At 42.0% G+C, this 69,135-nt stretch overlaps 3 protein-coding genes across 3 annotated transcripts; 2 read left to right on the forward strand and 1 right to left on the reverse strand.

Moving 5' to 3' along the window:
• Positions 1 to 5,269: 5,269 nt before the first annotated feature.
• LOC308625180 (geranylgeranyl transferase type-1 subunit beta-like) lies at positions 5,270 to 6,523 on the reverse strand (the record flags this gene model as incomplete). The annotated part of the gene is given in 3 exon segments (XM_081249117.1): positions 5,270 to 5,751; positions 5,847 to 6,258; positions 6,260 to 6,523. Coding segments are annotated over 3 exon segments (1,158 nt in total).
• A 7,420-nt stretch (positions 6,524 to 13,943) lies between these two features.
• APOLD1 (apolipoprotein L domain containing 1) lies at positions 13,944 to 16,177 on the forward strand (the record flags this gene model as incomplete). Its single annotated transcript, XM_081248830.1, is given in 3 exon segments — positions 13,944 to 14,063; positions 14,066 to 14,068; positions 15,306 to 16,177. Coding segments are annotated over 3 exon segments (867 nt in total). The 3' UTR covers positions 16,050 to 16,177.
• Positions 16,178 to 34,706: 18,529 nt separating this feature from the next.
• DDX47 (DEAD-box helicase 47) lies at positions 34,707 to 54,875 on the forward strand. The gene is made up of 12 exons (XM_081249360.1): positions 34,707 to 34,812; positions 35,492 to 35,585; positions 45,600 to 45,788; positions 46,249 to 46,320; positions 46,539 to 46,657; positions 48,216 to 48,287; positions 48,413 to 48,529; positions 49,083 to 49,229; positions 49,778 to 49,915; positions 51,821 to 51,891; positions 52,470 to 52,599; positions 54,295 to 54,875. The coding sequence occupies exons 1-12, from the start codon at positions 34,726 to 34,728 to the stop codon at positions 54,424 to 54,426; spliced, it is 1,368 nt and encodes a 455-aa protein (XP_081105486.1). The 5' UTR covers positions 34,707 to 34,725; the 3' UTR covers positions 54,427 to 54,875.
• The last annotated feature ends 14,260 nt before the right edge of the window (positions 54,876 to 69,135 follow it).

The raw sequence follows: 69,135 nt of genomic DNA on the forward strand, positions 1-69,135 counted from the left end.
CAGAAATTGTTCTCTTTCCTTGAAATAAAGCTGATTGAAGGATTACATTGTCTGAATAGCTGTAGGATTCAGAAACTCTTTTACAAAGACTTACTTTATTTTTAGGTTTTAAAATATCCATGATTTCTTTTGGATTAATGGTCTAAACATGCATGTTTTACCAGAGCCTTACTTTTTCATTCATCATAGCTATAGCTTGTTTGTTGCTCATTAAATGTAAGTATGTTTCAGGGAGAGGAAACTGTTGACTCTCTGCCCAGGAGGGAGAGAAAATATTTATCAAATTTAAAATTAGTATGTTTTTGTTTCAGCAATTCCAGTTTTAGGAATCTCTCCTACAAAAATAGTCACCAAGAGTTTGCACACACATACACATACCCACACACAGGGATGGTGGCTGAACCATTGTTTGTAATAAACAATGCAATTGAAAATATGATAAATGTCCATCAATAAAAGAATGGTTAAATAAATCATGACCTGTCCATAGGATGAGCGACAGCTACGTGTATCACCTTAGAAAAATGTTTGTATAAGAGAGGGTCCCAGGAGGAAACAGAACTCACTCCCAGATGGGTCAAAAGAAGAAATTTTAAGTAACGGTTTACTTACAAATGTTGAGCAGTGTTAAGCAAACAAAGAAAGGATGAGGACGTACCTACAGACTAGCAGTAGTGGAAAGCTATTACCATTCTAGGGCTTAAGAGAGGCCTTAAGGTACATAAGAGAGGACATAAACACCAGAAACAGATTCATAGACATAGAGAACAAACTTGTGGTTGCCAAGGGGGAGGGAGTGTGGGGGAGGGAAGGATTGGGAGTTTGGGATTAGCAGAGGCAAACTATTATATAGAGGATGGATAAACAACAAGGTCCTACTGTATAGCACAGGGAACTATATTCAGTATCCTGTGATAAACCATAATGGAAAAGAATATTAAAAAAAGAATGTCTAGGGCTTCCCTGTTGGTGCAGTAGTTAAGAATCCGCCTGCTAATGCAGGGGACATGGGTTCGAGCCCTGGTCCAGGAAGATCCCACATGCCGTGGAGGAGCAACTAAGCCCATGTGCCACAGCTACTGAGCCCTCGCACCACAACTACTGAGCCCGTGTGCCTAGAGCCCATGCTCCGCAACAAGAGAAGCCACCACAGTGAGAAGCCCGCACACTGCAACGAAGAGGAGCCCCTGCTCGCCGCAACTAGAGTAAAGCCCATGCACAGCATTGAAGACCCAACGCAGCCAAACATAAATAAATAAAATAAATAAATTTAAAAAAGAAGAATGTCTCTATGTGTACAACTGAGTCACTTTTCTGTACAGCAGAGATTGCCACAACGTTGTAAATCAACTCTACTTCAATAAAAACATAAAATTAAAAAATAATAGGAGTACAGTGAAATTTGGAGCATAGGGGCAGGGCCACCCAGTGGAACTATAGCCAACGAGGGATTCAGCTACAGTCATCCCTCAGTATCCATGGGAGATTGGTTTCAGGACCCCCTACAGATACCAAAATCTGTGGATGCTCTAGTCCCTTTCAGTCGGTCCTCTGTATTCACAGGGATATATGTGGAACCTGCGGGTATGGAGGGCCAACTGTATTGCAAAAGACAGAGCTGAAACAAGGGAAAGCAGGGAAGGAATACTCTGACTTCTTTCCTCTTAGGCTCTGATCTGTTGCTGGTATGTCCCACGGGCTGGACCCAGTCAGAAGCGTCTGGCAGTGGAAGCTGACTGAGGCAGTACACAGGAGACAGGCTGCTGGGGCACAGAGCAGGCAGAGGGAAAGGGCAAAACCTAATCTGTGCAGATAGAGAATGACGAGCACAATGTTTAGGTCATATTTTCTCAGTGGAAAAAAATTTGCACAGCAATCCATAAACACTATGCTATTTTGTAAAAGAAAATCACAGCCACATATTTGTATAATTGTAGACATTATGAAGAACACAGAGCAAACTATAAACCTTCATATTACTTCTGGAGGATGGAAACAGATGGAGGGGAAAACTTTCTAACTTTTCGACATTTTTATACTCTATGAATTTATTACAAGAAGTATTTCTATTGTGGTTAGGAAAATACACTACATTTTCCATGAAAAGAAAGCACTGTTATGCCTCATATGAAGACAAAGGTAGGAGAAACCCCTAAATGGTTGTTAAACAGTTAATTCACTTAAGGGCACTGCATGAACACCCCCCAAAATCTGTTATTATTATTTTTTAATGTTAAAGTAAAAGAGTCAATCTTATCCGCTCTGGTGTTGGTTATAGTTCTCTGTTGCAAAGATCAGAAAGCAATCAAGATTATTCAAATAATAAAGGTGGAGTTAAAAAACTAAGACTATAGGGCTTCCCTGGTGGCACAGTGGTTGAGAGTCCACCTGTCGATGCAGGGGACGTGAGTTCGTGCCCCGGTCCGGGAAGATCCCACGTGCCGCGGAGCGGCTGGGCCCGTGAGCCATGGTCGCTGAGCCTGCGCGTCCGGAGCCTGTGCACCGCAACGGGAGAGGCCACGACAGTGAGAGGCCTGCGTACTGCTAAATAAATAAATAAATAAATAAATAAATAAATAAATAAGGCTATAGGATGGCTCATGGAACAGCGAAATAAAAGTTCAATAAAAGAAATAAAGATTAAGACTTCCTTCTGTTTGCCTTTCAGGTCCTGTCTCCTTATTTTTCTCAGCAAACAAACTATCTCTGCTCTGGGGGCACATAATGGGCAAAATGTAGCTTCCCCACAGATCTTGATATTTCAGTTCCAGCCACTGAGAAGACTAACTTAAGTCTCTCTAGGTCCAAATTCCAAAATCCCACGAGAAAGACTCTGACTGGCCAAGTTTGGTTCTGATGTCCACTTCTGGTCTATCTGGCTACAGTCAGTGGAGCAGGACCATGTAACACAATACAGACACAGATCCTGGAATTCTCTGGATGGAGATAAAGAGATATTGTTAAATCAAGGGTAGGGCATATGTTCCCAAGCTACTTACGGCAGTTGCAAAAAGGGTGAGAACATTATAAATTGATAAGCTAAAAATCACTTTTGAATTGCCCCATAGCTGAAAAATAAAGATATTTCTGAGGGAGCCACAGAAATGCAATGGTAACATACTGATAAAAAAATAAAATCAGCTGATAAATCAAATAATGTCTTATCAGAATAATAAAGTACAAATGTTGAACTATTTAAAAGGCTAGGACTTCCCTGGTGGCACAGTGGTTAAGAATCTGCCTGCTAATGCAGGGGACATGGGTTCAAGCCCTGATCCAGGAAGATCCCACATGCCACAGAGCAACTAAGCCTGTGAGCCACAACTACTGAGCTTGCGCTCTAGAGCCCTCGAGCTACAACTACTGAGCCCACGTGCCACAACTACTGAAGACCGTGCTTCTAGAGCCCGTGTTCTGCAACAAGAGAAGCCACCGCAATGAGAAGCCTGCGCACCGCAACGAAGAGTAGCCCCTGCTCACCACAGCTAGAGAAAGCCCGCGCGCAGCAACGAAGACCCAATGCAGCCTAAATAAACAAACAAACAAATAAATAAATAAATAAAAATTAAAAGTAAATAGATAAAAGGCTACAAGGTCATCAGAAATCACAAATAGTCACTGGTTTGGGGAAAGGTACCAATAACTTATATTTGCACCCAAATTTCTAGATCTCAAAAGGATTCCACATTCAATTTCTAATTTAAACACAAAAACTCTGTAAAGGCAATTGAGGCTCAGGGAGGTTAAGTGATTTGCCTAAAGTCACACAGGAACCACAGACTCAGGATTCAAGCCCCGTGTTTTCACTGTATACATAGAGGTCTACCTTACAGGAATCTGCTTTCCCTCGTTTTCAAAGGTGGTTTAAACTTTTTTTTTAGCATAGAAAGTAAAGACAGAAATAATTTTTAAAGTGCTAAATTTTTAGGGGAAAAGTAGATTACAAAAAGTTATTTTCTCATCTAACTCAAAAGCAAATAGAGTCGAAAACCCACTATAATAACCATTTATTTATTTATTTATTATTATTTTTTTTTACTTAAATGTTTACTTATTTCAATTGAAACAATGAGAAAATCATCAGTTTGAAATTAGAGCAGCTAACACACTGGGGCAACAAACTAAAAATAAGAATCCAAATGGCTAAAAATAACTCAGTTATAGAAGTACAAGTATAATTTACAGTATCACATATCTCAGAAAAAGAAACAAAACCATTAAATGGCTTTCCTTCTAGATAAGACTATTTTCTCTGCAGAAAGGGAAAAAAAGCAACTAATGATTTGAGATTAAAATCAAACATAACTGTTATTTACCCCAGCAACATCTAAAATAAATGACCCGCACAGCACAAAACTTCCCCATTCACAATCACATACAGTTATATTACTTGTCCCTCAGTTACACAATAGTCTTCTTAAAACAATCTCCCTTTAGAAAATTATTGTATTAGTTAAGCCTATTCATTCTTGCTATGAAGTTAATTTCATTTGTATAGGCCACAAAAGTTTAATTGGCACATTTTACTTAAGTCAAAATAAGTCTTCTTTTTAAAAATTATGGGATCATATGTTTTCAAAGAATAATCCCAGATACTTAATTCATTAAAGCAATGTTCTACCATCAGCAGTCAAGCTTTTTAAATGATCACTAAGTGTTCACCTGAAGATTATCAATGCTATGTGAACTGTAAACTTCTTTTGAAGATTTGTATCTATGATACAATTTTGTACTGAAGAGCTTTTTAAAAAGATAACCTTCATACATAGAGTTAGTTTGCCTCAGAGAACTTAGAAATACAGTATATAAACATTTAAGAACCACAACAGAGTCCACTGTGGTTCAAACTTGAAACAAAGATTTCCTTGAAACCTAGTACGAAGGTTACTGGCTCAAGACCATATACCAAAGTGACATCAGCACAAGATTCGATTGTAAGACTCTACCTCTTAAAAAAAAGAGCACACTTGGTTATACATGGCTTTTAACCTTGAACTACAGTTAGGCTACAAATCCCCCCACCCTCCCAATCTAAAGTTAGTCATGTAGGGCTTCCCTGGTGGCGCAGTGGTTGAGAGTCCGCCTGCCGATGCAGGGGACACGGGTTCGTGCCCCAGTCCAGGAAGATCCCACATGCCGCGGAGCGGCTGGGCCCGTGAGCCATGGCCGCTGAGCCTGCGTGTCCGGAGCCTGTGCTCTGCGGCGGGAGAGGCCACAGCGGTGAGAGGCCCGCGTACCGCAAAAAAAAAAACAAAAACAATAAAGTTAGTCATGTAGAGATGTGTACATTCTCTGAGCACTGTTTAGAGTCCTTGGTTTTCCAGCTCTGATGGAGATCTCGAAGGCGCTCAGAAGTCCGTGTGCTTACGTTCAGGGCAGGATGAACTTTACAAATGCCACTTTCCTCCATTAGTGACAGGCCACAAATTCCAAAGTATGCATGCAAAGCATCTGGATGACTATCTGGCCACTTGGCAAATCCCCCTACGAGGCGGTCTTGAGTTGATAAGATATAATTTCTATTTTTCTCGAAGTTAGTATACTGGAAAATTTTCAGAAGCTTTAGAGTTGCTCCCACCCAAAAAGAATAACAGGTGTCAACAGGCTTATTAGGTCTTCCATGATAACCATTTTGTTGTCTCATTATACACCACCTCTTTATCCTGTTCAATTCTTTTTCTGAAAAAACTTCTTCTAGTTTACCCATCAGGCACAGTGATGCAATGCCACAAAAAGTTGATCCTCCAGAAGCTGAGAGACAAAGGAACAGATTATGCCCTGGAGCCTCCAAAAAAACCTGCTCTGCTGACATCTTGATTTGAAGCCCTGTAAGATGCAGTTCAGACTTCTGGCCTCTGGAACATGAGATTCAAGTCCAGCTCCCTGTGCCAACCCATTGTCATAGGACATACTTCTTCTAATATAGTTGATGGCTTTTTTCATATCCATGCCAGACCAGTTGTTGAGCATATAGCAAATACAGGAAGCACAGTATACAAATCGCATGTCATTTTCACTGCCTTCAGGTACTGCACAAAAACTTCCATCTTCTAGTTGAAGGGCTCTCAAGCCTGCTAAGCAAGCTTCTTTATTTACTCGGCTTAGGTCATCTCCAAGAATAACTAAGCATGAAAGGCCAGTGTACGTCATTGCTATGTGGCCACTATCATAAGGATGAGCTGTTCCAGGATTCTTTGATGGATTGAATGGAATACCCAGGTATGAAGAGCCTCGGAAACCACAGCGATTTAGATTTGATCTCACTGTCTTCTGTGGGAAGGACCTGCAGGGAGTAAATCCACTCGATTATATCATCCTTGTTCACCACATCTAAGGAGTCCAACATATCCAGCCCGGAGAGTGCAAAAAATGCAATAGTCAGCCTGCTGGTCTCGAGTGAAGAGTAGCGCTCCGGCAAGACCTGGAGGCAGCGCTGGAAGAACCGCACGTGCCGGTCCCGTAGGAAATCCAGCCGCTCTCCCTCTCCACTCCCCGCCGGCCGTTCATCCTCCGTGGCCGCCATGCTGCTACCAACCATTTATTTTTTAAAAAGCAAAAACTAGAACATGAACAATCACCTTTCAGGGTGTTGGAATATACACCCTTGCTTCACTATAATGTTTAATGTGGAATGACTGAATTCTTCTTATTAAAAATAGGCTTTAAACAAAGTTAAAAAAGAAAACCAATATCTAACATTCTCGTCTATAAGAGACGTGCTAAAAATGAAACTATTCAAATATCTGAGATTTGAGGGAGCACTTAAGATTTATTATGCTTCTCTACATACAGAACAAGCAGGTGTTATAATCCAGGTTGCAATGATTGTTGCATATGTCTAACCCGGGAGAAAATGAGTAAACCTGGGAAAGGAAGAGATTTCAAAGGTAATTGTTTCCCGGTGTCCTGGGAGATAAGAGAATCTTTACGGCTATCGAAGGGATGTGGACTCAGCTGCAGTCTTTCTGGCACCAGAGGAAAAGGCATGTGGTAAAGATGTTACTATAATAGGGCCCATGGGGCCAACGTGTCTGTATTAATAATGTAATGTATGTTTCACCCACATGATCCCAGGTATTCTGTGCAGGTGTGCACACCTGTGGAAGAGAAAGTGGAACAAACTTAAACTGGCTTCAGTTTATCACATTAGGGAGGCTGGGGCAATTAAAGAGCTCCCAGTGTCAGATTTGTGCAGAACAAGCAAGATTTTCCAGGAAGAGGCGATTATGATAGATTCTCTCTTTAAAAATAAAAATCCTATTATCAAGCAGTGATTTTCAAAATTATATTATATTGAATTAAAAACAGGTAAACTGATCAGTAAAATAGAATAGAGTTTCTAGAAGTAGATATAAACAACAGTAACAAATCAATAAAAGACAAAGACAGCAATAACACATCTATAGAAAAGCATATTACTATTTTATAAAAGTGATCATTCTGGGCAAGAATAGCTTAACTTCCACCATGTACTATAATAAACTCCAGGTGGGTCAAATTAGATAAAAAACAAAGATGTTTTCTTTTTCTTTTTTTCCTCCAAGCATCAGTTTCCCTTTCCCTAATATACCACCCCAACCATAATTTCCTAGTGTGAATTTTTTTCTGTCTGACTATATGTAGTGTTGGTGGGAGGGTAAAGTTCTGTTACTATTTTCCATTTGGAAGCTGAAGGTGATTTACCCTTTCTCTAACCACCCAGTACAGCCAGGGGATGGGCCTTTGACCTAAGCTCAGCCAATCCAGTGGTCACTCCTCAAACTTTGATTCTGATGCAAGGACAAGAAAGAACAGTGGTTGGTCAGTGACACCCGAATAGGTCATTCCAACTACAGAACAGCTGCTGTTCTCCCAGCTCTGGTACTACAGAGCTCCTTGGTCCTTTCCCAATCTCAAGCATGTTCCCTCAGACTCACAGCAATAGTTTGTTTATACTGCCCAGGGAGAGATTCTTTCCATACCCACGTGGAGACTGCAATTCCAAAGAAATAACAGATGAAGGAAAAGACAACATGAAATGGTTGGTGGTGTCACAGCTCATCTCGGCATATCTCCTTTACAAGGAAAGCACTCTGGTAGATGGTCTGATGGTTTGCATTTCTTCCTCTTGCCTCCTCCTACGGGAGAGGTATACTTCTCTAACCCATTGACCTTGTCTTGGCCATGTGACTTGACTGACCAATAGAATGTAAGTGGATATGATGGGTATCATGTCTGAGCAGAAGCTTTAAGAATGATTTGCCAAATTTTGCTTCCAAAATATATATTTTACATTATCCATTCCATTCTTCTACCAACACTGTCCAAACCCATGCTGATCTTGTTCATCTACTTCAACAGCCTTCTAACTATCTCCTGGCTTTTAGCTGTGTGCTTCTGAAATCCACCCCTCACACATCTGTCAGGAATGTCAAATCTAACCTCAGCCACAGATTAAAAGCCTTCGATAGTTTCCTCTCCCCGATATGGCATTTGAGAGCCATCATGACTTGCCTGCTACCTATCCCTTCAGCCTCATCCCTGCACACCCCCAGCTTCCCACGTTATGCTGAGCAATAGGAAACTGCCTAAAGCATCCCGAACACTGCACCATGCCTTTGTCCATTCTGTTCTCTTAGCTTGCCCTCTGCTTCCTCCCAATTTTTGTCCAAATAATCACTTCTGTTCAACTCTCAAGGTTCAGCTCAGTATCAGTGCTGCTAGAAGGTTGTACCCAGTGCTTTGTAGGCATGCACTTTCCCTGTGCTTCCTTGGTGCATACACCCCTGGCACTTTCCACATGGTATTGAAATTATTTGTCCTGTATCCTTCTTTCCAATGGATTGCCTCCATGCTGGATGGCAGCCATGATATCTTATTCAGCTCTTTATCCTCAGAATCTAGCATGATGTCTGGCACATGTAGGTACTCAATACATTTTTGTGGAGCTGAAATAAACCAAAAAAATTAACCATGAGTATAAGAAAACTGTGAGTAGTGTCATAGCAGCTGGGATTCGTACAAAGCTAAAAACATTATAAATTGGTTCTTCTGGAAAGCAGTATGACAACATACAACAAAAACCATGAAAATGTTCATTCTCCTTCACTTGGCATTTTCCTGTTTGTGAATACTCCCCAAAGAAATAATCCAAACAGGGAAAATTTATGCAGATGTTCCCGGCAACTCTAGTTAAAATAGTGAAAAAAACTGGAAGCAATCCAAGTGTCTAACAGGGAAATGACTAAGCAAACAATGGGATTATAACATAGCTATTAAAAATGACAGGGGAGAGGACTATGTCATCATGGAGAAGTGTGTATCTGCAGGAATGTTAAATGAAAAAAAGAACACAGACCAGTGTTTAAACACTAGTGGTTAAGGATTAACGAAGATCAGAGGCCAATTTGGAGAAATGAAAATGGATGGTGTTCAATATTCACTGGGTCTTTTCTTTCCTGTGCAGCTCCATGAGTTTATGACAATAATAGTTGAGATCTCATGCAACATAGATATCTTGCAGAATACGGGCTCTAGGGACTTCCCTGGTGGCACAGTGGTTAAGAATCTGCCTGCCAGTGCAGGGGACATGGGTTCAAGCTCTGGTCCGTGAAGATCCCACATGCCGCGGAGCAACTAAGCCCGTGCGCCACAACTACTGAGCCTGCGCTCTAGAGCCCGTGAGCCACAACTACTGAGCCCGCGTGCCATAACTGCTGAAGCCGGTGTGCCCAGAGCCCATGCTCCGCAACAAGAGAAGCCACTGCAATAAGCCTGTGCACCGCAACGAAAAGCAGCCCCCGCTCCAGTGAAGACCCACCCCCACTCCAGCGAAGACCCAATACAGCCATAAATAAATAAATAAATTTTTAAAAAAAGAATAAGAGCTCTAAATTTCCTACCGGGTTCATCAAATTATTATGAAAATAATGACACTTCTTCAAGGGAACAAAATACTTTAATTCAACAAGAAAATCTGAGTTTAACTATGTGCTAGAGCACTTACATGCTCATGAAATTTACAAAAAACATGGGCAAAGATCCTCAGGTGGATGTGTGTTATTATTTTAACTTATTTTTGTTTATTTGGGACTGAACACATTAGGATCTAGTACAAAAGAAAGTCTGAAAGATCTTTGGCCTAAATCTCACATTCACAAATTGTCTCAATTTTACACTTTTGATATTGTCTCCAAAAAGGGTTCTATGTACAGTCACTGAGATATACTGAGAAAGGTTAAAAGGAAAAAGCCATCATCACATCACTTTAAACTTGTGTCACACTGCCAATGTAGTGCACTGTTTTTATAAATCTGTGATTATCTTGTGAATAGCAAAATATTGACATTGTAAGATATATTACATTGCAATTAAATGAAATAAACTGAAAATGTTTATATCTTGTTTTAAAATTTCTTCTTTTTTATTTTTTATTGAAGTATAGTTGATTTACAATGTTGTGTTAATTTCTGCTATAGCGACCAGGATGGATTGTCATACTAAGTAAGTCAGACAGAGAAACACAAATACCATATGATCTCGCTTATATGTGAAATCTTAAAAAATGGTACAAATGAACTTATTTACAAAACAGAAATAGAGGCTTAAGAGGGAAGGGATATGGGGATATATGTATACATATAGCTGATTCACTTTGTTGTACAGCAGAAACTAACAGCATTGTAAAGCAAGTATACTCCAATAAAGATGTGAAAAAAAACCCCCACAGAAATAGAGTCACAGGTGTAGAAAACAAATTTATGGTTACCAAGGGGGAAGCGGGGGAGGAATAAATTGGGAGATTGGGATTGACATGTACACACTCCTATATATAAAATAGATAACTAATAAGGACCTACTATATAGCACAGGGAACTCTACTCAATACTCTGTAATGACCTATATGGGAAAAGAATCTAAAAAAGAGCGGATATATGTATATGTATAACTGATTCACTTTGCTGTACAGCAGAAACTAACACAACATTGGAAATCAACTATACTCCAATAAAAATTAAGTTAAAAATTTTCTGCTCGGGCTTCCCTGGTGGCGCAGTGGTTGAGAGTCCGCCTGCCGATGCAGGGGACACGGGTTCGTGCCCCGGTCTGGGAAGATCCCACATGCCGCGGAGCGGCTGGGCCCGTGAGCCATGGCTGCTGAGCCTGCGCATCCGGAGCCTGTGCTCTGCAGGGGGAGAGGCCACAACAGTGAGAGGCCCGCCTACCGCAAAAAAAAAAAAAAAAAAAAAAAAAAATTTTCTGCTCTACAGCAAAGTGATTCAGTTATACATATATACATTCTTTTCTTTAATATTCTTTTCCATTATGGTTTATCATAGGATACTGAATATAGTTCTCTGTCCTATACAGTAGGACCTTGTTGTTAATAAAATTTCTTCTTTTTTAAAAAAATTCACTGAGACCCTTAAAAAGTGGAGGTGGCCCAGGCCTCTCTAGGTCTCTGGGAGGCCCAGAATGTAATTATCACTTTATCTTTAAAATGTGATGGTTTTAACTAGGGGCCCCAAACTAATGGGTTGTTAATAACTTAGCTATGTAAACACCTAACTTACAAACTGCTATCTACTAGCTGTACATACTGTTTCTGCTGCCATGTAACCAGTGGTTAGAAAAGTCACAGCTTTTACAGAGGTGGTTTCACAGCCCTGGCGGCAGGTCAGAATGACCTATATTTTTTCAGACCCCACTCCAGGACCTAGGTTCTCCAGGGCTGAAGTCTAGAGATTCCTATGCTTAGAAAGCTTTCTTCCTTTTTTCTTTCCTGCACTGTATTTCCTTACAGTTCCAGGACTCAGAATTCAAGCTAGTACTGTTAATTGTATGGTTTAGCTGCATCATAGGTTTAACAGATCTGAAGGCTAATCTGAAGGTCAATCACCATTTTCAATGGAACCTCTCTGGGGTGATGTGTTATAAGGGCCCAAAAAACAATTTAGAAAAGAAGTTTGAGGGTGCGGTCCACAGATTTTGGGAGGAACTGCCTACATAACATTTTTAATCAAAATACCTTCAATTATTCCTCAAATTTCTTATTGTGCTTAAATATATGAAAGTAAATAAATACTGAATCTAAGTGTTAAGTTCAAGTGTCCATTCTTAGAAATGAAGTGAAGTAGCAGGTTTTTATAAGCAGTAAAACCGCAACAAGCCCAAACTGTCAAAGGACTGAATTCTTTTTGCTTCATAAAAACACAAACCTGGGGCTTCCCTGGTGGCGCAGTGCTTGAGAATCTGCCTGCCGATGCAGGGGACACGGGTTCGTGCCCCGGTCCGGGAAGATCCCACATGCCGCAGAGCGGCTGGGCCCGTGCGCCATGGCCGCTGAGCCTGCGCGTCCGGAGCCTGTGCTCCGCAATGGGAGAGGCCACAACAGTGAGAGGCCCGCGTACTGCAAAACAAAAACAAAAACAAAAACAAAAACCACAAACCTGAAGAATATGGGTTTATAACACAGAGAAAAACAAATTCCAGGATGTGGGCTGAGGTCAGTGCTCTCCATTTCTCCTGTACCTTCTCCTCTTCTTCCTGGCTCTGTACTATGGTTACTGATGCTCTGGAGATGATGACCCTCTCTGTGACCCAGCAACATTCACCATCCATGAAATAAAGATTTATTTGTGCTCATCGAAACCCAAAAGACACAAGAAAATGTCCAGGGCAGTTAGAGGAGCACATGGGAACTGAGAATCAGGGTTACATTGTCTCACTTCCTGCCTACCCCATTCACCCTACCTTACATTCCCTTTGGAGTGATTATGTCTATGGGGTCAGAGGAAGACATTTTCCTACTTCTTACCTCAAAAGCGCAGACAGACACTGAAGGCATCTGACTAAGGGTTATGTTTATCCTTTGAGGAGCTGTTACCAGAATATTTGGACTTGGATCAAATTCAGAAAAATCAAGTTCAAAAGGACCATGATTGTGAGAGCGGCAAATGGCATGGTGTTGATCAATACAATGTCTAGTTATAATGGTGGCGGATTTAATCGTGTTCCAGAAAGATATGGCTGTTAAGGTTTTCCAGATGAACCAGAGAGCTGAGACAATAATTATTTAAGTTTAAATCCACTTTGGCCTTCCTTATTTGAAGGTAAGAGTGTTAGAAGAAGGATGATATATATCTGGGACCCCGTGGTAGGAAGCTTCCAGGCTGAACTGCCACCACCTATGTGATTGCCCCAGAAAGCATCCACAGATGCTATACACGTTTTCCTCTCCCGAATGATCCAGAAAATTGCCCTTCAGCCCGTGCTTCATTACGTGGGGTAGAATGCATTCATATAACTGTTGCTTGGGCTAGAATTGCTGCTTCAGATGAAAACCCAGGAAGCCGAATCCCTGCTGCTGTTGGAAGTGTATAATTAGCTCCTTGTGCAGCCTGACCCCACTGATTCTTCTGACGCATTTGGCTTGAGGTGTGCCCTTTCTGGGACCTCCAATATCTTCACAGCTGGAGATGCCCCAAACTGCACGCAGCACTTCCTGTGGGCGTGGTTTTGCATACTGAGAGCTGCGCGCAGAGTGAATCACGTGTTTCAAACGCGCACAGATTCACGGTGCTTCTTTTAAAACACAGGAGTGGGTTGTGAGTGGCTCTGTTAGACATAAGAGAATCCCCTCCTTCCTTTTTCTTTTTAAAAAGTGATTTTGTAATGGTAGCCTCTCAAGAAACACTATAATTGGTCAGCCAGGGGTGCGTTAGATGTCCTACCAGATAACGTCATTAGCTATTCTCAGGAGAGGAAAGGCAGGGTATGCCCCCTGGGACAATGACAACACTTGTTTCAAGTTGGGGAAGAGCCTGTGGCTCTTTTCCTGCGTTTGGGGGAAAGCGAACACACAATGTTCATTTCCTAACTACGGGATGTGCTGCGAGGCTGGTGTGTCATTTTCCACCATGTCACATCCTTCTGGATGAAGGCAGCAGGGGCCAGGACAGGAAATGGCAAATTCTCAGAATGAGACAAGGCTTTCCCAGTGCAGTCATTGGCTCTCTGGAACTATAAAGCATGCTCACCCAGAAACAGCCTCAGATTTTTCTTTCCCGGAGATAGCCCGAAGTGAATGGTAAGTGGGGAGGCCAGAGGGATGCTGTCTGAAAAATAGCCATTGGACTTGTAATACTGGGGTTATATCCTTGGTCTATTATATATTTTGAGTAACTTTGTCTCATTTTGCTCAGAGGTGTCTTTATCTGTAAATTTGTCAGTGGTGGGTGGAATTATGGAGGCATGCAAGTAAAGTTAAGACTTAGGAGTCAGGAGACCAAGATTCTAGACTGGGCTCTGAAGAATCAGCTGCATCTAGAATGTGTCTGTGTTTCGATTTCCTTATCTTCCAGTTGAGAACAATGATTTCTGCCCTGATATCTCACAGTAGTGAAATCTTCCATTTCTGTGGCTTCTGTGCCTCTTCCAAGAAGTTCCTGATGATAAGGAATACAGTGCATTTGAAGGGAGGGATTTTTGGCAACTAGGAGGGATGTACTTTTACCCAGGATGTACAGTTCTCTCTGTCGGTCATCTTCAAGTGGCTTCATTTCAACTTGGTACAGGTAGCCCTCAGTGAGTTGTTAAAATTTTTTGGGCCACTTTTAAAATCGTTCCTCACTTTTAAAGGAAGCTTTCATAATAAAGGGACATAGTGGTGTTAATTTAATGTAATGTATTTTTAATGAAGCACACATCAAAGAATGAAATTTCTGAAGACCCGATGAGCTCTAATTAGAAGAAGTGGCGCAAACCACATCTTCGGCTTGCTTCTAAGATAAGAGCCGGGGGAAAAAAAACAAGCAGAAGAGTTGCTTCAGGCGAGCATCGAACTTAGAAAGATTAGTTTCCTTACACTTGATAGACAGTGTGAGTTTTGAGTTTTTGGTGGCTTGTGTTTTTCACTCATGAGAGAGAGAAAGAAAAAAACAACCATTTTGCAATAAGAGTATTGCAAAACTCTTAGGATCCCAGTCTTCATGTAAGGAAAGGGCCTTGTAAAGGGGTACAACACACGGCTTGCAAGGTGTCACCGTTCAGAGAAGAGGCCTCAATATTGCAGTAGACTTCTAATACCACCACTCCCTTATTTAACAGATAAGAAAATCCATCCTTGGGAGAAAAAGTGGACAAGAGCATTATTCCTATTGACTTACTTGGATTTAAGGTCCTGAGAATTGGAGGACTTGTCCCAGATTATAGAACGGGTCTTTGAGAACTTGACACATGACTCACTGGAAAATGACCTGTTTCCCCTTGGGTGGAAGCAGCTGTTGTGCTTGACTCCGGGCTAATCGCGTGTCGTGTCCCCGCAGGGCATGGAGGGGCCGGAGGCCCGGGAGCTGCAGGGCGCGGATGCGCTGCGCCGCTTCCAAGGCCTGTTGCTGGACCGCCGCGGCATGCTGCACGGGCAGCTGCTGCGCCTGCGCGAGGTGGCCCGGCGCCTCGAGCGCCTCCGCCGGCGTTCCCTGGCGGCCAACGTGGCGGGCAGCTCGCTGAGCGCGGCGGGCGCGGTCGCAGCCATCGTGGGACTCTCGCTCAGCCCCGTCACCCTGGGGGTCTCTCTGATGGCGTCGGCCGTGGGGCTGGGGGTGGCCACCGCCGGAGGGGCCGTCACCATCACGTCCGACCTCTCCCTGATCTTCTGCAACTCCCGGGAGCTGCGGCGGGTGCAGGAGATCGCGGCCACCTGCCAGGACCAGATGCGCGAGCTCCTGAGCTGCCTCGACTTCTTCCTTCGCGGGCAGGGCCGCGGGGACCGCCAGCTGCTGCAGAGCGGGAGGAACGCCTCCATCGCACTGTACAACTCGGTCTACTTCATCGTCTTCTTTGGCTCCCGCGGTTTCCTCATCCCCAGGCGGGCCGAGGGTGCCACCAGGATTAGCCAGGCCGTGCTGAAGGCCAAGATCCAGAAACTGGCCGAGAGCCTGGAGTCCTGCACCGGGGCTCTGGACAAGCTCAGCGAGCAACTGGAGTCCAGAGTCCAGCTCTACACGAAGAGCAGCCGTGGCCACGACTTCAAGATTTCTGCTAACCAGTCCGCTGGGCTGTTTTTCTGAGAATATCTTTTCCCCCCTAATGACCGAGGCCAGAAACCATCCCCATGGGATGCTCCAGATTTGTAGCCCCTCAGGAAAATACCAAGTTGGGTTAGGAGCTGAATGCAAAGGATGAGAAAAACTGTTCTTCAACAGTTTGAGAACAGTGGTTTGAGCCGAGGCTGGAGAGGGTTGCAGACATCGCCACCCTTTGGGTCTTCCCCAAGCCCCACTAGGCTTTGAAGTCCTCAAAATACCTCTAAGAGGAGACACTAGCTTTAAAACCTCTCTGCCAGAGTTCCTGAGTACAAAGAAATCCAGAATCCAGAGCAAATCAGACCCTCTCAGAGCTGTGTAGGAGGGCTCAGAACCCAAGAGAGGCACCTCCCGCTAACACGTGTCCTCTCCCCTCTCGGCGTGCCCACTCATAGATCCAGCCTGGGGATGGAGTGGACCTTCCTGGGTGTCTTCATATCCAGACCTCCAAGGTAGTCTGAGAGCGGAAACCAACTAAACGGTCACCTAAGTCCCGCCCCCTTGCAGAAGACACTGAGGCCAAGGAAGAGGAAATGACTAACAGTTTCATTTACTGACATCATAGCATAGAGAAGGGAGCAATGGCTTTTGAGTTAGTCCTGGGTTTACTGTCTAAGACTTGGCTTACTGGTCTGTAAAATGGATGCTAAAACCTCACCCTGTTGGGAGGTATTAAGTGAGATAAAGTGCCAAGCACAGTATCTGGGTCACAAAGTGTGGCCCCTGGGCTGGCAGCAATCACCTGGGGACTTGCTAGAAAGGCAAATTCTTGGCCTCAACTCTAGACTTAAGGAGTCAGAAATTCTGGAGGTGGGGCGCAGCAACCTGTGTTTAAACAAGCTCTTGGGGTGATTTGATGCCCGATAAGGTTTGAAAACCGCTGCAAGGGATGTTGGTTTCTGATCCTCTGATGAGCTTTCACGAAGTCTGTAGCCTCTCTGGGCCCCGTGGTCTTCAGAGTCATTCACAAAAGGTCAAGAACAGTGTCCCAGAAGTAAAAGAAAGAAGGTGCGTGGGGACGGCTGTGTCAATGCTTCCTGGGGCAATTTCCTGCCAGGTGAACTAAGGGATGTAACAGAATCAGCCCTTTAGAGGGCAGTGTTGCCCACTCGTTGTAAAAACTGGTACAGCAAAGAATGTGAATTTAATGGAAATTGACCTTTATTACCTTCTCTGAAAATCTCCAGGCCATTTTAAAATTATTTATTTTAAGTTTCTTATTTAATTACTGTTTATTATTAACATTTAATTTTATTTAACCACGACATTAGAAAATAATAGGAATATCAAGTTGCCGAATGGGAGACTACTGAGCTTCTTTCTGGGAGATGAAGTTGAGTTTGCCTTTCTAAGCTGGGCCATGAGCTGAAAATAGCATTGCTTTCCTTGAATAAGTCTCTCTCCTTCAGAGGGGAATTTTTTCCCCCAGTGTTTTAAATGATCCTTTTAAGTAAATGTGGGAAGTTCTGAATAGAGAGACCAGGAGCTGAATTTAAGCTTACAAATGGAGGCTTGACTTGTCAATATACAGATAATGCAAGCATATCTATCCTGAAGGTACAAGAATTTGCCAGCAGATAACACTTGACCTGAAAAGCCTTCCCTATTTAGTTCAGGGGGGAAAAAAACCAATTAGAGGCATATGAAGGAAGCCCTTGGAAGCCTGATGTCCTGTGAAGTTGGGTTTTATGGGTGATAGACAAATTAGCTTGTGTTATGATGGTGATGTGTTATATGTTCACTTTGGGAGCTGTAAGAAATCTGTAAACTGTCTCTTAGAAAATACTTCCAATTTCTTCAATTTCCATTCCTACAAACGTATTGTTGAAAAGTCTTTGGGACCACATGCACAATAAAACTTGGCTGTATTATTTAATTATCTAATATGCTTCAAATTGACCCAGTTGACCCCCCCATGCTTCCCAATGATGGCAGGGTGTCTGAGGAAGTGTAATTTCAGTGCTGGGGAGAGGGGTTGATGTTTCTATATTTTTATTTTTCCTATAAATGGCAATGGATCTTTATCCTGGTTTATTTTGAAGTTGGTACCAGTTGTGTTTTTTTAAACTGGTGTCATTTCCTAGATTGCCTTGCACAGATGCTAGCATTTTAGATGACCAGAATGTACTTCACAGGGTTGTGTTATGTTATAAAGGTACAATCACTGCCTAACCTCATCTTTTATTAATGCTTAAGTTTAAATTATATTCTTCCAGTGTCTGAGCTGTTTCCTAGAAATAAACTGGGCACTTTTGGAAGCCCCAGCCTCAGCAGCAGCAACAGCAACCATTTCATATTATTAGGGTATTTTGCGTGTATCAAAGTCTTAAACTCATAAAGTTATAATTTCAGTGACCCACTGTACATCTAAGGCAGGGTGTCTACTTTGGAACAATACTTTGCACGTTATAGGAGCTCAGTAAATGCATTTGAATGATTTAATGAACTGCTTAACCATATTAAGAGGAATTTGTTGATAATGAAAGAGCATCTATCCTCTTATGTGTCTGTTATGGAAGCCTCTACCAGGATTTAAGTCAAATTCAGTTAAATGGATCCTAGAGACAATCATTTTCTTTATTTCTTTTGTGGGAATGTGAATAAGGCTTTTCTTTAAGGCCTTCGTTCTATAAAACAGATTGAAATGGTATGTTGTAAAGGGAAGAAGAGAAAGGGGTATTTAGATTACAAGTGTACTTCAGAAAAATATCCGAGTTCGAAAAATAAATATGTTCATATTGAAGGTTTAAGTGCTTCTGTTGGTTTCTGGAGTTTACCATCATTTGGATTGTTTTCTTTCACAATAAAGGAGATTCATTTGGTTCTGCATTGCAAGGATTCAATAAAGCTACATTCTACTCTATTAAAAAGATAATCCTTAGCAGACATTTCTGATTCTAATCACTTTGATGCATTTGTCCTCAGGCACCTGTCATTTACAATGTGGTAAATGTCAAAGTCAAAAGTATTTACTGGGAGAAAAAAGAGAGAGAAGTGTGGTGTAGAAGGCACTCTAGATCAGATATGTCAAACAATTTGTCAACTTGATATATTTCTCACTCAAAGCCTTGGCGTGAAAAGAAAGTAGAAGGAATGGAGATGTTGAGAGAAAGACATTGTGCAGAGATAAATGGGGATACCATTAAATGCAGCAAATTTTGAATTCCACATTTTTTTCCCACTGTAGCAAAATCAGTCCTTCCCTTTATTGAAATAAATTGCCCAGTCCTCAAACATCTTCTTCTTCTTCTTTTTTTTGGCACTGCTATGCTGGCTTGTGAGATCTTATTTCCCCGACCAGGGATCAAACCTGGGCCCGGCAGTGAAAGCACCGAGTCCTAACCCCTGGACCGCCAGGGAATTCCCAACTTCTTTTTTTTAAAAAAATATTTTCTGATTCTTTAAAATTAAAAAAAATTTTTTATTAAAGTATTGATTTACTCAAACTTCTCAGTCTTCTTGGAGTTAATTACCTAACCTCATGTTTGCCTGTGTATAAATTAGTAACTTTGAAAAAGGGCAGAGGTTTAATTATTTTTACTTAGAATATTCAGCATCAAACTGTATAGATCAATTTTTAAAGAGTTATCAACTCATGTATAGGAATTCTCTTATTATCTAGAAATCAGACTTCCAGCAGTTTCAAACCTTTGAATATAATTACAGCCTGAGAAGTAATTGAAAAGAATCCCAGAATCAGCCAAATTAGGCTTCACAAAACCCAAACACTAGAGAGAGGCAGAGAGGGGAGGCAAGGGGCGGCATCTATATTAGGAAGGCAGAACTTTCCCAGGAGTCTCCAGGGGACTTCACCTGGCAAGTCACTGATCTTAACCGTGCAAAGCAAGCTGGGAAATGTAGTTTTAGCTAAATGTACTTTTAGCTAAGAACTAGCTGTTCCCAAAATACCTAGGATTCTGTTTGTAAGGACAAAAAGGAGGATGGACATTGGGTCGAGGGGCCAGCAGTCCAAACAAAGAGCCTACAGTGGTTGCTGCAGTGAGTTGAGAACTTCTGCTGAAGGTAATCTGGAGGTAATCTCGTTATCTGAGTGACAGCCTGAGTCCGCATCTTGGAAACATCCCTGGATGTTGCACTGTTAATGACTGTGCAACTGAAAAAAGAAAAAAAAAGGCTGTGCTGGCAGGATCCTGGCTGTCTGCAAAGGCCAGCCACAAGCTGGGACCATATCTTTGCTAAAGCATATGGTGTTCCTGTCATAAGAAGTAACCTTTTAGTTAATTGCAATAAATCTCTCCTTGTTGAGTTGACAGGAGGTTGGAAAATTGTTACTTTTTGCTCCTGGCAAACTCATAAGAGGAAAGTAAACCCTGCTGTGGTCTGGACTAGGACAAAGACTGAGCCCTAAGATCTGGAAATAATCCCTTAGCAACCAGAGAGTTGTTAGAAGAGGGGAAATTGTGCTGTTGAAGCGAGACCCCTAAGGGGCAGGAATGAACCTTAGGGACCCTCAGCATCCCCCCAGTTCTGACTGGCATTAGCACTGGGTTGTGGAGAGAAGCCCCTCCAACGTGGTCTTGCCTATACAGGTAAAGCTTGTCCGTACGAAGCTACGCCTGTAGAGAATGATGTTTAATCCCATTCTGTATTTCCAGTGTAACCCCAGGGATGGGAGTGCAGGCAGGTCTGCAACCTGATTTGCCCCAGAACTTTAGCAATGAGTCATGGCCAACGTCTCTCACTCTCAAGAGCACAGGGCAGCCACAGCAGGACTTGTTCCAGCATTTGTGCACAGCCAGTTGCTAAATTAATAAAACAGTTGTAATTGGGAGAAGCTTTTTGTGTAAAGGGACTTGGGGAAAGGCAGTGATATCTAAAATCTTTCTTTTAGGCTCCAAATTTCTTGTGCCAGTTTCCCTGGTTGACATGGGGACATTTATTAAAACTGATCTTGTTATTCAAACTGCACTGAACTTATTTACAAAACAGAAACAGACTTACAGATATCAAAAACAAACTTATGGTTACCAAAGGGGAAACGTGGGTGGTGGAGGAGGGACGAATCAGGAGATTGGCATGAACACACACACACACTATATATAAGATAGATCACCAACGAGGACCTACTGTGTAGCACAGGGAACTCTACTCAATATTCTGGGATAACCTATATGAGAAAAGATTCTAAAAAAGAATGAATATATGTATATGTATAACTGAATCACTATGCTGTACACTTGAAACTAACACAACATTGTAAATCAACTATCCTCCAATAAAATTAAAGTTAAAAAAACTTCACTGTCAAAATTTCATTACAGAACAATACTTTTCTAAATGCTTAAATAAAATGACATTTAGATAATAAAGTTAGAAAATAAATGTGGATATTTAAAGATCATAATGATAGTTAACATTTATGGAAAACTTACTAGGTATTGTTCTAAGTACAATTTGACATGTGTTATCACACTTACAAACATCTTATGAGGTAGACACTATAATTACCGCATATTATTAGATAAAGAAAGTGAAGAACTGAAAGGTTGTACAGCTAGCAAGAGCTGCCCCAGGATTTGAATCCTGGTAGCCTGACTCCAGAGTTATGCCCTTAGTTCTTCTGAGACCAAGTATATTCCTAATGTAAAATAATGGCCCACAAGAGTGACAACAGATTCATTCATCCAGAAAACATTTATTGAGTGCTCACCTTGCATCACCTACTGTCATTTGTGAGCAATGCAGACAAGGTTCTAGATCTTATGGCCCCAACAATCTAGTCATTCAGGTAGGGTATACTCTGATACCAGTAGGTTAATTGATAAGAAATTAGAATGCAGTTTTGCAAATGGCTAGTATGTGCAAACAGCAATATAGGTGCAATTTGAGAATGATGAAACTTCAGTTTGGATTGTAAAAACTTGTGCATAGGTATTTTGTAATGCTGCCCCAGACGTCCCAAACGTGGCAACATTCTTGTGAACAAAACACGTGAAACGGAAGGATGTGATTAATAAGAGAGTTTTGCTAACTGTTGATGTGTTGGGACAAAGGTATGGAAAAAGCCCACACAGACATGAATAAAGGAATTACTGGTTCAACAGGCCTTTCCAGATCTTGCATAAAGACCTCTGAAAATGAAACTTCTTGGGGTCATTCCATCGAAACTACCACTGAACCTGCTTGTCAGTTTTCTTCCTGTTAGGGGTGTGTATTCAATTTCAGTATGGGAGCTGTGAACTGAATCTGCTGGACACTTGTGGGTGAGTAGACAGGTGTGAATAGGAATAAGATTCTAATAATCATAAAATTATTCAAAATAATAATGCTTTGTCTCTGGATGATTTGTTTTTAACATTGCTCCCTGAGCTTTTGCATGGCGAACACTATTAATTGTTGGACTTTCATTCTTTTTTTTTTTTTTTACCATCAACAAGTTATTAATTTTCAAGACCTCAAGGAAAGCATTTCTGTTGATTTCTCTGTTACTCAAAGGACCTTTCTTTGATGTTTGAGCACCTCTGGCAATTCACACTCTACCATCATCTAATTATCACTGGAGGGAATTCCCTGGCAGTCCCGTGGTTAGGACTCCGTGCTTCCACTGCCAGGGGCCCAGGTTCGATCCCTGGTCAGGGAACTAAGATCCTATAAGCCGTGTGGCATGGCCAGAAAAAAAAAATCACTGGAGCAAGATTGGGCATGAAATCTTGGAAAATCTGAAGCAGATATGTTAAGATTGATGTAGCTATATGAAAACAAATTACTAACCTTTTAAACTACAATTTAATTTATGTCTAAGACTTTCTTCCCCTAAGTAGAGTTTTAGAGTATATTGAATATTTTGGGTGACATTGTAAAAAGGTGAAATAGTATAAACAATGATTTTATCTTTCATTTGTTTCACATTTATTTATATATTATGAAAGGATTCAGTCTTCTCTAAAATTGTGTACCCCAAAAGGATAACAAACAAAGACATTAGCAGACAATATAAAAAAAGAAAAACATGTGCAGATGGTCAATAAATAGGACTTTCATTCTTTCTAACTTTTCTGCAGTTTTGACATTGTTGACTACCCAGTTCTTAGAAGACTCTTCTGTCTTGAATTCTGTAACACCTTTCTTGTGTTTCTCTCTGTTTAGCTTCTTTTATTGTTTTCTTTCTCTTCTATTCCTAAACTTCATACCAGCCTGCTACCCTCCCTCTTCCATCATGTAGTCTGAGTCTTCCACATCCAGTGTTTCACTAGTCCTAGTTTGGATGTTGGTATGAGTGAAAGCAGTGCTAAAGGATTCTCCTGTGTCAGTTTGAATTTGTTGGGTATCAGATGAGATCAAAACAAAGGTGAAGATCCCTGACTGAGTAAAGCAGGTGCAGGGAGCATGTATGAAAAAGACAGTCCAAGCTGTTTCCTCCTACCCTGTTCTCCTCATCGGAGTGCTACACTTTGATTTCAGCCAGATGTGGTCTTGTACTTATCTGGATATCTAAGAGCAATCTGTTTCTGTCTCAAACAGACTTGTCACATGGTACCTTTTATTAGAGATATCTGTGCCTACTCGAAGGCTCTTTAGGACAGAAACAATATCTCAGATATCATTAAGCCTCCCCACAGTGTCTCTCCAGCTTGTGCACCAGGAGATGCTCCATAAGCATTTGTCGACTGAATGAACCAATGAACAAGCACTCTGCATCCACATGGGTATACGGGCATTGCTTCTCAGCACATCTAAAGCTAAACACATCCTCCTTCTCCTCTGCAAAACGGGCCCAGTTTCACAACCCTTCTACTTCTGTCAAAGGCAACATCAGGGCTTCCCTGGTGGCGCAGTGGTTGGGAGTACACCTGCCGATGCAGGGGACGCGCGTTCGTGCCCCGGTCCGGGAGGATCCCACATGCCGCGGAGCAGCTGGGCCCGAGAGCCATGGCCGCTGAGCCTGCGCGTCCGGAGCCTGTGCTCCGCAATGGGAGAGGCCACAACAGTGAGAGGCCCGCGTACCGCCAAAAAAAAAAAAAAAAAAAAAAGGCAACATCAGTATCCCAGCTGCCTACCTTGAAATCTCATTCTTATCTCCCAGTCTTCCCCTCCCTTATTTCTCTGATGTACCTTTGCCAAGGTGTATCCTTCCCCTTAAATGTCTCTCTAGTGCACTCTGATCCATTCCACTGCTACCCTAACCCATGTAGGCTTTTACCTCCTAACGCTTCCAACAACCTTCAAACTGGTTTTCCCGATTCCAGGTTCTTTCCGCTCAAATTCATGTGATACTCCAATCCTTGATTCATTGACATAAATCATGGATTTCCTCATATTACAATTTAATGGAACATCACCTTACCTAAAACTTGACTCTGAACTTGAATACACACCCCAGAGAGGGTTCCTGCAATGTTTGTTATATTTTCACAATATAAATTGTTAAATGGATTTATGGATTATGATGGGTGATGTTGAGAAGGGCTAAGATGAACTTAATCCTGTGGGGTTTTTTTCATTTTATTTATTTATTTTGGTTGCCCCAGGTCTTAGTTGTGGCATGCGGACTTCTTAGTTGCGGCATGCACGTGGGACCTAGTTCCCCGACCAGGGATCGAACCCGGGCCCCCTGCATTGGGAGTGCAGAGTCTTACCCCCGGACCACCAGGGAAGTCCCAATCCTATGGTTTTAATGGAAAAAACAATAAAGTACTTTATGGACTTTGCAAAAAGGGCCAAATCTGGAAGAACAAGTCCAAGGGGGGAGGAGCCTTAGGAGGGGATGAAGATGGAAAGCAGAGGGCAAGCAGCTGGGAGAGGCAGGGTTGGGCCATCCCTAGGGGAATATCCTCCATGAAGCTGCAGGTATCCTGGTTTTGAGTGACCTGGAGGGAAGAATCAGACCACCACATACCAACAAAACAAACTGTTTGCAGGACCTTCGATGGTGAGAAACAGGAGCAGAGAGGAAAGGTAGTTGAAATTGATGTCTCACCTCCACAGGCTCTTAAACCTGTGCAGTTGGCATAAAAAGAAACTACACGCCCAGCTCTAGGTCAGCACTATTTTGTAGCTGAATCATCAATCTATGGAGCTGACAATGAGCTTCCTGACCTCTGAAACCTTTCCTCCCCAGAGAGGCCTCCTTTTAAAGGCGTGTTATCCAAAGAAGAGAAGACTTCAGAGTGACCTGGGAGTCCATGTCCCTCCTCTGCAATGTGACCAGTTCTGTAAGCTCTGTCTTGAAGTTGCTAATCCACATTCGCCTCTCAGAACAGGAGAGGGGGACACCGGTGTGCACGAGCTGCTAAGTGAGATTTTTCCTCTGTGTACCACCATCAGATTGGACCTTGTCCCCATACCACTGCCTTACACATGGAAAGCTGTTGGGTTTCTGTCCTCACCAGGAATGACCAGTCTTGGCTCAGGGCAATAACCTGCCTCCAGAAGCTCAACTTAGTTCACGACATCTTTTCCACACAAGGATATGGCCTTTCCACATCACAATGGCTGCTTCGTCTCTCCTTCCTCATCCCCTCCCATATACACTACATACCTGCAGACACTCGGATATTCATTCACTCAACAAAATAGTTATTGAGTGCCTACTATTTGCTTGGTATATTTCTAGGCACTGAGCATAGAGTAGCGAACAAAAACAGTCAAGTGTCTTGACCATCATGGACTTTGATTCTAGTGATGACAGGGAGCACAGACATAAAGAAATAAACGTCTGGTTTGCAAGATGGTGTGTGTTTGTTTGCGATTGCCGCTGTAACAAGTTATTGCAAACTTAGTGGCTTAAAATAACACAAACTAATTTTCTTACAGGCAGAAGTCTGATGTGGGTCTCACTGAGCTAACATAAAGTAGTTGACAGGGCTATGATCCTATCTGGAGGATCTCAGGGAGGATCTGTTTTCTTGCCTTTTCCACCTTCTAGAGGCTGCTGCTTTCCTCAGCTTATGACCCTCTTCCACCCTCTTCAAAGCCTGCAATGATGGATTGAGTCCTTCCCCACTGTGCCACTCTGAACTTCTGCATTTTTTCCACTTCCAGGGCCCTTTGATTACATTGGGGCCACCTGGACAATCCAAGATTATCTCCCTATTTTAAGGTCAGCTGATTAGTGACCTTTATTCCACCTGTAACCTAATTCCCCTTTGCCATGTAACATAACATGTTCACAGATTCTAGGATTGGGGTGTGTGCATCTTTGGGGTCATTATTCTGCTTACCATTGGCGACAAGTGCCACGAAGAAAAACAAAACAGGGAGGGAGAGAGAGTATGGGGAGGGGGTGGTTTGCAAGACCTTGATGACAAGGTGACACTTGAGTGAAGACCTGAAGTTGGTGGGGGAGAGAGCCAGGAGGGTATCTGAGGACAGAGCATGCCGGGTGAAGGGAACAGAAAGGACAAAGACTCTGAGGCAGATGCATGCCCGATGTGTTTAAGGAACAGTGAGAGTGGAGTAGGGGAGGGGACGTGTAGTGAGGGAATGAGTTCAGAGGGATGTCGGCTGGAACATGTAGGGCTTTACGGACAGTTGTGAGGACTTTGACTTTTCCTCTGAGATGGGAAACCTTTGGAAAGTTTTGAGCAGAGCAGTGATCTGATCAGACTTATGTTTTAAAAAGATGCCCTTGCTGCTATGTTGAGAATTCACAGTTGAGGGAATGTGCCTAGTGGCAAGCGAACTAGTTAGGAGGTTGGTTAGCAGACTAGATAGGAGGCAAGTGGACTGTTTAGGAGGCAAGCAGACTAGTTAGGAGGCTATTACAGTAATCCAGGTGAGAGCTGTTGGCGGCTGGGAGTGGAGAAAAGTAGTCAGATTCCAGATATAGGATGAAGGTGGACCAACAGGACTTGTTGACGGATTGGATGTGGGAGGGGGGAGAGAGAGAAGAGTTTGAGCCTGAGCCATTTAGAAGGGTGACGCTGCTATTACCTCCCACGGAGAGGACTGGGAGATGCGAGTCATGGGGAAGTGGAATCAGGAGTTGAGTTCTGGGGTCAAGTTTGGGCTACCTGATGTACCCAGGGGGACAGATGATGAGACAGTTGAATGGATGGGTCTGCAGTTCAAGGAGGGAGGTAGGGGGAGCTATGAACTTGAGGCTTCTTAGCAAACAGGAGGCATTTCCAGCCATGAGAGTGGATGTGACCACCATGGGAATAAGTGCAACTAGAGAATAGAGAGACTAGGTTCGGGCCCCAGCTGGTCCTCCACCGTTGAGTGAGGAGCCAGTGGAGATGAAGGGGGCTGACTGGGAAGACTGAGAAGGAGTAGCCGGCAAGGCAGGAGACAAATCAGGCGTCTCTGGTATCTTGGAAGCCAAGTGAAAAGGATTTTTCACGGCGGACAGAGCCAAATGCTGCTGACGGGTCAAGTCAAATGACGGATGAGAATCGGCCATGGGGTTTAGCAGCAGTGAGGTCACTCCTGACCTGCCAAGTGGGAGAACAGAGGTGAAACTGGTTGTTTTTTTTTGTTTTTTTTTTTTTTTTTTTTGCGGTACGCGGGCCTCTCACTGTTGTGGCCTCTCCCGTTGCGGAGCACAGGCTCCGGACGCGCAGGCTCAGCGGCCATGGCTCAAGGGTCCAGCCGCTCCGCGGCATGTGGGATCTTCCCGGACCGGGGCACGAACCCGTGTCCCCAGCATTGGCTGACGGAGTCTCAACCACTGCGCCACCAGGGAAGCCCCGAAAGTGGTTTTGAGAGACAAGAATTGGAGGCAGCACAGGTGGACCTCTCTCTTGAAGAGTTTTGCTGTCAAGGGGAACAGAGAAGTGGGCCTTAGTTGGAGGGGGATGTGGGGTCATGAGATATATTTTTCAAGATGAGGAGAAATAATAGCACGTGTGTAGGCTATGGGGATGATCCAGTGGAGAGGGAAGAATTGATACTGCGGGAGGGAAAAGGGAGACTTGAGAGGAACGTCCTGGAAGGAGTAAGAGGGGGTGGGATTTAGCCCCAGAGCACAGGTGGAGGCGTGGCCTTCGCTTGGTAGGAGCACTGAAAGCACACTGGGGACTTCCCTGGCGGTCCAGCGGTTAAGACTCCGAGCTTCCTCTGCAAGGTGCCTGGGTTCTGATACCTGGTCAGGGAACTAAGATACTAAGATCCCGCATGCTAAAAAAAAAAAAAAAAAAAGCACATCCTCCGAACGAGAGGGAAGGTGAGCAGGTGATTAGATGGGTGTGGGAACTTGTAGCGGAAAACTTGAGGCTTTCTTCATTTTCCCTTGAAATAGGAAGTGAGGTCACGGGATGAGAGTGACAATGGGAGAGGAACACGGGATGGTTGACAGGTCGTTTAGGAGAGGATGGGCTGAGGAAATGCGCTAAGCTTGCCAGGAAGCATGAAGGGCCACTTGCAGAGGGACAGTGTGGTGAGTGTGCTTTAAGGATGTATCATCGGGGAAGCATAGTTCTTTTCCCTCAGAAGGTTGGCTAGTTAGGGTCCTTAGATTCACAGAGCAGAAGCTCTTCCAACTACTTAAGCAGAAAAGGAACTTATTAATTTATGTTTAGACGTTATATATTACTTGTTAATGCATTAAAGCATAATGAGGAGGAATCTCCAAGAAGGTGAAAGTCAGGTTTGGGGGCAATGCAGCCAGAAACAATGCCCCAAGCTGGAGATCACTGCTCCAGCAGAAACTCCACTGCCACTGTCACTAAGCTAGGATACCTCAGACTGCATGTCCCACAAACGCTCTGGACACCAGAACCTTTGCTACTGCGGCCGCCTTAAGCTGGACACCTGTGCTTACGTTGCTCTTTTCTTTTTTTTCTTTTTTTTTTTTTTTTTCGGTTCGCGGGCCTCTCACTGTTGTGGCCTCTCCCGTTGCGGAGCACAGGCTCCGGACGCGCAGGCTCAGTGGCCATGGCTCACGGGCCCAGCCGCTCCGCGGCATGTGGGATCTTCCCGCACCAGGGCACGAACCCGTGTCCCCTGAATTGGCAGGCGGACTCTCAACCACTGCACCACCAGGGAAGCCCCATTGCTCTTTTCTGAACTAAGCTCTGGAGGGGTGTGTCTGCTTGGTAGAGGGCACGTGTCTGTGCCCTGGGTGCAGGGGAGAGTGGGAGAGTGAATTTCTGGTTTCTACTGGAGAAGGACTTGTACGGGGAGAACTTTGCACGTCATTGGAAAATTGTTCAAAAGATTTGGGGCTATGACCAAGCATGAGAAATTGTCCAGGACAGCAGTTAATGTTTTATTTTATCTGTTTATTTCAAACACTTAGACATTAACTTCTACTTAAATTCATATGCTTCCATTTGAAAGTGTGGCTGGAAGCTGCTGTGTATTATACTTACTATTTCATTGTGGCAATGGTATCTGCATTGCCAAGGAATTTTTTAACTACCTCCATTTCTAGCAAGTTGTTTTCTAAAAAATTGTGTCCTCGTTTAAAATAATACTCGTATGAAAGGAATACGAAACAACCAGGAAATCAGGAAATGAGTCAAAGCTGCCTTTCCTTTCTTAGCTACCCCATAGTATGAAGTGACCTTGAAACTCTAGCCTCTGTGGTTTATAAAATAACATTTGAGCTTCCTGCTTGCTGTTGACTTCAGGTTAAACCCATTCCTTTCATATTTTATTTACATCTCAGAGTATCTTTGATCTCTTCATTGTAATTCTCAGTCTGAGACATCAGGTTTTTTCAGGTACTGGACATAAAAATCTTTCATCCTAAAAATCCAAGGATGGTAGTAGACAAGGGTTTCTGACCACTGTTCCAGGGCCCAAGGGGCAAGTTTGGTAGAGAAGTGCTTTACTGCCATGCTGAGCTGCTTCTGGCCACTGCCTATGGGGTGATGTCTGCCATGGGAGTGGCTGCAACCTGCCTTGTTAAATGACCACACTCCAAGGTCAGTGTCTCCATTTTTTTCCCGAGATTCAGAAATTCCCTGTTCATATAGTTAGCAAATAAATAGGCTCTGGGGCTTTATTCGTGCCAAGCACACTCACAGGAGACTAATTTACAAACCATTCTCATATTCATTGAACAAAAATTTGCTGAATGCCTGCTTTGTGCAAGGTACCGGGAATGGAGTGCTTATAGTCTGCTAGGAAATCAGACAATAGTGAAGTTCATTCTGGACTAGGTGGTAGTGATGGAAAGGGAGGGGAACTGGAGGAACTCAAGATAAATTTAGGCAGCTGAGCCTACAGGACTTGCTGATGTGGAGGCTGGAGGAAAGGAAGAGGTGAGACGAAGAGATGCAGAGAGAAACAAGTGCGGGGGAGAAATCCAGATGCTCGTGTCTTAATGTTCATTGGAAGACAAGGCCAAGTTGAGACTCAAAGCTATCCACAGAAGAGATACCCTTTGGGGTGTGTAACTACACAGGACACAATAATTTGGCTTAAGCTAACTGAAAAATTTAAGGGCATATTACTTATATTTCCATCTCCCTTTGCCACACTAGGGAAAATACAGTGACAATACACTATGGTGGTAAGAGTGTGGGATCTCAAGCCAGTCTGCTTGGGTGCAAGTCTTTGTTTCTACAGTAACCATTACCTTCTGAACATGACCTTGTTTCCCTATCCTCCCACGTAGTTGCCCCTCTTCTGGTGTTTTCTAGCTTTGTAAAGTTTCCACCAAGTCTCTACTTGCTCGAGCCAGAAACCTAGAAATCACAGACACATCCCTGACCTTCATCCTCCGTGTTAAATCAGTCATGAGAATTTATCTACCTCTACACACCCTTGAACTTTGTCCAGTTCTCCCCAACCCCACTGCCCCTATCTGGTCCAAAATGCCATCATCGGACTTCCCTGGTGGCCCAGTGGTTAAGAATCTGCCTGCCAAGGCAGGCTCGCTCTAGAGCCCGTGAGCCACAACTACTGAGCCCTCGTGCCACAACTACTGAAGCCTGCGCGCCTAGAGCCTGTGCTCCGCAACTAGAGAAGCCACCACAATGAGAAGCCCGCGCACCGCAATGAACAATAGTCCCCGCTCACTGCAACTAAAGAAAGCCCACTTGCAGCAACAGAGACCCAAAGTAGCCAAAAATAAATATAATTAATTAATTAATTTTAAAAAACGCCATCATCTTTTGCTTAAACAACTGCTAACTGATCTTCCTGCATCCCTCTCCCTGACCGAATCCATTCTTCACTGTAACCAAGTGTCCTTTTCAAATGCATCTCTGATCAAATCTCTTCAAGTTTCCCATTGACCTTGGAATAAAGTCCCAAATCCCCAGGTCATTTACATGACCTATAAGGTCCTAAATATCCAGGTCCCTAACTATATGTCCAGCTTCATCATAAATCACCATTTTATAATCTTTAAAAGCTTCATTTGATTTTCCCCACTGCAAGGCTTAACCGGGAATGTTCTTTCCGTCTGTAAATCGCTCCCTACTCCCTACACAGCCAGTAAGTGGTGCTCATATTCCAGGTCTCGGTTTAAAAGTTCCTTCCATGGGGAAAATGTCCCCGATGTGCAGAGAAAGGCCAGGTCACCCCATCATACATTGCTCTAGCATCTTGCTTTTTTCCTTTTTACCATGCATCTCACTTGTGATTACTTTTTTGTGTCCCATTTGATTGTGAGGATTTATTTATTTATTGTTATTTAAAACATAGGCTACCCCCCCACCGCAACTGGAGCATAAATTCCATGCTTACTTCTTGTTCCTAATGTGTAGTCCATGGCCTGCCATAGTGTTTGAGAATGTTTGTTGAATAAAAAAAGAAACATACAGATTTTCTGTATTTTAAAAAACTTTCCAAACTAAAGACAAAAAAAAAAAAAAAAAAAAAAGAAGGAAATCAACAAGTAACCAGAGCTAGTTATCTTCTTTTCCCTAGTCACAAATCGGTTCAATAATGAAGTATTTTGTACATCATTTCTCTTTTTCTAGATTCCTTGGAGCCTGTCCTCTTCTCTCTCTGCCCTCATTATTACATCATCTACCTCCTTTCTCCCCTTGGACATACCTACTCATAATAGATTAGAATTCATAAATTATGGGGAATTCCCTGGCAGTCCAGTGGTTAGGACTCCATGTTTCCACTGCAGTGGGCACAGGTTCGATCCCTGGTCGGGGAACTAAGAGGCTGTGCGGGGCAGCCAAAGGGAATAAAAAAGAATTCATAAGTTAAAGATAATTTTTGGATGGATTAAATTTTGCATTGCTTCCTTCATGATGAGTATTGAGCACTTTGTTAGAGGGAGCTTTCTCCAAAACCGACTACAGGGTACGCAGCTTCTGGGAGGATCTTGAGCAGAAACTGATTAAGAATTGGTTCTTATCTGAATCAGTTCCACAGAACCCTTGTCCATAATTTTGGGCTCATGTTACTTTTGGTCCAGGAGCCACCTCTATCCTCACATGCTCTCACCCCACAGCAGCCTGTGTCACTGGCTTGTTGAAGGCTTCCCTGTGGTCCTCACGCCCTTCCCTCAACCACTAGGTCCGGGAGCCACGGTGCCTGGGAGACCACCACACTTTCAGAGGCCCACATTAAGGTTTAATTTCTTTTTTAAAAAATTTATTATTTATTTTTGGCTGCATTGGGTCTTTGTTGCAGTGCACGGGCTTCTCATTGCGGTGGCCTCTCCTGTTGTGGAGCACGTGCTCTAGGCGCGCAGGCTTCAGCGGTTGTGGCTTGCAGGCTTAGCTGCTCCACGGCATGTGGGATCCTTCCGGACCAGGGCTCAAACCCGTGTCCCCTGCATTGGCAGGGGAGCTCCCAACCACTGCGCCACCAGGGAAGCCCCAAGGTTTAATTTGTTTTAAAAAATCAAAAGAAAAAGATAAACTTTTAAGTCCAAGAAAATATTTTAATGTATATTAATATATTTATCTTTATATTAAGGCAGTCATAAACTATAATTTTTACTAGATATTTTTGTGCGTTTGGAGGAAGGGGCACATGAAGGCCTATGAAAACCTTTCGCAGGGAGAGGGATAAACCAAGACTTTGGGATTAATGGATACACACTACTATATATAAGATAGACAAACAAGGACCTACTGTATAGCACAGGGAACTATATTCAGTATCTTATAATAACCTATAATGGAAAAGAATCTGAAAAGGAATATGATATGTATAAATGAATCACTTTGTTGTACACCTGAAACTAATACAACATTGTAAATCAACTGTACTTCAATAAAAAAATTGAAATTAAAAAAAAAAAACCTTGGGGGCCTCCCCTGGTGGCGCAGTGGTTGAGAGTCCGCCTGCCGATGCAGGGGACACGGGTTCGTGCCCCGGTCCGGGAAGATCCCACGTGCCGCGGAGCGGCTGGGCCCGTGAGCCATGGCCGCTGAGCCTGCGCGTCCGGAGCCTGTGCTCCACAACGGGAGAGGCCACAACAGTGAGATGCCCGCGTACCGCAAAAAAAAAAAAAAAAAAAAAAAAAAAAAAAACTTGCAGAGGGAGATGGGGTCAGTCAGTTTGACCCCTCCTTCTGGGGCCCGTGTATTGTTTCAGGCCTGCTTTGCCCCTTATTTTGAGTGTTTATTTGGATTTCCTCTTTAACCTTTCTCATTGTTCTGCAAGTACAGGATATGACATGGTTCAGTTACTAGAATGGACCTCTATTATTTCCACGACCAGAACGTAAATATCCAAACTACTCCAGACTTGGTAGGAATAGTCAGAAGCAGACAGTCCTCTCGGCTGGAATCCGCCTGTGCTTACCCTGCTAGTCTGACGCGAATCCTGTCATCGAGGTGGGCACTGGCACCAGAGGAAGTTTGAAAAAGAGCCCATGTCTGATTATCCAAGAACACACAGAAGAACTTTTTCCTGGCTAAAATGAGCAGAGTTTGCTATTATAATAGCAGTTTGGTGGTTTAAATCAGTTTCCCTTTAGAGCAGCCCCGGAGCCCCAGAAATCTTAGGCCTAATTTTTTTTTCGTTCCTGTAACTCATTTGACCAAAACTTAGGTAACTTTAGACCCGGTATTATACACAGTTTTATAGTCCTCCCAATTGTTTCCATCTGAGTCCCCTTTTCCAGGCCTCTTCACTCTGCTTCCCTCAGTTTTACGACTGAGTCTTTCACCTTTTCCCAGCACTTTTCATTCCCATTCCACTCTCCTACATGAAATCAGAGTGTGAGCCTAAGGGAAGCAAAGTAAGTCCTTCTCTCTTTGTTTTTGTTTTTTTTTTTTTAACGCGGGCCTCTCACTGCTGTGGCCTCTCCCGTTGCGGAGCACAGGCTCCGGACTCGTAGGCTCAGCGGCCATGGCCCACGGGCCCAGCCACTCCGCGGCATGTGGCATCTTCCCGGACCGGGGCACGAGCCCGTGTCCCCTGCATCGGCAGGCGGACTCTCAACCACTGCGCCACCAGGGAAGCTCTCTCGAGATATTATTGAATAAATGAATGAAATAATATTTATAATAAATAAATAGTACTGTAATATGAACATGTTCAAAACTCTATGGTTAGAAGAGGGAGGAACACAGCGGTTGTGAAAGGTGGGGAAAACTTTCTAAAGGGACCTAAAGGGCAGATTAGTGGTCCTGGTCATCAGGCCCTTCTGCACTTGGCTCAGCTCCACAACTCCAAACGCTTATACCCATACCTAATTTTTTTTTTTACTGCTTTTCCGCGAAACCCCGCCAAGCCCGCAGGGGGCGCCCACAACACGCCACCCGGGAGAACGAGAACTACATTTCCCAGCATCCCGCGCGCCGCCGACCCACCTCCGGAGCCCGCGGATAACATGGCGGCGTCCGAGGAGTGCGATTCACCGGCTGAGGTGCCCCAGATGGCGGTGGAGGAGGCGGAAACGAAGACATTTAAAGACCTGGTAAGAGTGATGATGCCGGTTTCCCTTTTTCCTGCTGGCGCCAGGCGCGGGCAGGGTCCGGTTGCCTTCGATACCGGCCGCTGGTGTGCAAAAAACAGCCGGGGCCTAGCTCAGGTTTACCCCGGGATGTCCAAAGCTCGGGTTCCGGACGAGCTCCCTCTGCTCTGAGTTTGGGTGGTGGGAGGGCGGCCGGTGCCCGGGAGCCCCCATTTGCCCTTTTGAACTCCACCTTGGTGTGGCAGTGTTGTGTCTGTGCAGGATGTTGTCCATGCGGCGAATCCGATTTTTGTGCATCTTGGGTTTCGGATTCAGATGAACCGGTATTGAATTCTGACCCAGTCACTGACTAGAAGCAAGTTATTTCGGTGCCTCACTTTCCACATCTGTAAATTGGGTATTATGATAAGTACCGCATAGAGTTGTGAAGATTAAATGAAGTGACACAGGCAAAGAACTTGGTTTTTGTCCCGGGCGAGTGGAGAGTGATTGCTAAGTCTTAAGTTCCTGTCCCAGTTCTCAGAGTTAAGGAGAAGACTGAGTAGACTCACAATAAAAACCTCTTGAATCAAAGCGTAGGGGACGCACATGTCACCAGCAAGGCGGCCCTAACAGTCATTTAATTGTGTGGGAGGTGAGTGTGTGTTTTTCTTTGCTAAACTGTGTTTTTCTGAATTCTAAGGGTGTGACAGATGTGTTGTGTGAAGCTTGTGACCAGTTGGGATGGACAAAGCCAACAAAGATCCAGATTGAAGCTATTCCTTTGGCCTTACAGGGTAGGTTGAAATTAAGTATGTGGCCTGTTTCAGATTCAGTATGAAGTTACACATATTCAATTAAATACCACTTTTGAGAGCTATTGCTTTGCATACGTCAAGTGAAATAAAATATGGTCCCTAAAGATAAAAAAGTTGTGGCTTATTGGTTTTTGAAACAGTAATTCTCCAGTTTTACGGAGCTTACTTTCTACGAGGGGGTTTGTTGTCTTCTCCTGTTTTTCTAGCTTTTTCTTTCTCAGTTTCTTTTGGCTCTTTTCCCTTTGCCTTGTGGTGTTAATTCTGTCTTTATCCTTTTTTTCTCACTCTAAAATGTTAACTAAGATTTCTCATCCAGTTCTGAAGCTTTAATACTGTCTGCATCAGTGAGTTTCAGCCAGTGCTCATTAGAATCACCTGTGGAACTTTTAAAACACTAGCGATTTCTGGGCTCCAACCTAGACCTTCTGAATTGGAATTTCCAGGCATGGGACCTAGGCATATATAGATAGTTTTGTACAGATACAAAACTTAATAGTTCTGGGACTTCCCTGGTGGTCCAGTGGTTAAGAATCCTCCTGCCAATGCAGGGGGCATGGGTTTGAGCCCTGGTCCGGCAAGATCCCACATGCCGTGGAGCAACTAAGCCCGTGCACCACAACTACTGAGCCTGCACTCTAGAGCCCATGTGCCACAACTACTGAAGCCTGCGTGCCTAGAGCCTGCAGCAAGAGAAGCCTGTGCACTGCAACAAAGGGTAGCCCCTGCTTGCCGTAACTAGAGAAAACCTGTGCACAGCAATGAAGGCCCAGTGCAGCCAAAAGTTAAAAAAAAAAAAAAAATAATAATAATAATTAATTTAAAAAAACATAATTGTTTATTCTAATTGGTCTGCCCCTGGGGGAGCACACATGAGCACTGGTCAGATGCTCATGGCTCCCATGTCTATATTTCTAGCCCACACTTCTTCACTGAGCTCCAAACAAGTATGTCCAACTGGTTTTTAGATATTTTTCTTTAAGCTTAATGCAGGAATCTCAGGTTCCCTATGTCCAAAACAGAGTCCTTATTTTTCTCACCAGAACTAATTTCTCTGTAGCCTTTATCTCAGTTTATGGCTTTTGAGTTTCCCAAGCTAGAAACCTCTGTGTCAATCACATTTTCTTTTGTTACTTTCTTTTATTTTTTTATTTTCTTGAAGTATAGTTGATTTACAATGTTGTGTTAATTTCTCTTTCCTTTTTTTTTTGGGAAGTCGCATGAAGAAAGAAAATGTATTCAATATATTTTTAACAATTTTGAGAATACATGAACTTTACATTTATATTTGCAAAAATGTACATGGAAAATATGATGAGAATAAATAACAGGTCAACAGTACTAACACCAGCACAAACAATAAATTGTGTACATCACACCTATGAACTTTCTACATAAGAATGATTCCAAAGGTCTATAGAAACAAAATAACACTCACAAGAGAGGTTATTTTGTTAATAATCATATATGTGTTGATTCAAATAAATTAGAATTTCATGTTGTAATGCTTTGTCTGTAATGTTCCAATTCTCATACAACTTGAGTTTATTATCCAACACTGCTTAGTCCTTTGGAGTCTCAGCAACAACACAGACTTTTACAGCTTGATGATTTTTCAAGTCTCTAACCAGCCACGTAACATTTAACGTCAGGCCTAGTGTTACGGAAGCAGCTCTTGGAAAACCACCTAAAGAGGGCTTGAGATCCCCAGGCAGAGCCTGGTGTTTAAGGCTGAAAGGCAGTCTGCAATAAAGTAGCAAAGTTGAGCCTTTGATTTATTTCTTTATTTTAAATTAATTAATTAGCTAATCTATTTATTCATTTATTTTGGTTGGGCATTGGGTTGTCTGCCTGACAGAGAGCATCCTTCCTCAGGAAATTCTGCTCTTGCCCACTAAGGGAGAACAGAATAGTCAGGAAAGGCATGGATGACCTTTTTAATTTTTCTAATATGATACAGTATAACATGTCTCCTCAGAACTCTGATTACAAAGGAAAATTCCCCACTGCAGTCTGGTGTGCCATCCCATTATTCAGTTTTAGAAGCATAAAATGAGCCTCAAGGCAAGACATCAGAGAGCTCACTTAACGCATATTCTCCAACATAAAGACAAAAATATAAATGGAAGAATGGAAGGAAGGAAGGGAGGGAGGGAGGGAGGGAGGGAGGAAGGTCTTATTGTTCCACATTGTTTTGGCTATTATCAACTTTTGTTAGATGTTTCCTTCTTTCTCTCCAAGGTGTATGAAACCTAGGAAGCTGTATGTGCCAAACATTTGTCAGGCAATGTGGTCCTAATTATATAGCTATTATTTGAACAAAATTCCGATCACTAATGTTAACAGCAGGTTATCTGCCTATGGCCTAGAGATTTGAATCTATACTGTACTATTAACTTTTATTGTATATAAATGAAAATTTGAAATTCATAATTATTCTGTTATTTGAAATCCCATCACAGTTTACATATCTATCTATACATGTGATCTCATATAATCTTTATCGTATCAGTTTTACAGTAAACAATGTGATCTTTCTGCCTCAAGCTTTATTGCCAACTTAATGGGAAATGCACTTATTTTGATGACCAAAAATTACCCCCCAAAATTGGATGCAAATTTGTCCAGTGGAGTATCATATTCTGACTCTGTAGTTGACTCAACTTAAGGATTTCGATTTATTTTATTCCTACTTACTTCAACTTGATCTGCTCGATAGCCCATTTTTATGCCAACTATCTGCAGGAAAACAAAAAGAATAGTAAAAATCATTAATCACGGCATCTTGTTCATGCTCTAAACTGAGAGCAAAAGTTATGCAAATCGAGTATCTGTCCTATTTCTCTGAATATAATCAACAGTAACAATTTTAAATGCCTGTTTAAAGAATTGTAAGAAATAATTTCAATAAGTTTTATCTATGACTTTTTTTAACATCTTTATTGGAGTATAATTGCTTTACATTGTTGTGTTAGTTTCTGCTGTATAACAAAGTGAATCAGCTATACATATACATATATCCCCATATCCCCTCCCTCTTGTGTCTCCCTCCCACCTTCCCTATCCCACCCTTCTAGGTGGTCACAAAGCACCAAGCTGATCTCCCTGTGCTATGCGGCTGCTTCCCACTAGCTATCTATTTTACGTTTGCTAGTGTATATATGTCCATGCCACTCTCTCACTTCGTCTCAGCTTACCCTTCCCCCTCCCCGTGTCCTCAAGTCCATTTTGTATGTCTGCATCTTTATTCCTGTCCTGTCCCTAGATTCTTAGAACTCTTTTTTTTTTTTTTTTTGGTTCCATATATATGTGTTAGTATATGGTATTTGTTTTTCTCTTCCTGACTTACTTCACTCTGAAGGACAGATTCTAGGTCCATCCACCTCATTACAAATAATTCAATTTCATTTCTTTTTATGGCTGAGTAATATTCCATTGTATATATGTGCCACATCTTCTTTAGCCATTCATCTGTCAGTGGACACTTAGGTTGCTTCCATGTCCTGGCTATTGTAAATAGTGCTTCAGTGAACATTGTGGTACATGACTCTTCTTGAATTATGGTTTTCTCAGGGTATATGCCCAGTAGTGGGATTGCTGGGTCATATGGTAGTTCTAGTTTTAGTTTTTTAAGGAACCTCCATTCTGTACTCCATAGTGGCTGTATCAATTTACATTCCCACCAACAGTGCAAGAGGGTTCCCTCTTCTCCACACCGTCTCCAGCATTTATTTTTTGTAGATGTTTTGATGATGGCCATTCTAACCGGTGTGAGGTGATACCTCATTGTAGTTTTGATTTGCATTTCTCTAATGATTAGTGATGTTGAGCATCTTTTCATGTGTTTGTTGGCAATCTGTATATCTTATTTGGAGAAATGTCTGTTTAGGTCATCTGCCCATTTTTGGATTGGGTTGTTGTTTTTTTGATATTGAGCTGCATGAGCTGCTTGTAAATTTTGGAGATTAATCCTTTGTCAGTTGCTTCATTTGCAAATATTTTCTCCCATTCTGAGGGGTGTCTTTTCATCTTGTTTATGGTTTCCTTTGATGTGCAAAAGCTTTGAAGTTTCATTAGGTCCCATTTGTTTATTTTTGTTTTTATTTCCATTTCTCTAGGAGGTGGGTCAAAAAGGATCTTGCTGTCATAGAGTGTTCTGCCTATGTTTTCCTGTAAGAGTTTGATAGTGTCTGGCCTTACATTTAGGTCTTTAATCCATTTTGTGTTTATTTTTATATATGGTGTTAGGGAGTGTTCTAATTTCATTCTTTTACATGTAGCTGTCAAATTTTCCCAGCACCACTTATTGAAGAGGCTGTCTTTTCTCCATTGTACATTCTTGCCTCCTTTATCAAAGATAAGGTAACCATATGTACATGGGTTTATCTCTGGGCTTTCTACCCTTTTCCATTGAGCTATACTTATTTTTGTGCCAGTACCATACTGTCTTGATTACTGTAGCTTTGTAGTATAGTCTAAAGTCCGGGAGCCTGATTCCTCCAGCTCCGTTTTTCTTTCTCAGGATTGCTTTGGCTATTCGGGGTCTTTTGTGTTTCCATACAAATTGTGAATTTTTTGTTCTAGTTCTGTGAAAAATGCCATCGGTAGTTTGATAGGGATTGCACTGAATCTGTAGATTGCTTTGGGTAATATAGTCATTTTCAGAACGTTGATTCTTCCAGTCCAAGAACATGGTATATCTCTCCATCTGTTTGTATCACCTCTAATTTCTTTCATCAGTGTCTTACAGTTTTCTGCATACAGGTCTTTTGCCTCCTTAGGTAGGTTTATTCCTAGGTATTTTATTCTTTTTGTTGCAGTAGTGAATGGGAGTGTTTCCTTAATTTCTCTTTCACATTTTTCATCATTAGTCTGTAGGAATGCAAGAGATTTCTGTGCATTAATTTTGTATCCTGCTACTTTACCAAATTCATTGATTAGCTCTAGTAGTTTTCTGTTAGTATCTTTAGGAATCTCTATGTATAGTATCGTGTCATCTGCAAACAGTGACAGTTTTACTTCTTCTTTTCCGATTTGGATTCCTTTTATTTCTTTTTCTTCTCTATTTGGTCTGGCTAAAACTCCCAAAACTATGTTGAATAATAGTGGTGAGAGTGGGCAACCTTGTCTTGTTCCTGATCTTAGTGGAAATGGTTTCAGTTTTTCACCATTGAGAATGATGTTGGCTTTGGATTTGTCATATATGGCCTTTATTAAAGGGTAAGGTCCCTCTATGCCTACTTTCTGGAGAGTTTTTATCATAAATGGGTGTTGAATTTTGTCAAAAGCTTTCTCTGCATCTATTGATGATCAGATGGTTTTTATCCTTCAATTTGTTAATATGGTTTATCACATTGATTGATTTGCATATATTGAAGAATCCTTGCATTCCTGGGATAAACCCCACTTCATCATGGTGTATGATCCTTTTAATGTGTTGCTGGATTCTGTTTGCTAGTATTTTGTTGACGATTTTTGCATCTATGTTTATCAGTGACATTGGCCTGTAGTTTTCTTTTTTTGTAACATCGTTGTCTGGTTTTGGTATCAGGGTGATGGTGGCCTCATAGAATGAGTTTGGGAGTGTCCCTCCCTCTGTTATATTTTGGAAGAGTTTGAGAAGGATAGGTGTTAGCTCTTCTCTAAATGTTTGATAGAATTCACCTGTGAATCCATCTGGTCCTGGTCTTTTGTTGTTGGAAGATTTTTAATCACAGTTTCAATTTCAGTGCTTGTGATTGACCTGTTTATATTTTCTCTTTCTTCCTGGTTCAGTCTCAGAAAGTTGTGCTTTTCTAAGAATTTGTCCATTTCTTCCAGGTTGTCCATTTTATTGGCATATAGTTGCTTGCAGTAATCTGTCATGATCTTTTACATTTCTGCAGTGTCAGTTGTTACTTCTTTTTCATTTCTAATTCTGTGGATTTGAGTCTTCTCCCTTTTTTTCTTGATGAGTCTGGCTAATGGTTTGTCAATTTTGTTTATCTTCTCAAAGAACCAGCTTTTAGATTTTTTGATCTTTGCTCTCATTTCCTTCATTTCTTTTTCATATATTTCTGATCTGATCTTTATGATTTCTTTCCTTCTGCTAACTTTGGGGTCTTTTTTTTGTTGTTCTTCTTTCTCTAATTGCTCTAGGTGTAAGGTTAGGTTGTGTATTTGAGATTTTTCTTGTTTCTTGAGGTAGGATTGTATTGCTATAAACTTGCCTCTTAGAACTGCTTTTGCTGCATCCCATAGGTTTTGGTCCATCATGTTTTCATTGTCATTTGTTTCTAGGTATTTTTTGATTTCCTCTTTGATTTCTTCAGTGATCTCTTGGGTTATTTAGTAGCATATTTTTTAGCCTCTATGTGTTTATATTTTTTACAGGTTTTTTCCTGTAATTGATATCTAGTCTCATAGCATTGTGGTCAGAAAAGATACTTGATACGATTTCAATTTTCTTATATTTACCAAGGCTTGATTTGTGACTCAAGATATGATCTCTCCTGGAGAATGTTCCATGAGCACTTGAGAAGAAAGTATATTCTGTTGATTTTGGATGGAATGTCATAAGTATCAATTAAGTCCCTCTTGTTTAGTGTATCATTTAAAGCTTGTGTTTCCTTATTTATTTTCATTTTGGTTGATCTGTCCATTGGTGAAAGTGGGGTGTTAAAGTCCCCTACTATTATTGTGTTACTGTCAATTTCCCCTTTTATGGCTGTTAGCATTAGCCTTATGTATTGAGGTGCTCCTATGTTGGGTGCATAAATATTTACAATTGTTATATCTTCTTGGATTGATCCCTTGATCATTATGTAGTGTCCTTGTTTGTCTCTTGTAATAGTCTTTATTTTAAAGACTATTTTCTCTGATATGAGAATTGCTACTCCAGCTTTCCTTTGATTTCCATTTGCATGGAATATCTTTTTCCATCCCCTCACTTTCAGTCTGTATGTGTCCCTAAGTCTGAAGTGAGTCTCTTGTAGACAGCATATATATGGGTCTTGTTTTTGTATCCATTCAGTCAGTCTATGTCTTTTGGATGGAGCATTTAATCCATTTACATTTAAGGTAATTATCAGTATGTATGTTCCTGTTACCATTTTCTTAATTGTTTTGGGTTTGTTATTGTACGTCTTTTCCTTCTCTTGTGTTTCCTGCCTAGAGAAGTTCCTTTAGCATTTGCTGTAAAGCTGGTTTCTTGGTGCTCAGTTCTCTTAACTTTTGCTTGAATATAAAGCTTTTGATTTCTCCATCGAATCTGAATGAGATCCTTGCTGGGTAGAGTAATGTTGGTTGTAGGTTTTTCCCTTTCATCACTTTAAATATGTCCTGCCACTCCCTCTGGCTTGCAGAGTTTCTGCTGAAAGATCAGCTGTTAACCTTATGGGGATTCCCTTGTATGTTATTTGTTGCTTTTCCCTTGCTGCTTTTAATATTTTTTCTTTGTCTTTAATTTTTGATAGTTTGATTAGTATGTGTCTTGGTGAATTTCTCCTTGGATTTATCCTGTATGGGACTCTCTGCTTCCTGGACTTGATTGACTATTGCCTTTCCCATGTTTGGGAAGTTTTCAACTATAATCTCTTCAAATGTTTTCCGCATCCCTTCCTTTTTCTCTTCTTCCATGGGACCCCTATTATTTGAATGTTGGTGCATTTAATGTTGCTCCAGAGGTCTCTGAGACTGTCCTCAATTCTTTTCTTTCTTTATTCTGCTCTGCAGTAGTTATTTCCACTATTTTATCTTCCAGGTCACTTATCCGTTCTTCTGCCTCAGTTATTCTGCTATTGATCCCTTCTAGAGAATTTTTAATTTCATTTGTTGTGTTGTTCATCATTGTTTGTTTTCTCTTTAGTTCTTCTACATCTTTGTTAAATGTGTCTTTTATTTTCTCCATTCTATTTCCAAGATTTTGGATCATTTTTACTATCATTACTCTGAATTCTTTTTCAGGTAGACTGCCTATTTCCTCTTCATGTGTTTGGTCTGGTGGGTTTTTACCTTGCTCCTTCATCTGCTGTGTGTTTCTCTGTCTTCTCATTTTGCTTAACTTACTGTGTTTGGGGTCTCCTTTTTGCAGGCTGTAGGTTTGTAGTTCCCGTTGTTTTTGGTGTCTAACCCCAGTGGGTGAGGTTGGTTCACTGGGTTGTGTAGGCTTCCTGGTGGAGGGGACTGGTGCCTGTGTTCTGGTGGATGAGGTTGGATCTTGTCTTTCTGGTGGGCAGGTCCACATCCAGTGGTATGTTTTGGGGTGTCTGTGAACTTATTATGATTTTAGGCAGCCTCTCTGCTAATGGGTGGGGTTGTGTTCCTGTCTTAATAGTTGTTTGGCATGAGGTATCCAGCACTGGAGCTTGCTGGTCGTTGAGTGGAGCTGCGTCTTAGCGTTGAGACGGAGATCTCTGGGAGAGCTCTCACCGATTGATATTACGTGGAGCTGGGAGGTCTCTGGTGGACCAGTGTCCTGAACTCAGCTCTCCCACCTCAGAGGCTCAGGCCTGACATCCGGCCCGAGCACCAAGACCCTGTTAGCCACATGGCTCAACTTGGTACGAGGGATGCTTGCCAGTGAACTAAGGTGCGAAAAAGACACAACGCATAAATACCAAAGGTGTTGCCTGCGGTGCCAACTCTCTGGTTCCATGGACCTCTTTCTTTACTTTGTAATTCTCACTTCGGCTGGCCTCCATTCAGGTCACCATCATAGCTCCCCTGGTACCCTAACTGAGCTCTCATTTTCCTGTGTGTTCCCCATTCTGCCCTTTAGTTCATTTTAAGTTGTAGGGAAGAGAGTCATATTCAGGTTACCTCAGGGAAAGGAGGTTATTGCAGGGTTATTCTCTATGTAAGGAAGCTTCAGCAGTCAACTGTGGAAGTCATTACTCGACAGGAAGGCTTCCCACTGGGTGCTGTCCTAGTGCTCAGCTACTTTGGGGGCTGCAGCCAGCATAGAGGCGGTGGTCTTGGCTTGGAAATTGATTGCCAAATCTTCTCAGTTTTGGCTTGATTGGTGATAACAAACCATGGGGACCCATTCTTAAGGTATTACTTCTGGCATTCTTCCCTCAGAAGGAGCAGTGTAAATGGCTGTACTGTTAAGCTCCTTGGGTCCTTCTTATGCCATCAGGCCTAGGGTTTATTTTCTTAACGAATAACATTGGTCATGATATTCCCTGCTTAACATCCTTCAGTTCCTCTCTCTTATAGGAAGATGTCAAAACTCCTTAGCATGGCTGTGGGTTTCCTTTTTCTTCTCCCTTTCCCCCTTTACTTCTGTGTTCTGGCCACGTTGTACTTCTCCCTCTCTGAACTCATGCTGTGTTCTTTTTTTAAAAAATTTATTTATTTAATTTATTTATTTTTGGCTGCATTGGGTCTTCGTTGCCGTGCGCGGGCTTCCTCTAGTTGTGGAGAGCAGGGGCTACTCTTCGTTGCGGTGCGCAGGCTTCACATTGCGGCGGCTCCTCTTGTTGCGGAGCATGGGCTCTAGAGCTCAGGCTCAGTAGTTGTGGCGCACGGGCTTAGTTGCTCTACGGCATTTGGGATCTTCCCGGACCAGGGCTTGAACCCGGGTCCCCTGCATCGGCAGGCGGATTCTTAATCACTGCGCCACCAGGGAAGCCGCATGCTGCGTTCTTTAAAGCATCTTTCCTCATACGGGACTGCCCTTCCTTTCCTGCTTTGCTTCCTTCCAGATTTAATTTACTCATCACCTCTGTTAACCTTTCCTGACTCCTCCTGGCAGTAGGTTGCTCGTTCCTTTTTGTTCTCACTGTATCCTGTAGGGACCTATCGTATTAGAACATATTTGCGTATTTCACCCCTGGATTTTGAGATAATTTAAGACAGAGACTGTGTCTTCGGTCTCATCAACCTCCCCCTCCCCTGAATTCATCCAATATTTATTCATGGTCTACTTTGTGCCAGCATTGGGTCCTTGTGGAATAATGTGGATATGGTGCAGAGGGCATTTCTTTGCTCTTAGGTGTTTTCTTTGTCTTCTAGGTCGTGATATTATTGGGCTGGCGGAAACCGGCTCTGGGAAGACGGGGGCCTTTGCTCTGCCGATCCTGAATGTGCTGCTGGAGACGCCCCAGCGTTTGTTTGCCTTAGTTCTCACCCCCACTCGGGAGCTAGCCTTTCAGATCTCAGAGCAGTTTGAAGCCCTGGGGTCTTCTATTGGGGTGCAATGTGGTAAGTGTGGAGAGGAAAGGAATCTTCAGAATTTCTTCACAGTTTGAGAATGAGTGTGGGGGGGGGTTCCCTGGTGGCACAGTGGTTGAGAGTCCGTCTGCTGATGCAGGGGACACGGGTTCGTGCCCCGGTCCGGGAAGATCCCACATGCCACGGAGCGGCTGGGCCCGTGAGCCATGACCACTGAGCCTGCGTGTCCGGAGCCTGTGCTCTGCAACGGGAGGGGCCACAGCAGTGAGAGGCCCGTGTACCGCAAAAAAAAAAAAAAAAAAAAAGAGAGAGAATGAGTGTGAAAGGAGAATGGAAGGAAGTGTCATTAACATAAGTTCATTGACCTAGCTTCGGGGAAAGTTGTAATTGTAAGGGAAGAAAAATCCAAGTGGAAATGTGTCATTGGCTTTACAGTAAACTATGGAAAAAAATTAAGGATCTGTTTTCAATATACTTTTTCTTTCTGTAGCTGTGATTGTAGGTGGAATTGATTCAATGTCTCAATCTCTGGCCCTGGCCAAAAAGCCACATATAGTAATAGGTGAGTAATGACAACGGTAAAAGACAGTGGTGATGATGAATTGGAGAAAATCTACTGATATTGGGTGTAACTTCTTTGTGCAGAAAGAGTTCAAAGAATGGATTTAATTTTTTGTTTAATTTTTTTTAATTTCTGAAATTCTGGTTGGGAGGGGGTGGTCACTTTCTTTCTGTCCTTTTTCTTAAACATTGCCCTCTCTCCTCAACTTTTCTTGTTAGCAACTCCTGGTCGGCTGATTGACCACTTGGAAAATACAAAAGGTTTCAACTTAAGAGCTCTCAAGTATTTGGTCATGGATGAAGCAGACCGAATATTGAATATGGATTTTGAGACAGAGGTGAGCTCTCAACATCTTTCCTCTTCCTAGAGCATCTCAAAATCTGTTCAAAATCTGGTTCATTACATACCTGCTTTTGTGGGGCACTTACCATTGTTGGTTAATTTAACATCTCTCTGCTTTTTTCATTCTTGATGCTCTTTACACTGTCACTGCCTCAGCATCCTCTTTATTTTTATTTTTTCTTTCTTTTTTATTGAAGGATAGTTGATTTATAATATATTATTTTTAGGTGTGCAACGTAGTGATTCAATATTTCTGTAGATTATATTCCATTTAAAATTACTACAAAATAATGGCTGTATTTCCCTGTGCTGCACAATATATCCTTGTTGCTTTTAAATTAAATTAAATTTAATTAATTTTTTACTGAAGTATAGTTAATTTACAGTGTTGTGTTTCTGGTGTACAGCAAAGTGATTCAGTTATACATACATATATAAATATGTGTATATATATACATATATATGTGTGTGTGTGTATGTGTGTATATACATAAACCTACACAAACTCCTAGTTTATCCTTCCCTCTTTTCCCCTTTGGTAACCATAAGTTTGTTTTCTATGTCTGTGAATGTGTTTCTGTTTTGTAAATAAGTTCATTTGTATCATATTTTAGATTCCACATATAAGTGATATGTGATATTTGTCTTTGTCTGACTTCCCTTAGTATGATAATCTCTAGGTCCATCCATGTGGCTGCAAATGGCATTATTTCATACTTTTTTATGGCTGAGTAGTATTCCATTCTGTATATATACCACATCTTCTTTATCCATTCATCTGTCGATGGACATTTAGGTTGCTTCCATCTCTTGGATATTGTAAGTAGTCTCAGCATCCTCTTTCAAATATAGTCTGACTTGGGGGGCGAGGGATAAGTTAGGAATATGGGATTAACATACACACACTCCTATATATAAAATAGATAAACAACAAGGACCTACTGTATAGCACAGGGAGCTATATTCAATATCTTGTAATAACCTATAATGGAAAAGAATCTGAAAAAGTGTAAATATGTATGTATGTGTAACTGAATCACTTTGCTGTACACCTGAAACACTGTAAATCAACTATACATCAATTAAAAAAGACCGTTGGGAAAAAAACATATATATATATGCATACATACATACATACATACATACATACATACATATAGACTGACTTTGATTTCAGAGATGAGAAATGCCAAAACCAGATTTTCTTTTTCCATTTCATTTGATCTCAGCCTCTTCCATCTTTTCTTTGATGACCCATTCATCATAGCCTATTTAGTTGATTCATGCTTTTTCTTGACTTTTCTCTCAGATTAGCTCTACTCTGCGGATTTAAGCTGTTCTTTTCTCTGACTGGCGTTGTTTTTTGATAGCATCTGGTATGGTATCAAATAGTAACTATTCAGTCAGTTTTCGCTGAACTGAATCAACGTTCTGAGTCCCCACATCCCCACAGTGATGTATGTAGTTTGGTACCCGTCGTCTCCTTCACAAGCAGCATTTGCAGGTGTCCCGTCTAAACGTCATGTTGGTTTCCTTTGCTCTTTCTGCCTTAGGTTGACAAGATCCTGAAAGTGATTCCCCGAGATCGGAAAACATTTCTCTTCTCTGCTACGATGACCAAGAAGGTGAACTTTTCTAGGACTTCTCTCTTCTTCTTTATAAGAATTGATAAATAGAAACAGTCACAGTGACAATAATAAAAATAGAGTATTTAGGAATCAGTGTACTATTGTAGGTTTTCTTTCTTCAGGTGCAAAAACTTCAGCGAGCAGCACTGAAGAATCCTGTGAAATGTGCCGTTTCCTCTAAATACCAGACGGTTGAGAAGTTACAGCAATATTATCTTTTTATTCCTTCTAAGTTCAAGGTAAAGTGTTTGCTTTGATCATTCCTGCCTCTCCCTCTCCTTCTTCACCAAGACATCTGAAAATGTGTCAACTCTTGATTAGCTAAGAGCTGTGCTACAGATTGGAGTCCTTTCTGTTTGTTTTAGAGCTCATGCCATGCTTATATTTATCACTGATAAAGTCAAACATTCCGGGAATTCACAACATATTAAACCACAGTAATGAAGTCATGATACAATCCCTTCCTAACCCATCCTTGAGGTAGTTTTTCTTTTGCCTGCTTATTATGTGGCTTTTTTATGGACAAGGGACCCTAGTTTTGTGCTTTGATGTCAGGGCTTTGCGTGCTTGCTGAGTACAGATCTCCTTGTGCTTGGCTTCAGGCTGTGTGTGAAACTCATGGTTCACAGAGATGATAATGATAATGCCAGTTAAGGAGTGCAAAGCTGGCGGCTGGGGGTCTGGATAACTGAGAAGCAGCTATGGGCTTAGTCTTTTACATAACTTATATGCCCAGGATGCCAGCCTTCTTCCAGGTTCAGTTACATATATTGTTTTGATTTTGTGACTTAGGATACCTACCTGGTTTATATTCTAAATGAATTGGCTGGAAACTCCTTTATGATATTCTGCAGCACCTGTAACAATACTCAGAGGACAGCTTTGCTACTCCGAAATCTTGGATTCACTGCCATTCCCCTCAATGGACAGATGAGTCAGGTAACTGTTCTTTGGAATCATTAGTGGTGAACTGGGGGCATGAGAAAGCTAAACCTTGTAGCAGGAGATTTCTGCAATAGCAACACATGATACTAATGCATCTTCCCATAGTTGTCCTGATTTTATGGGCATTAAAGTTGCTTTGGATGCTACTTCCTCCTTTCAAGATAGCAAGAGGCTCAAATTAGAATATTCCACAGGTAGTTGTCTGGGATGGAAGCTACTGAGTTGATTTATTCAGCCCTCATGGTAATAGTGACTCTCTCGTCTCTAAAGACTTTCAATAAATTATTTCCCAATTATCTTTCTGTCATGTTTAACAAACTCTGTTTCATGTTAGTATTTTTTAGCTTTAGTCTTAAATATCTTTTTATTGCTTCCATGTTTCCTTTGGACCTGTGAAGCCTAGTTCAGACTAAGGGGGAAACATCCTTTTAAAAATTTCTCTCTTGGTTCTTGTATTTATTTAGTGTGTCTAGTTTGTGTGTCTTGGATTCCAAGTTTTTCAAGATTAAAATTCTTTCCATTTCTTCTTTTCATCGTCTCAGAGCAAGCGCCTAGGATCGCTTAATAAATTTAAGGCAAAGGCTCGTTCCATTCTTTTAGCAACTGATGTTGCAAGCCGTGGTTTGGACATACCTCACGTGGATGTAGTTGTTAACTTTGACATTCCTACCCATTCGAAGGTGAGTCCTGTTGCTGACCTGACTTTCTAGCCCCAAAGTGTTTTTCTTTTCTCTTTCCTTTTCTTTTCCCCTTCCCTTTCCTTCCCTTTCTTTCTTTTCCTGTCCTTTCCTCCCTCCCTCCCTCCCTCCCTCCCTCCCTCCCTTCCTTCCTCTTTCTCTCTCTCTCGCCCACCTCCTTCTTCCTCCTTTTCTTTTCTTTTTTTAAAAATTGAGATGTAATTGACATATAACATTATATTAGTTTCAGGTGTAAAATGTAATGATTTAATATTCGTATATATTGCAGATTGGTCATAGTAAGTCTAGTTAACATCTGTCACCATTCATAATTACGCATTTCTTTTCTTATGATGAGAATTTTCCCTTAGCAACTTTCAAATATGCAGTCCAGTATTATTAACTCTAGTCAGCATGTTGTACATTACATCCCCATGACTTATTTATTTTATAACTGAAATTTGTACCTTTTGCCCCCTTCACCCATTTCACACACACCCATCCCTGCCTCTGGCAATCACCAAATCTGTTCTCTGTATCTGTGAGCTCAGTTTTTTTTGTTTTTGTTTTAGATTCCACATATAAGTGAGATCTCAGTATTTGTCTCTGTCTAACTTATTTCACTTAGCTGAATACCCTCAAGGTCTATCCATGTTGTCACAAATAGAAAGATGTCATTCTTTTTTATGGCTGAATACTATTCCATTGTATCCAAAGTGTATTTCTTAATGGAATGTTTTCTGTCTTTCCTTAGTTACAGTATTGGAGTTTTTTTTGGTGTGTGTGTGTCCTTGATTAGTTAAGTGTCAAAAACAGGGAAAGCTCTAGATCTTTTCATTCTCCTCATCTTGCACATGCCTGTGGATGTGATATTAATGAATGTGAATGAAGGAGCCCAGGAGAGGGGTTAGAGGCTCACCGTCGGAGGCACAGGCGCACCACGTGCTCACCTCTGTCGGTCTAGCTGATGAGAAATGGCAGCCTGTGGTCCTCAGTGTATCCCAGGGTTTCTCAGCCTCGGCACTGTTAACATCTTGGTCTGGGAATTCTTCGTTGCAGGGCTGTCCTTTGCATTGTAGGATGCTTAGCAGAATTCCTGGCTTCTACTCACAGGTGACATTGTGACAACCATATATGTTTCCAGACATTTCCAAATGCCCGCTGGGGAGGATGAAACTGACCCCAGTTGAGAACAACTAGTGTGTCTCGACTTCGTATTAAACTGCTGTAGGCAGGGTCCTGTCTCATGATTTTCACAGTAACTCTGTGTGAGTTTGGCCATGTATTTGTGTCCCTGTTTTATAGATACAATCCAGGGTTCAGAGAAGTTCTGGACTTGGAGACAGTTGTGTCGCTGGTCGGTGGGAAAAGCAGATCTGTGACCCAGGTCTGCCTCTAGATCTAGTGCCATTTTCCTCTGCCTGTGCTATGTCCATGGAGATTTGCTTTGTAGATTTGTCTTTCTATAAAAGAAAGGAAAAAGGGGGTCAGTTTTGTGCTGTGAGGAGAATAAGAAAAGTGAAGTAGATTTATCTCTGTAACAGATCGCCAGTTCATCTCTCCATGTTCCAACACAAATCTGTTTTCTTTCAAAGGTTTGCAGGAAGAATTGACAGACAGTTTTTTTTTTTTTTTTTTTTTTTTTTTTTTTTTTTGCGTTATGCGGGCCTCTCACTGTTGTGGCCTCTCCCCTTGCGGAGCGCAGGCTCCGGACGCACAGGCTCAGCGGCCATGGCTCACGGGCCTAGCCGCTCCGCGGCATGTGGGATCTTCCCAGACCGGGGCACGAACCCGTGTCCCCTGCATCGGCAGGCGGACTCTCAACCACTGCGCCACCAGGGAAGCCCGACAGACAGTTTTTAATTTATATTCCAGCCAGCTCAAAGTTACTTACCGTTTTCGTTTCAGGATTACATCCATCGAGTAGGTCGAACCGCTCGAGCAGGGCGCTCTGGAAAGGCTATTACTTTTGTCACACAGTAAGTGACCCGGCTGCGGGGCAGAGCAGTGTAGAGAAGAGAGCAGAACTGTGGGGCAGACAGACTTGCAACCCGACTCCACCACTTACCGTAACCGTCACTGAGCCTCCCTCATCCCGCCTTCATTGTTTGTAAAATAGAAATAATAATACCGACCTAGCAGGGTTTTAATGAAGACTGGAGGTGTATATGTAACGAGCATATAGTCTACTACATATGTGTAGTAGAGTACTTGGCATATAGACGCACACACACAGAAAACCCTGGTATTTCTTTTAAATGCTGGAGCCAGAGAACAGTGACCATTCCCTCAACTCACAGTATTACAATAACTATTTCTGGTTTTGTTTTCCAGGGAACAAATTGTTACGTGCCCAGGGCTTTTCTGGGAGTAAGGGATATGTTGGGTGGTTTTCTTCTGGGCTGTGCACAGAAGACTGCATGTAGTTATTATTCTGAAAAGGAATAATAGGTTTGATATTGTTGAAAACCGTGGCCCCTGTTGCATCGTAGTTTTGGAATGGACATGACACGTGCATTGTCAGCCAGCCAGAGCCATGGCGGTCTTCCTTTTTCAGATACGACGTGGAACTCTTCCAGCGCATAGAACACTTAATTGGGAAGAAACTGCCTGTCTTTCCAACCCAGGATGACGAGGTTATGATGCTGACAGAACGTGTGACTGAGGCCCAAAGATTTGCCCGAATGGTAAGCGACGCATTTTCTCACCAGCAAAGGAAGTTAACTTACATGCAAGACACTTTATCGTGTTAATCCTCAACTTGGAATATTTTATTCCAAATTTAAGATGAGCCTACCAAAGTGCAGATGTAGGTAATTTGCTTTCGACTGTACAGCTAAACGGTTGAATCAGGGTTTGGACTCAGTCTGACCACAGTGACCACATTCCCAGCCACTGTTCATGTTTCACATGAGGCAAAAAAAAACCTTTGGACTTGAGATCAAGAGGTGCAGCTGTGAACTGTGAGCTTGGACAAGGTGATTCTAACCTCTCAGAATCAGCTCCTCATTTATAGATTAGGAACAATAGTTACCTTGAATACAGGGTTTTATGAGCATCAGTCAAGCTGATGTAAACAGCGTAGGTACTGATGGTAGCGGTGGCGGTCGGAGTGGCGATGAGAAGGTTCTGAAGGGGCCCCTTCCAAGTGTTGTCTGCTCCCCGGGGTGCTGGTCTGAGGGGTGGAGAAGCTTCACCCATGGGGTGCTTTCTGAGTAGCTCAGGTGTGGGCTTGTTTTTGTTTTTCTGCCCACATGGAATCCTTTGCTTGGTATTTTTGTTCATAAAAATATTACATGTGCATTGGGAAACATTTTTAGAAAATACACAAAGGATTAAAATAGTAAGTGAAACACATAAGCCACCCCCCACAGAAAACCATTGATAACAGTTGGCTGTTTTTCTTTCTTTAGCCATAATTAGACTTTATCTAATTGTATATGACTTTATCTAAATGCATATCATTTTTCTATTTGAACTAGCAGAGATTCATGCGATCACTTTTCTTTTTTTCACATTTAAACTTTATTCAAAAAGTGTCATCTAGGCTGTGTCTTAGCCCTGAATCGATTCAGTTACCAAACTTTCCTAAACACCAGTGGCAGGCGTAAGCTCTTGGAGTTGTTGCAAGGTCCTTAACAGCCTTCTGACTCGTCAAGGGAAACCAAATCGGGTCTTCTAGACTTTGCATTAGGCATATTTTATTACTTTCCAGTGTTTTGAAAATTGGTAATCTGAGGAGAGAGAATGCAGTTTGTTAAAAATAGCACTGCTTGCAAGTTTAGAAACTGATATCTTAGACGCTAGCACTTAGAATTCTCATGGGATCATTTCTTAATGGCTGCAGAGAATTCTGTCATGAATATATAATGTGATTTACATTGATGTGTGTTTATGCTTTTCCCAGTTTTTTGTATTTTAATTAGGACTCTGTTGAACATCCTGATATGTACAGCTTGCACACTTGTCTTGTTTCCTTAGAATAAATTCCTAGAAGTAGAATCAATCATTGGGTGGAGGAGAATACACAGTTAAAATTCGAATTCATACGTAATGTCAAACTGCCCCCCTAGGAAAGCTAAAGCACTTTTACATGATGAGCGACAGTGTATGTGACTGTCCCCACACCTGACCAGGTCTAGGTATTACCATTCTCTTAAATCTTTGCCAGAATAATAATAATAGCTTATTGTTTTAATCTTCCTGTCTTTGATTACTAGTAAGATTAACATTTTTGTATCTTGGGATTTTGGTCTTACTCCTTTGCTGATGTGAGGTGTTAGGGAGTTACTTAGTGTTTGATTTTAAGGAGCAGGGACCAGGATGTGTCACTCTCAGTGACAGTCCTTCGTTTTCAATCCCATCCTTTGCGTCTCTTGCAGGAGTTAAGGGAGCATGGAGAGAAGAAGAAGCGCTCGTGGGGGGTTGCTGGGGACAATGATGACACGGAGGGTGCAATCGGTGTCAGGAACAAGGTGGCTGGAGGAAAAATGAAGAAACGGAAAGGCCATTAATCTCTTTTACAAAGACTTGATTTCTGCTTTCTGTTCTGTAAAGAGGATTGAAGGAGAGAATGGGACCTCTCCCTCCAGAGGTCTGCAGGCCGAAATCCATCAGAATTGTGTCCAGAATCTGCCCAGCTCACTCAGTGCTCATCCCCCTTTCCGTGTGTTAGAACATCGTTGCCTGCAGAATATTTTTGAAGTGCTGATGTCAAGACTCAGACTGTTCTTCAGCTTTGGTTCCTTGCTCCTGACACTAGTAAGATGTGCTCTCCTATCCCTTCACCCAGACCTGTGCTTTTCTCAGCTGCACGTCGAGGACTGGGCTAATGAAGCCCTTGACCTGTAATAGTAAAGGAAAGGAGCTTCTAGATCTAAAAACAGTGGTACTTCCGCAGTCTCAGCTCGTGTTTCATGAGACCAAATGGGAAATAATAAATTTAAATATTATTTTTTAAAAATTCAAACTCCTTGAGGACCTTTTTGGGTTACAGACTTTACGGATTTAGTAAGATCTTTCTAATAGGTAAGAAACTGACAGTGGTGATTCCATGGCAAATTCATTGGTTGTCCTTAATTTGAGGTAAACATTATTTATGACTTTAAAAAAATCAACAAAGAAACAAGAGGACGGATGGCTTTGAAAGGGAAGTCCTGCTGAAAGGAGGTTGTGTTTTTCTTGGGGATGGAGCAGGGTCTCTTAGATCCCTGAATAGATTCACATCCCTGGCTCCTTGGATTAAAATCCTCTGTGGGGGGCTTCCCTGGTGGCACAGTGGTTAAGAATCCGCCTGCCAATGCAGGGGATACGGGTTCGAGCCCTGGTCCAGGAAGATCCCACGTGCCGCGGAGCAACTAAGCCCATGCGCCACAACTACTGAGCCTGTACTCTAGAGCCCGCGAGCCACAACTACTGAGCCCACGTGCCACAACTACTGAAGCCCACGCGCCTAGAGCCCGTGCTGTGCAACAAGAGAAGCCACCGCAGTGAGAAGCCCACGTACCGCAACAAAGAGTAGCCCCCGCTTGCCGCAACTAGAGAAAGCCTGCATGCAGCAATGAAGACCCAATGCAGCCAAAAATAAATTTAAAAAAATAAATTCTCTGTGGGAGTCAAGTGTGGATGTTGATTGCAGGAAGATCTTTATAAAAATAGGGGGTGGGGTGCCTACCTCTGGGGGGCTGATTCTCCATTTATCTTGTTCCCTGATGGGACTCTCCAGAGTGGGTTAGCTAATAGCAACTCTCTCTCCCTCTGGGCCGGTGGGTAAAAGCCAGTGGACGGTTGCTGTTTCAGCTCAGTGGAAGACTTCAGAAGCAAGCTGAATTTGAATCGGGTTATGGGTGGTGGGTAAGAAGGGATTGGAGTTATTCTGAAGGAGTCTGAACTTTCTAAAAGGGCAGGATCTCTAACTTAGGGTCTGTGGACCCCTGAGGTCTATGCATATTTCTGGGGAGACTAAAAAGGTTAAAAACCCCTTCTAAAGCTTATCTGTTGTTTCTGAAGTATATACGTATTATGCTTTGCTAGGATGGGAAGACAGGACTCTAGGGGAAGAAAGGTGGATGATGTGTCTTCAGGCATGTTAGTAGGCCCAGACCATAAACTAGAGTCCCAGGCAGAACAGGTAAAGGTGTCATTGTGAAGGGCAGGAGGCACAGAAATAAACGAACGCGACCTAGTAGTAAAGGAGGGCAGAGCTGCTGAACGGTTCTTCCTGCTCCCTGTCTGCAAAGGCAAGACTGCAGGAGTCTTGAGGCTGAAACCCTCATCGAGGTGTGTATGAGTTTCCTGGGGCTGCTGAAACAAAGTACCAGAAACCGGGGGGGCTTAAGACAGCAATTTGTTGGATCACAGTTCTGGAGTCTAGATGTCCAAGACCGAGTTAGCAGCAGGTTCCATCCGAAGCGTCTCGGGAAGGGTGTGTCCTTGCTGCCCCCTAGCGTCTGGTGGTGGCCAGCGGTCCTTGGCTTGTGGCAACGTAGCTCCAGTCTCTGCCTCCACGTCTTCACGTAACCTTCTTCCCTGTGTGTCTGCCTTCACATGGCCTTCTTACAAGGATGCGATCATTGGATTAGGGCACACCCTAATGCAGTATGACCTCGTCTTGACTCCTTATCTCCACAAAGGCCCCATTTCCAAATAAGGTCACATTGTGGGGTTCCACGTAGACATGAATTTTGGGGGGGATACCATTTAGCCCAATACAAACCGTCTTTCTGGACTGTTGTGTTTTGGGGGGTTTAAGATTGTGTTGTGGAATACAAGTGGTAGAGTTAATTACAAAGAAAGTGGAGAAAAGACAGGAGCTAGGTCTTCAGAAGCAGGATGGGTAGAAGTAGAGAAATTGACAGTGACATCCTCTGAAATGAAATGTAAATCGTTTTGTAGTCAGCGTCCCAAAGGGTCTCATTTTAGAAGTGGAGAAGGAGGTCTCTGGCCTTTCTTCTAGTCCCATCTTAGTGTAATTCCTTAGTTCTGCTTTCCTGATTTAAGAAACTGAGGGCTGGGCTTCCCTGGTGGTGCAGTGGTTGAGAATCTGCCTGCCAATGCAGGGGACACGGGTTCGAGCCCTGGTCTGGGACGATCCCACATGCCGCGGAGCAACTAGGCCCGTGAGCCACAACTACTGAGCCTGCGCGTCTGGAGCTTGTGCTCCGCAACAAGAAAGGCCACGATAGTGAGAGGCCTGCGCACCGCGATGAAGAGTGGTCCCCACTTGCCACAACTAGGGGAAGCCCTCGCACAGAAACGAAGACCCAACACAGCAAAAATAAATAAATAATTAATTAATAAACTCCTACCCCCAACATCTTCTTTAAAAAAAAAGAAGAAAAAAAGAAACTGAGGGCTTCACAACAACCAACCAACCTCTCCCCCTCCCCCAATTGCAGACAATTCCCACGCCTAACTTTTATGACTTAAAGGGAGTATCTTGCAATAGTCATTAGTAATGCTGGCCCAGAGAAAACTCTCCGTTATATCTCATCTGAATCATAAAACCACTTTATACAGTATTCATTGTATCATGGCTTCATGATACTAGCTAGCGTGGTTTTACTTCCTCTGTACAGAGCGAAAGTGAGATGAGGAAAATATCTCTACCTTATGAAGGGGTCTTAGGATCCCAGTGATGGGATTTCAGTTGAGCAGGCTATTCTAGGCTTAAAAGCAGCCCAGAATTCCAGGCTCTCTGGAATTTAAGGGCACTTGGGATTCTAGGAGTCGCCTGGAGGGGTCTAGACTCAACTAGATCTTGATTATTCTTTTCTTAGTCCCTCAGAAATGTGATGAATATCCTAGAACTTGGCTGACTCTATAAAGACATCTGGCTTATAGCCAGAGTGTTTTCCAGGTAGCTTCCTACCTGCAGATATATCCAAACATCCAAATCAAAGACTCTGTCTACCCCAGGTCCCTCAAAGCCCTGGGAAATGAGACCAGAAAGAACCACAGGCTGTGGTATTGGTTACAGAAAATGAAGGCGTCCAAGTTATCAAAAGCAGGTAACAAAATAACAGCAAGCACGTATGCTCCAAAGACTTGAATGCAGAATTAGAGAGTATACAAGAAGTTTTAATCCACATAGTTCTCAAGGTGAAATCTAGCCTCAGGGCTGATAATAAATCAGGGTGTGAGTCACCCCTCTTTAGTAGGAATGACGAGAGACCCAGACCCTGGCACTAGAGACTCAAAGGCTACCCACACCCACATTCTTTTTCATGCCTCACCTGTCCCAGGTATGCACTAAAAATAACTGCAGAAACTTGAACTCTGGGAAATCACACTGAACAGTCTCACCTAGAAGAAAGAGTTGATTTGTGCCCAGTGGAAGAGAGACGGGGGAAAAATGGGCTCGTGTAGAGACTACGTAATCTCTAGTTGGTGGGCCCTGATGTCTTCATATTCTTGAAGTTTTTATCTGTTTGTAGTCCACCCAATACCTTCCAAAACTATAATTCTTCATTAACCTGTGGATGCCATCTAGGGACTGGAAGAAAGTGGAGGGATGCGGAGCGCAGCAAAGTGTGGGGCAAGTGTTAGTCTTGCTCACGCTGTAGCTCTGTGACCTCGTGAGAGCTACTGAACCTCGATTTCTCTCACTTGTTAATACGGAAATAAGAGCATCTTGCCAATCTGCCTCAGAGTCTTGAAGCTGGTTTCATTTATTTTTAAATTCTGTTCCCTCCCTCTCTCCCTTCCAGTGTCTGCTCTCTCCCAGCCACTGTGCCAGGTACCAGGAAGACCATACTGAAGAGAAAAGTCAGACGCTGTCTTGGACGAACTCAGTCTTAGCGTGGTATTGTGGTCGTGCTTGCCCAGGGGGCAGGGCCCATGGCCTATTCGTGGGTGTGACTCTAACATCTTGCAGGGCCCAGCACACAGTGAAGGTTCAATATCTGTCCTTTTCTGAAACATAACTGTGTATTGGCATCTTCACACGTGTCTTTAGTTCCCTTCAATCCTGAAAGGTGAATGTTATTGTTCCCATTATAAGCTAAGGAGCCGGGCTATCCAATCTGCTTCTTACCAGCTGTGAGGCCTTGGGCAAAGTATTCAACCTTTTCTTGTTTCAATCTCCTTATCTGAAGAAACACAGACAGTAATAAACCTACCTTGTGAGGTTTAAATGAACTCTACTGTGGCTGTCCTCATAATGATCAATAAGTGTTAGCCATTGTGATTGTCATTATTATTGCTATTATTACAGATGAAGAGTGGCTAAGTAGCTTGCCCGTACAGCTTGTCATACAGCGGGTAATGGACCACATTTGATTTCAAGCCTCCACCCTTTATGCTAAGTACGCTATGTGTGTGTGAAGTGTGTGTGTATAATTTCATATTATTCATTCATCAAGTGCTTATTGCATGAAGATTGAGCCATCATTTGTCATTTCTTCCTTTGGAAAAACGCATTCCACATAACAAACAAGTAGGACACAAATGAGCTTTCCGACTCCAGCCTGTTCAATATTTGCAGATTGGAACGGCCAGGTGGGAGAATATGACATTTTCATTTCCACCAGTAGATGGCAGAAGGGAGAAAAGATGCCCCTAAATGGGAGGAGTTTTCACAGCGGCTGATTAAAAGGACTCTTTGTCCAATGTTTGGCCCACAGTGGCTGAGGGCCCGGGGGTCAGGGTGGGTATGAGAACTACCTTCAGGTATTTGAAGGTGTCAGCCTTCAAGAAGGTCTACCAGGTTGACCCAGAAGATGGGGACTGGGGATAGAAGTAAACTGAGGCTCAGAGGTAGTAAGAAGTTTCATTCCACTGTTATCTCTGCCTCACATTCCCAGCCTGCATTCCCTACTGTTCAGCCCGCAAGCAGCTTTGTTCTTTTGAAAAATCTGCCCTTCCCTCCTGGGATTTTAAGTCCCTTGTCCTCCGTCTGTGCCCCCTCCAACTCCCACCCCAGTTTGTGACCTCAGAGTACTGTTATTCTCCCCCCAACATCACTGCCTACTCCCACTACATGCTCGTGTTTCTGAGTGTAAATTTGCCGAGCCACGAATCCCCCTTCTGTTGTACCTTCTCTTTGACTGCATTCCATCTAGTAAGCTTTGTCCGTAGCCCTCACTCCTCTGTCAAATAAGCCTGGTGCTGGTTAGCTGGAGAGCCACTTCATTCTGTCCTAAAGACATATCTTTCAGCTCCAAGTGATGGGGCATTGTCCCTCTGGTTCCAAAAGAATGGTAGCAGCCTTCAGGTGTGGTGGTCAGAAATGACGGAGCGAACTCCACCCTCACTGATTCCTGTGCCGGCTCATTCTTCACACATTCCTTTTGGGGGAGGAGTCCACCGGTGACTCCTGCCCAATACCTGACCTCTTAGAAACTCTCCAACCCAAGCCGTTCCATCCCGTGCCGACTTCACACCAACATCCTTATTGTGTTTTCTGGGTGGGTCAAAACAGTAGGGACCAGGAGAAGGGGTCTTATTTGACATATTTCTACTTGTATATTTGTAATGGCTTGTTTGTTGCTCTTTACATAAGGATGTGTGGAGAACCTGCTGTGTGCTAGGCATTTGTTAGGTGCTTGGCATATGCTGTTTCATTTACTGGAGATAATGAGTCATTTCTTGAGGAAACAGAAAAGCTTGTTCGTGATATTTTAAAATCACAACCTGGTCACTCCTTATTCTTTATCTTCCATGATTTCTTAAATTCATCCAAAGCGGTTCAGGAAATTAGCATGGTGAGCTGATGCTGACAAAATGAAATAGAGATTTGATCACATCATAGATAATCTGTGACTTCTGTGTCCATTTCGTTGATCTGGGTAGAATCCAAAGGCCTGAGGGTGAGTGGGGGAGTGGAAGAGATGCCTCTCTTCACCATAGTTTTATATTTTCACCAAGTCTCTATAAAATTAATAAATTTGATGTTTGGACTCTGTCATAATATTCATGTGAAACCTCACCCCAAACCAGAATTTTAGGGTTGAGAGGACCTTGGTGATCAACCAGATTGTTCATTTTTCCTTTGAGGATACTTAAAGGCAGTATGTGTATCTTTGTAAGTTTGTATATGTTTTACAATGTGTAAGTTTGTGTTTGTGTTATAACATGCTCACAAGGTTATAGCAATTTAAAGAGAGACACTATTCTTCAAAAAGTTCTACTCACTGCTGAGGTCCTGGGTTTGACCCCCAGTTTCGGGAACTAAGATCCCACCAGCCATGCAGCCCAGCCAAAAAAAAAAAAAAAGCTCTGATGGAATTTTGTTCATAATACCTGACTAAAGGGGAAAAAATGCTTGCTTTTCAGGATAATAGCTTAAGACTGAAGTCTCCTTTTTGAGAAACGTGGTGGAAGATGTTGAGGCACAGATATGTGTTTTAGATGGCTCTGGTTAGCCTAATTTTCCTCACAAATGCCAGTGTTGTCCCCAACCAGGTTCCAGGTGCTTTCTTGGGAGGAGTACCAGTAAGTCATATTTCATAGCTCACCTCTTTAACATCTTTGCCCAGGTGACCTCCAATTGATGTGATCACCAAGGGCGGCCTGGAAGGAGGCCAAAAGCCCCAAAAGGACAAGGTTCAGGCCAGCAGTTTACGTGGGAAAGAGAGAAGAGCCACCTCTGGGCTGATTACCTGGTTTGGGGAGGGAGAGGAAAGAAGGAGACAGCGTGTCTCCTGAGATCGATAGCCTGACGTAGGCTGCGGAGTTTATGATACCGGGCAGGAGTACCGTCATTTCCTGCCTCTTCTCCTCCACTCTGCAGACTCCCTGAGTCACTCACTGGTCAGTGGCCCGTGGCCAGGACTCGTTTCTTTTTCCTCTGACCTCAAGGAGCCGTGGCCACATTGGGGCACAGACATCCAGGGGAGTGTATGACAGTTTATCGGAGTATGAGAAGAAGATACTAGAATTTTTACTTATATTTATTTTTAACTCATCCTTTTTGAATTTCTATTCTTGTATATTTTTTATAATGCACATAAAGTATTAGTTTAATGACAACTTCTACATAAGTATGGAACTATCTTAAAAATGTTAAATAGGGGTGCACTATTGGGAAAGTTGGAGACTAAAGCCCTAGGAAATTATTCTGACAACAGTCCTTTAGAAGAATTACGTTTCATTCTGAAATTAATTTTCAAACAAAACTCTGATATATCCTTATAGTTAAAAAAATTGTTTTTTAGAGAGAAGTTTTAGGTTCACAGCAACATTGAGAGGAAGGTACAGAGATTTCCCATATACCCTGCTGTCCCCATGCTTGTATAGCCTCCCCCATTATCAACATCCCCTACCAGAGTGGTACATTAATTAACAATCACTGAACCCACATTGACCCATCATAATCACCTGAAGTCCTTAGTTTACCTTAGGGTTCACTCTTGGTGTTGTACCTTCTGTGGGTTTGGACAAACGTATAATGATGTGTATCTACCATTGTAGTATCAGAGAGTATTTTCAGAGTAAATCCTCTGTGCTCCACCTGTTTGTCCCTCCCTGTGCCCTGAAACCCTGGCAACCACTGATGCTTTTACAGTCTCCATAGTTTTGTCTTTTCCAGGATGTCCTATGGTTGGAATCATACAGTATATATATAGCCTTTCTGATTAGCTTCCATCGCATTATAGCTCATTTCTTTTAAGCGCTGAATAATATTCCATTGCCTGGATGTATCATAGTTTATCCATTCACCTACTGAAGGACATCTTGGTTGCTTTCAAGTTTTGCCAATGATGAATAAAGTTGCTATAAACATTCCTGTGCAGGTTTTTCTTCCCCCCACTTCTCTTTTAATGTGGTAAAATACACATAACATAAAATTTACCATCTTGACCATTTTAAAGTGTACAGTTCAGTGGTATTAAATACATACACATTGTTGTGCAACCACTACCGCCATCCATCCCCATGGCTCTTTTCATCTTGCAGAATTGAAACTCTACCCATTAAACAATAACCCCCCTTTCTCCCCTCCCCTCAACCCCTGGCAACCACCATTATACTATCCATCCTTATGATTTTGACTAAGTACCTCATGTAAGTAGAATCATACCGTGTTTATCTTTTTGTGACTGGTTTATTTCACTCAGCATAATGTCCTCAAGGTTCATCCATGTTATAGCATATTGCAGAATTGCTTTCCATTAAAGAAGGCAATAAAGAGTTGTATGTATAGACCACTTGTATGTATAGCCACATTTTGCTTATGCATTCATCTGTTAAGTGCGCACTTGGATTGCTTTCATGTTTTAGCTATTGTGAATAAGGCTGCTATGAACGTGGGTGTACAAATATCTCTTTGAGACCCTGCTTGCAATTCTTTTGGGTATATATACCCAGAAGGGAAATTGTTGGGTCATAGGTAATTCTATTTTTAATTTTTTGAGGAAGCACCAAACTATTTTCCACAGAAGCTGTACCATTTTACATTTCCACAAACAATGCACAAGCGTTCCAATTTCTACATCCTCACCAAAAGCTGTTTTTTTCTGTTTTTGTTTGTTTCTTGTTAGCTGCCATCCTAATTTGTGTGAGGTGGAATCTCATTGTAGTTTTGATTTGAATTTCCCTAGGTGATGTTGAATATCTTTTCATGTGCTTACTGGCCACTCGTATATCTTCTTTGGAGAAAAGTATTCAAGTCCTTTGCTCAGTTTTGAATCAGCTGCAAACAGGGATAATGTATTCCTTTCCAATTTGGGTGCCTTTTACTTCTTTTTTCTTGCCTAATTGTTCCGGCTAGCACTTCTAGTACTATGTTAAATAGACAGGGTGAAAGCGGACATCTTTACCTTGTTCCCAGTCTTAGAGGAAAAGCTTTCAGTCTTTTATCATTGCATATGAGGTTTGCTATGGCTTTTTAATATATGGCTTTTATTATGTTGAAGTAGTTTCCTCTACTCCTAGTTTACTGAATGTTTTTATCGTGAAAGGGTATCAGATTCTTTTTCTACATTAATTATATGATCACGTGTCTTTTCCCCTTCATTCTGTTGATGTTGCACATTATATCAATCAATTTTCCAATGTTGAACCATTCCTGTGTTCCAGGAGTAAATCCTAGTTGGTCACATGTAATTCTTTTAATATGCTGCTGAATTCTGTTTCCTACTATTTTGTTGAGGATTTTTGCATAAATGTTCATGGGGAATATTGTTTTGTGGTTTTCTTGTAGTGTTTTTGTCTAGCTTTGGTATCAGGGTAATCCAGGCCTCAGATAATCACTTAGAAGGTATTCCTTCCTGGGAATTCCCTGGCAGTCCAGTGGTTAGGACTTGGTGCTTTCACTTGGTGCTTTCACTTGGTTCAATACCTGGTTGGGGAACTAAGATCCCACAAGCTGCACAGCATGGCAAAAAAAAAAAAAAAAAAAGTATTCCTTCCTTTTCAGTTTTTTGAAAAAGTTTGAGAAGGATTGGTATCAGTTCTTTAAAGAGGTTTAAAGTCACTTAAAGAATATTTGGTAGAATTCATAAGTGAAACCATCAGGTCCAGGGCTTTTCTTTGTTGAGAGATTTTTATTACTGGTTTACTTTCCTTGCTAGTTATAGATCTGTTTAGATTTTCTATTTCTTCATGATTTAATCTTGGTAAGGTCTTGTGTTTCTAGGAATTTGTCCCTTTCATTGAGGTTATCCAATTTGTTGACATACAGTTGTTCATAGTACCTCTTACAACCCTTCTTATCTCTGAAGAATCAGGAGTAATGTTTCCACTTTCATTTCTTTTTATTTTATTTTATTTTTAAATTTTTGGCTGCGTTGGGTGTTCATTGCTGCATGCAGGCTTTCTATAGTTGCAGTGAGCAGGGGCTACTCTTTGTCACTGTGTGCGGGCTTCTCATTGCGGTGGCTTCTCTTGTTGCAGAGCACAGGCTCTAGGTGCACAGGCCTCAGTAATTGCAGCATGCAGGCTCAGTAGTTGCAGCATGCAGGCCCTAGAGCTTGTGGGCTTCAGTAGTTGTGGCGTGTAGGCTCAGAAGTTGTGGTTCTTGGGCTCTAGAGCACAGGCTCAGTAGTTGTGGTGCAATGGCTTAGTTGCTCCGCAGCATGTGGGATCTTCCTGGACCAGGGATCGAACTTGTGTTCCCTGCATTGGCAGGCGGATTCTTAACCACTGTGCCATCAGGGAAGTCCCTCTACTTTTATTTCTGATTTTAGTAATTTGAGCCTTCTTTTTTCTTAGTCCATCTAGCTAAAAGTTTGTCAATTTTGTTGATCTTTTTAAAGCAACAATTTTTGGTTTCATTGATTTTCTCTATTGTTTTCTATATTTGTTTCTCTCTGCTCTAATCTTTATTATTTCCTTCCTCCTGCTAGCTTTGAGTTTAGTTTCTCCTTTTTCTAGTTTCTTAAGTTGTAAAATTATGTTGTTGATTTGAGGTCTTTGTTGGTTTTATTTTTATTTTTCCTTTCTTTATCACTTTTCTTTTAATCTACCTGTGTCTTTATATTTAAAGTGGATTTCTTGTAGACAACATATTACTAGGCCTTGTTTTTTGGTCCACTCTGGCATTCTCTGTCTTTAAATTGGTATGTTTAGACCATTCACATTTAAAGTGATTATTAATATAGCTAGATGAACATTTACCATGTGTAACTATTTTCTTATCATTGCACTTGTTTTTTTGATCCTATTTTGGTCTTCCTCTTTCCTCCCTTTTTGTTTTTGTTTTTTAATGTGTTTATAGCTGTACATTTTCCCCATAGCACCACTTTTGCCACATTCCATAAGTTTTGGTAAGTTGTATTTTCATTTTCACTACCCTGTATTTTCTAATTTTCCTTGTGACTTCTTCCTTGATCCATTGGTTGTTTAAAAACATGTTGTTTAGTTTCTCCACAATTTTGTCAATTTCCAGCTTTCCTTTTGTTATTGATTTGTAGCTTCATCTGGTTATGATCAGAGATCATACTTTGTATGACATCTGTTTTTAAAGGTCTACTGAGACTTAATTTGTGGACTATCCTGGACAATGTCCCACATGCACTTGAGCAGAATGTGTATGTTGCTCTTGTTGGGTAGGATGTTCTGTGTTTGTCTGCTAGAGCTCGTTGGATTCGTTTGTTGCTTAAGTCCTCTATTTCCTCACTTCTGTCTCATTGTTCTATCCATTACTGTGAGTGGGGTATTGAAGGCTCCAACTATTATTGTACAAGTTTTTCTCCCTTCAATTCTGCCAGGTTTTGCTTCATATATTTTGATGGTCTATAATTAGGTACGTGAATGTTTATAGTTGTTACATCATCTTGCTCTACTGAACATTTTATAATATATAACGCTTTTCTTTGTCTCTTGTAAACTTATTTGTTTTAAAGTTGGAACTTCCCAGGTGGTCCAGTGGGTAAGACTCCACATTCCCAATGCAGTGGGCCCGGGTTCAATCCCTGTTCGGGGAACTAGATCCCACATGCATGCTGCAACTAAAAGTTCACATGTCACAACTAAGAAGCCCACATGCCACAACTAAGAAGCCCACATGCTGCAACTGAGAAGCCCACATGCTGCAACTAAGAGTCCACCTGCCGCAACTAAAGATCCCACATGCCGCAACGGAGATCCTGCATGACGCAACTAAGACCTGGTTCAGCCTAAAGAAAGAAAGAAAGAAAGAAAGAAAGAAAGAAAGTCTATTTTATCTGATATTAGTATAGCATCTCTGCTCTCTTTTGGTTACTATTTGCATGGAATATCTTTTCCATCCTTTTACTTTCAATCTGTTTGTATCTCTGGAACTGAAGTGTGTCTCTTGTAGACATTGGATTGGATTGATTGGATCATGTGTTTTTATCCATTCTGCTAATCTCTGTCATGTGATTGGAGGGTTTAACTCATTTACATTTAAAGTAATTACTGATAAGGAGGGACTTCTGTCATTTTGTTATTTGTTTTCTATATGCCTTATGGCTTTTTCTGGTCCCTCATTTCTGCATTACTGTCTTCTTTTGTGTTTAGTTGATTTTTTGTAATGAAGTGTTTACCTTTCCTTTTTCATTTCCTTTTAGCTGTTGTCTTTGTGGTTACCATGGGGATTACATTTAAAATCCTAAAGTTATAACACTCTAATTTGAATTTATGCCAGCTTAATTTCAATAACATACAAAAACTCTGCTTCTTTACAGTTCTGTCCCCAGTCATTTCTGCTGTTGATGCCACAAAACTGGACTTTTATACATTGCGTGCCCCAAAACATGAGCTAATAATTCTTTTAAATGCATTTGTTTCTTAAGTTATGTAGAAAGCAAGATTTGGAGTTGCAAACCAAAGTTATAGTAATAATAGCTTTTACACAAATAATTATTTTTCTTTAAATGTATTAGTCTCTTAAATCATGTAGAAAACAAAAAGTACAGTTACAAAACATTGTTATAATGATACTAGCTTTTATAATTGCCCATGTATTTACCTTTATTGAGGTCCTTATTTCTTTTTTTTTTTTTTTTTTTGCTGTACGCGGGCCTCTCACTGCTGTGGCCTCTCCCGTTGCGGAGCACAGGCTCCAGACACACAGGCTCCGCGGCCATGGCTCGCGGGCCCAGCCGCTGCGCGGCATGTGGGATCTTCCGGGATAGGGGCACGAACCCGTGTCCCCTGCATGGGCAGGCGGACTCTCAACCACTGCGCCACCAGGGAAGCCCTCCTTATTTCTTCATATGGCTTCTAGCTAATATCTAGTGTCCTTTCATTTCACCTTGAAGGAATCTGTTGAGCATTTCTTGCAGGACAGGTCTAGTGGCCACAATGTCCCTTAACTTTTGTTTATCTGGGAATGTCTTAATTTATCCCTCACTTTTGAAGGACAGTTGCCACTTAGGATTCATAGTTGACAGGTTTTCTGTTGTTGTCCTTTTAGCATTTTGAGTATATCTATCAGCCCACTGGCTTCTGGCCTCCAAGTTTCTGATGAGAACTATGCTGATAATCTTATTTTATTGAGGTTCAATAATATTAATAGTCTTATTGTATGTGATGATTCACTTCTCTCTTGCTGCTTTCAATATTCTCTCTTTGTCTATGCCTTTTGAAAGTTTGGTTATAATGTGTCTCAGTGAGGATCTCTTTGAGTTTATCTTATTTGGAGTTCATTAAGCTTCTTAGATGTTTATACTCATGTCTTTCATCAAATTTGGGAAGTTTTTCAGCTGTTATTTCTTCAACTATTCTCTCTGCCCTCTTTTCTCTCTCTTCTCCTTCTGGGACTCCTCCTATGTGTATGCAGGTCTTCTTGATGGTATCTCACAGGTCCCTTAGGCTCTGTTTACTTTTCATCGATCTTTTTTCTTTCTTTTCCTCAGATTTGATAATTTCCATTGTCCTTCCTTCAAATTCACTAACTCTTCTGCCTGCTCAAATCTGCCTTTGAATTCCTCTAGTGAATTTTTTCATTTCAGTTATTGAACTTTTCAGTTCTAGAATTTGTTTTTGGTTTCTTTTTAGGTTTTCTCTCTTTATTAATATTTTCCCCAAATTAATGTCAGACACCAAACCACAGATGCAAGAAGTTCAGAAAACACCAAGCAGATAAATGCCAAAAATCATACACCTAGGCATATCATATTCAAATTATAGAAGTTCAAAGATAAAGAAAAAATCCTGAAAGAAGCTAGAGGAAAAAAATACCTCACCTATAGAGGAACAAAGATAAGAATTTCATCCAACTTTTCTTCAGAAACCATGCAAGCAAGAAGAAAATGGAGAGAAATATTTAAAACGTTAAGAGAAAAAAAATCCCACCAACCTAGAATTCTGTGAGATTATCCTTCAAAAATGAAGGAGAAACAAAGACTTTCTCAGACAACATGGAGGAAATTTGTTGCCAGTAGATCAGGGGTTGCTGAGGAAGGCAAAATCATCATATATGCCCTTAAGTAACTTGAGTTTTGAACCATGTGAATACCTATCAAAAACAAATAAAAATAAGTAACATGTAAATATAACGTATTGAATGAATATCCTCAATTAGCTGGGCACTGTGGAGTTCATAAACAGTTAATCCCAGTGCCTACACTTACGGGGATTATAACCTAGTGGGAGTGAAAAGATAAGTATGCAAATTACTGTAACATAATTGATGCAGTGATAATTGCTATATCAAAGGGAGATGAAAATCTATAGAAGGCAATGTCTCACGGTTTCTCGTTAGTTATATGACCCATTTCCTAATGGTTTGGGACATTTAACTTTTGTTGATTAGCAGGTTCAGGATCCTAAGCTGAGCCTGGCTCTGCTCCAGACACCCCTTCCCTCCCCCCTAC

This window comes from Mesoplodon bidens (assembly GCF_964165515.1).
Source record: "Mesoplodon bidens genome assembly, chromosome: 11".
Lineage (NCBI taxonomy): Eukaryota > Metazoa > Chordata > Mammalia > Artiodactyla > Ziphiidae > Mesoplodon > Mesoplodon bidens.

What these genes read in the sequence shown, in the direction of transcription:
- DDX47 (XM_081249360.1), top strand. Translation starts at nt 34,726, where the DNA reads ATGGCGGCGTCCGAGGAGTGCGATTCACCGGCTGAGGTGCCCCAGATG. An exon ending in TATTCCTTTGGCCTTACAGG is followed by an intron (nt 35,586 to 45,599) that starts GTAGGTTGAAAT and finishes TTTGTCTTCTAG; the next exon opens with GTCGTGATATTATTGGGCTG. An exon ending in TTCTATTGGGGTGCAATGTG is followed by an intron (nt 45,789 to 46,248) that starts GTAAGTGTGGAG and finishes TTCTTTCTGTAG; the next exon opens with CTGTGATTGTAGGTGGAATT.